The sequence below is a fragment of the Nomascus leucogenys genome, chromosome 6 (genome assembly GCF_006542625.1).
Source record: "Nomascus leucogenys isolate Asia chromosome 6, Asia_NLE_v1, whole genome shotgun sequence".
Lineage (NCBI taxonomy): Eukaryota > Metazoa > Chordata > Mammalia > Primates > Hylobatidae > Nomascus > Nomascus leucogenys.
In genome coordinates, this window is record NC_044386.1 from 5,453,351 (window position 1) to 5,525,439 (window position 72,089).

The following is a 72,089-nucleotide window of genomic DNA, read 5'->3' on the forward strand; positions in this document are numbered from 1 at the left end:
AAAAAAAATTCTCTTGAAAGTATAGCTAGAATAACAGAACATTATGAGAACTCTCTAAATTTCTTGCAGAAAAGGCTGAACAAGGAGTGATAGAATTGGGATTGTGCCTGCCATAGGGATGCTTTCTGACCTTAGTAACCATCGATATTTGTTATTGTCATGTGGAAACGAGGTGTGCATTGCATCCCCAAAGGGCAAGGAGTTGAGCTCAGCCTTCTAAACCAAGGTGGAACCGTGAAAGTTATAGTCTCACTAAAATAAAGGACAAGAAAGATAAAATACACATGTGCCAAAGAGAGATAGCAGAGAAGTTATACAGACCTAGAATCTAGGATGAAATAAATGCATCCTGAGAATATTTAACCAGTGGCTGCTCACTCATGGATTTATGATTTGAGCTTACATTTTCATAAACTAGAAGCCATCAAGGCAAAAAGTAGAGAAGTTTCTAGTCTGTCATAATATTGGGGGACATGACAAAGGCAAATACAAATTCTCTGGGAAAGAAAAACACTATTAATCTAGTACTTGCATTGATAAGTTTCTACCAAATAAAAGTGCAAAATTCAGAACTGCAAAACGTAGCAGGCAAAACCATTCCAAATTAGAAGAAGAAAAACCCTAAAATATAGTATAATTAGCGATATGGTTTGGATGTGTGTCCCTTCCAAATTTCATGTGGAAATGTAATCCTCCATGTTGGAGGTGGGGCCTGGTGGGAGGTGTTTGGATCATGGGGGCAGATCTGTCATGAATGGTGTATTAGTCCGTTTTCAAGCTGCTAATAAAGACATACCTGAGACTGGGCAATTTACAAAAGAAAGGGGTTTAATTAGACTTACAGTTCCACGTGGCTGGGGAAGCCTCACAATCATGGTGGAAGGCAAGGAGGAGCAAGTCCTGTCTTAAATGGATGGCAGCAAGTACATAGAATAGAGAATGAGGAAGACACAAAAGCAGAACTTCCTGAGAAAACCATCAACTCTCATAAGGCTTATTCACTGCCATGAGAACAGTGTGTGGGAAACCGCCCCCATGATTCAGTTATCTCCCACCAGGTCCCTCCCACAACATGTGGGAATTGTGGGAGTATAATTCAAGATGAGATGTGGATGTGGACACAGCCAAACTATGTCCTTCTGCCCCTGGCCCCTGCCAAATCTCATGTCCTCACATTTCAAAACCAACCATGCCTTCCCAACAGTCCCCGAAAGTCTTAATTCATTTCAGCATTAACTCAAAAGTCCACAGTCCAAAGTCTCATTTGAGACAAGGCAAGTCCCTTCTGCCTATGAGCCTGTAAAATCAAAAGCAAGCTAGTTATTTCCTAGATACAATGGGGGTACAGATACTGGGTAAATACAACAATTCCAAATGGGAGAAATTGGCCAAAACAAACAGGCTACAGGTCCCAGGCAAGTCTGAAATCCAGTGAGGCAGTGAAATCTTAAAACTCCAAAATGATCCCCTTCAACTCCATGTCTCACATCCAAGTCATGCTGATGCAAGAGGGGGGTTCCCATGGTGTTGGGCAGCTCCACCCCTGTGGTTTTGCAGGGTACAGCCTTCCTTCTGGCTGCTTCATGGGCTGGCATTGAGTATCTGTGGCTTTTCCAGGTGCACAGTGCAAGCTGTCAGTGTATCCACCACGCTAGGGTCTAGATGATGGTGGCCCTCTTCTCACAGCTCCACTAGGCAGTGCCCCAGTAGGGACTATATGTGGGGGCTCCCACCCCACATTTCCCTTCTGCACTGCCCTAGCAGAGGTTCTTCATGAGAGCCCTGCCCCAGCAGCAAACTTCTGCCTGGACATCCAGGCATTTCCATACATCTTCTGAAATCTAGGCAGAAGTTCCCAAACCTCAATCTTGACTTCTGTGTGCCCACAGGTTCAACACCACGTGGAAGCTACCAAAGCTTGGGGCTTCCTCCATCTGAAGCCACAGTTTGAACTCTATGTTGGCCCCTTTCAGCCATGGCTAGTGCAGCTGGGACCCAGGGCACCAAGTCCCTAGGCTGCACACAGCTTGGGGACTCTGGGCATGGCCCATGAAACCACTTTTTCCTCCTAGGTCTCCAGGCCTGTGATGAGAGGGTTGCCATGAAGACCTCTGACATGCACTGGATACATTTCCCCCATTATCTTGGGGATTAACAATGGACTCCTCCTTACTTATGCAAATTTCTGCAGTCAGCTTGAATTTCCCCTCAGAAAATGGGTTTCTCTTTCCTATCACATCGTCAGGCTACAACTTTTCCAAACTTTTATGCTTTGCTTCCCTTATAAAACTGAATGCTGTTACCAGCACCCAAGTAACCTTTTGAATGTTTTGCTACCTAGAAATTTCTTCTGCCAGATACCCTAAATCATATCAAGTTCGAAGTTCCACAAATCTCTAGGGCAGGGGAAAAATGCTGCCAGTCTTTTTGCTAAAAGATAACAAGAGTCACCTTTGCTCCCATTCCCAACAAGTTTCACATCTCCATCTGAGACCACCTCAGCGTGGACCTCAGCATGGTTCGTATCACTATCAGCATTTTTGTCCAAGCCATCCAACAAGTCTCTAGGGAGTTCCAAACTTTCCCACATTTTCCTGTCTTCTTCTGAGCCCTCCAAACTGTTCCAGCCTCTGCCTGTTACCCAGCTCCAAAGCCACTTCCACATTTTGGGGCATCTTTTCATCAATGCCCCACTATACTGGTACCAATTTACTGTATTAGTCCATTTTCACACTGCTGATAAAGGCAGAGTAGATGATTCTAAGATCCGATGATTCTAAGATCCAATGATTCTAAGAAAATGTGGCTTGGAAATAAACTAGATATTTGATTAGCTATAAATTTACAAAATCAAGTATGAATGTTAACATTTTAAGGGTAATAGTAGTAGTAAAAAAGTAAACTTTAAAACTTCCAAAATAGTTGAGGAAAAAAATAGGAATTTAAGAAAAAAGTATACAAATAATTAAAACTCAGTCACCACCACCCCCCTCCCCACACAAAAAAGGTGAATTAGGAGAAAAACAGAATGTAGGAAAAGAGTAAGTAGAAAGAAAAATGTAGAAATAAACCTGAGTAGAACACTAATCAAGTTGATATGTGACGTATAATGTAAGTAAGTTTATATAAGTGATCTATAGAGCACATAGATCATCAGTTTGCATCTTTTGAAAAATCATCCATGTATTCTTTGTAAGAATCACATCCAAAAGGCAAAACACACAGTTGTAAATAAGGGATAGAAAAATGTAAACCAAGTGTCTTAGTCCCTTTTGTGCTGCTCTGACAAAATATTACAGCCTGGGTAGTTTATAATTGACAGGCATTTATTTGTTACAGTTTGGAAGCTGGGAAGTCCAAGGTCAAGGCCACAAAATCTGGTAAGGACCTACCTGGTGTGTCATCGCATTGCAGAAAGCAGAAGGGCAAAGAGACAAACAGGGGTCAAACTTGCCTTTTTATAACAGCATTAACCCTATAACAAAGCAGAGTCCTCACGGCCTAATCACCTCTTAAAGGTTCCACCTCTTAGTATTGTTACAATAGCACATACATTTCAGCATGAGTTTTGGAGGAGACAAGCATTCAGACCATAGTACAAACTTTAACCAAATCAAAGGAAATACTAGGAAAAACAAAATGTTAGTTTCAGACAAAGTAGACTTTAAGGCAAAATAATCAAGGATAAAAATATCAACATAATGACAATGGGTAACTTCTTCCAGGAAAATTACATATATTTATACAATTTTTAATAGAAACATTTATATGGTATATATTTATAATATATATGTGTTTTCATATATTTATTTTTTATACAAACATATAAATGGTTTATATATGCATGTCTCTATTTCTGACATTCAAGACACACAAAGGAAAAAAATAGTAACAGAATTACAAGTGGAAAAATGTAAAATGTATTATTATTGTGGGAGATTATTAAGACAACCTGTTTCAGTAATCGAGACCTAAAGGTCTCGATAAGGATAGCTTAATGACACAGTTATAAAACATTATAAAACATTGGACTTTTTTTTTTTTTTGAGACAGAGTCTCACTCTATCACCCAGGCTGCAGTGCAGTGGCGTGATCTTGGCTCATTGCAACCTCTGCCTCCCGGGTTCAAATGATTCTCCTGCCTCAGCTTCCTGAGTAGCTGGGATTACAGGTGCATGCCATCACGCCCAGCTAATTTTTTGTATTTTTAGTAGAGACGGGGTTTCACTGTGTTAGCCAGGATGGTCTCGATCTCCTGACCTCGTGATCCGCCTGCCTCAGCCTCCCAAAGTGCTGGGGTTACAGTCATAAGCCTCTGCGCTCAGCCTAAAACATTGATTTTTAAAGCATATACAGAACCATTTATCCTAAAACACTAACATTGGAACAGTTATTAATATTTATTATGTTATATAGATAAGAAAACCAACCACAATAAACTTCACAGACTATTCCTTCTAACCACATGCAATAAAGTTATAATTTATTCAAAGAGATAATTTATATGTTAAGAAATTTCCAAAAAAAAGTATATAGAACTTGTACCACAAAGGAGAGTATAATGAAAATTAGACTAAATCTAGAAATGGATAATAACAGTACTAATTTTTGAAAGAACTACAGAAATATTTAGAAATATACTAACATTAGCAAAAAAGAATGATGGAGAATATTTAGTATTATTATTGAACTCAAGAAGTTAAAAAATAAAAAATGAATAAACATAAAGAAAGCATTGGGAAGTTATAAGAAACAAGCAGAAGTTAATAAAATAAATAATGTTTGGGTTTTTTTTTTTTGGAGATGAGGTCTTACTCTGTCATCCAGGTTGGAGTGCAGTGGTATGATGTCAGCTCACTGCAACCTCTGCCTCCTGGATTCAAGGGATCCTCCCACCTCAGCCTCAAAAGGAGCTGAGACTACAGGCGTGAGCCACCACCCCCGGGATTTTTGTACTTTTTCTGGAGACAGAGTTTCACTATGTTGTTGCCCGGGCTGCTCTCGAACTCTTGAACTCAAGCGATCCACCCACCTCGGCCTCCCAAAGTGCTGGGATTACAAGCGTGAGCCACTGCACCTGGCCAAAGAATTCATTTTTTTTTTACAAAAGATAAAAACCCAATAAGATAAATTATTTGGGAAAAAAATAATAAAATAGAAAACGTCTAGGAAGAATGACGAAGTAAATTTTTTTTTAAAAACCCATAAATTTATGAAGTTTTTTCAAATGAGAAATTAAAAGGAAAAGTGTAGTAAAACAAATTAGAAAATAAAGCGAAATGAACAATGTCTTGGGGTGGAGGAACTATAATATAATGCTAAAAGTAACTCAAGATCAGAAGCAGAATAATCTATTATTGAGACTGAAAAATGTAGATCAAAAACAATTAAGACATACAGTAAATATATTTAATTAAATTCAATAAACATTCAAAATAAAGCTTTTTTAAAGTATAAAGAGCAAAAATTTTTCTTATTGTAATAAAAGGTAAAAACACAACAAACTCGATATTTAATTATAGAAAAATAAAATAATTTTTTTAAAGTAAGTAGCAAGAACAAAATGCTTTCTCTCACTATATGTTTTTAGTTCTTTTCTGGGTGTCTAAGACAGCACTGTGAAGTAAGAATAAAGAAGTAAATATTAAGGACCTGAACGGTTGATATGTTTGTATGCATGGAAAGCCCTAGAGAAACTAGAGCTAAATATCTGAAGTTAATAAAAATATTAGAATGTTGATAGTTGTAAAATCAATATATAAAAATGGATTGCATTCTAATAAACCATCAACAAACAGAAAACCTAATTATAAAAAGTGCCATTTACGGCCGGGTGCGGTGGATCACGCCTATAATCCCAGCACTTTGGGAGGCCATGGCGGGCAGATCATGAGGTCAGGAGTTCGAGACCAGCCTGGCCAACATGGAGAAACCCCCATCTCTACTAAAAATACAAGAACTAGCTGGGCATGGTGGTGGGAGCCTGTAATCCCAGCTACTTGGGGTGCTGAGGCAGGAGAATTGCTTAAAGCTGGGAGGCGGAGGTTGCAGTGAGCTGAGACTGAGCCACTGCCCTCCAGCCTGGACGACACAGCGAGACTCCGTCTCAAAAAAAAAAAAAAAAATTTAGAACAAACAGCAAAGCACACACCACTAAGGATTAAATTTAACAATAGTAGTGCAATAACTTTATGGGTAAATATATGAAGCATTATTAATAGTCATAAAAAATGAGCTAACTAAAGAGAGACAGCAGGCCATAGGTGGAAAGATAGGCAACTTTGCAAATCAGTGGGGAAATGCTGACATACTTAAGAAAGAGCATGAGCAAAACTAGTTTTGCTAAAAATCCAAATATTTTGGATAAGGAATATCCAGCCTGCATTCATGTTGAGGGAGAAAGTTCCCGTTGGGTCTTTGAATGCTCCTCTGCCCATGCAAGAGCTGAGCACTTCATGAGTGGGGGAAAAGGACTGTTGCCAGATTCAGACAATTACCTGTAGTTGGGAACTGAAAAATCCCCACAGGGTGGGGAGAATCATTTGAGTTGCTGCCACCCAGTATGAAGATATCTTGTTGACTACACAGGGCATTTTGTAGAGTCCCCAGAAAATCAGTAGGAGTCCCTCCCAAAAAAGTGGAGATAAAATAGCCTAGAGTTAAAGACTGCTTCAGACATATCCTGAAAGGTACATAAAACCAAGCTGCCAAAGGACCAAGCTGACCCTGAAATAGTGTGTCTGCTTATATGCCTGCCCAAGGCCACCATGCTCTCAAGCCATAGCGAATATCCAGAGTTCAAAATCATAAAATTCACAACATCTGGAATCCAACAAAAATTTAACAGAAATAAGAAAATTTCACTGGATGCTATTAACAAAAAATAAATACTATAAAAAAACAATTAATTTGAAAACATAGCAAAAGAAGCTATATAAGATGAGAAAAAGAAATTTAAGACATTGAACTCACTAAAACTTAGTTATAACCTCAAAATCAATACCTGAATCGATGGTCATTCATGGGCGTGCACAAGGCAGTGAAACATTTGAGTCATTCAAAATGTTCATTGTCAGCTGAGGTTGAATGAAACGGCATTGTGTCTTGTTGTTTTAGCTTCCCTACTGTAGAAAAGTGTCTTTTTTTGTGGTCTATTTAGTGCCACACTTTTGTGCTTTTTGGTGGTGATTTTGCTGTTTAAAATGTCCCCCAAGCATAATGCTGAAATGCTGCTCCTACACACAGGAAGGCTGGGATGCACCCTATGGAGAAAACGCATCTTAAGCCTCATTCAGGCGTGACTTACAGTGCATTGAGTTATGCTGCATGAGTTGCAGTGCCATTGGCTGTGAATTCAATGTTAATGAATCAACAATATATAATAAATGCGATATATTTAAACAGAAACACATAAAACAAAGTTACGTATTGACTGGTTGATAAAAATGAAGGCCCACAGGAACCTACCTCTGTACTTCCCTAGGAGCAATGGTTAAGTTTTCACTAATTCAGCATCTGTGGTGAATTTGTACACTATAACTACCATAAATAGTGACAATAGACTACACTTCTTATATCAGTAAAATTGCTACATTTTAATGCAGAAATATTGTAGCAACAATATTAAGAAGATATGCCTTCTAATAATAAGGAATTTCTTATATTGAAATAACTCTCTAGCCAATAGTAGTTATAAACTGTAAAAAATATAATAAGCAATATTTTGAATGCACTTGAAAGTTACTAAAAATTAGCATAAACTAGAGGAGATTGACCCTCGAAAGAAGAAAACCACAGTGAAATCTACATGCATTTAACATTTCCTCCAGGGACAGTCCCCATTCCTTTGTCACAGTCAGAGAGACACATGCAAAATCCACATTGGTACCAGCTGAGAAGTCAGCGGGTGGAGTTCGGGCAGCCACTGCGGGTGGGAATGGGGAGAGCATGAGGAAAAAGAAGAAACAGGAGGAAGGCCAACATCTCTGCTTATCTCTCCTCAGATCTTGGTTGACCCTTTAGCTGTGCATGCCAGAGTCAGAAGGAAAAAATCGCTGAGCAGAGAGCTTAACAGCATCTATCATGGAAGATAGCGTTTGGAGGCTGAACACCAACCATGCTGAAGGCCTGTTAAACTTCACTTCACGTGGGAGAATAAGGACAAACAGCACTAGAAGGAAATTGAAAATAGATGAAAATATACTAAGACAGCACGTAGCTGTCTGGGGAAGTTACTGCATGGTCCATGGAAAGAAATTTATGACAGGATGCAGATCACAATAAGAAATATTTAAAATATCAGTCAGAAAAAGTGCATTTTATGTACAAAAGTTAAATTCCTAGCATTACAGACTTTTCAGTTGTAACCATTTCCCTGAAAATTTCCATCAGAGCCAATAAACAAGCGGGGACAACATCACAGCAATAAATAGTCACTAGTTATCATTTTATATCAAAATGTCAGATTTACTGTATAACATATACAGTTATTATTTGTCAGTTAAAAGTGAAATCAAGCAAAAAAGTAGCCACAGTACTAACATTTAAAACCCAGAGTAGCAACTCACATGTCGGTGTTTCGGTTTTGACAGATCTACTAGGATGAACTATCCTGAGAGCGCTGTTGCAGAGGGTATTGATGTCAGCAAAGCGTTTGAAATCATTAGATTTTTTTTTAAGGATAAAGCAGAAATAAATTTAAATTCATGTGCACCTAAGGAAGATCTATTTGGACCTCTGTGCTGTTCTCTGGTGTGCAAGAAGCAGTTCTATCACCTCCTCACCGTAGCTGAAGAGTAGATTCAGTGTTATCCCACAGAACTCACATGAAACTGGGCAGTACACAAGAGCAGGTGTTTTGAACACATCTCATCACAGCTGCTTTAAGAGGAAAAATGATAATAAATGCGTGTATTCCCTGCCCATGTATTTTTGTTGCTAAAATTGTTTTTTAAAATAGTATTTCCCTGGGAAACCTATGTAGAGTATCTCCACGTCTGTTTTAGGCAGCTTCTTTTTGGTTTGCGTGCAATTTTTATTTAAAAAAATAAAAATTAGGATTTATAGAATCATGAAGTAAGTATGACTCATGCATTCACCATCCACCATCCCTCTTAGTTCTGATTAAAAGACAAACAGGAAGGATTAATAATATTATTTTATATAACAATATTGGTGGACATTGGTGCCCTTACACATTTTTTTAAAATCCAAAATAAAGCTTAATGTAAGATTAGAATAATAATCATGCAAAGTCCACTGAATCTTTGCAATTCATTTGGAGGGAGGCCTTGTTCGTGTAAAAATGTTCCAGCAGCTCAGGAGATTGGCTGAATATGCTGTCTGCATTTTCTAGAAGTAGCTGCTGGAGTTTGTTCTCCAAAGAACTCAGATGGGACTGAGCTGTACACAGGCTGATTTCTCTCCAAGGCTGTCATTGCTTGCAGCTAGCTGCGTGAATGATTTTCCCGTTCCTCACTTAGAAATTGAGGACTTGGGATTAGGATAGTTAAGATTCATCCAACCATAATAGTCGAAGCTTCTGCTGCTGCCTCAGGTCATCCAACCCTGTAAGCCAACAGGTGAAGGAGCAGATTCTCCAAAGCAATGCCTGAACTCAACACAACTTGCTCCTCAAGTCAGTATTCCTTCTTGTATTCTTCTATCCAGTGGCTACAGCTTAAGTTTGCATTTAGAGAACTCAAATAGCTGAGGGATGTACATATGATGGAATCTGGTCCACCTCTAGAAAACTGGGTGCATAACAAAAAGGGTAGTTACCTGATTTTTGAATAAATGGGTGGTAGGCTTATATTACTGACCAAGTTAACTAACATTTCTAAGCGGTAGTTAGTCTTCAAAAAATTTTTGTGTGTATTCATTTTTTTAATCAAATTGGATTGATTATTGGATGCTATGCTTGTTCAAGATTCCATATAGCTTTTATTCCTAACTTGTGACCTTCTGGATGAAAATTACTTGAAATTCTGGTGTCCATCTCAGCATTTTCTAAAGAAATGGTTGCTACTTTGCTCTCTGTTGCTAGGATCTCAAGAATATAGATGCTTAGGAATGAAATATGGCATTCGTTGGTAACCTCTATTGTAACATCATTAGATAGAGTATCTCAGAGAAAAACAAAAAGGAATATTATTTTAAGAGATTACAATTTTGTAATCTGTAATTTTGTAATAAAGGTTACTAAAAGGGATATTGTAAGAATTATTTCAATAGTCATAAAATAGATATTAGAAAATTTGTGAATTACAGACATAAAAATTGTAATAGTAAAAATTATCATTTGTGAAGTATTTGCCACAATATGAGAACTAAGCCCTTCTATATATTATTGATTTATTTCTCCCAAGTCTCATGAAATAGGTAATATTATTAGCTCTTTTATATAGATGAGTAAACTGAGAATTAGTTTACAAATCATTGGTTACACATCCACACTATGGGTATACAGCTAGCAAGTTAGATTCCATCTCAAACCAAGTGATCAAGGCTAAATTCTTTACCATTGTAATTATCTATCAAGTATTAAATCGTTTTTTTCTTTTGGTCTTTCTGTCTTTGTACAGATTTATATTTTTAGAACAAATTGAGATTATACTACCCAGTTGGTCTACTTGTGTTGCTAATAACATTGTGAGTATATATCTTGATATCACAGACTAATCTTCATAAAATATTGTTTTTAATAGCTCTATGGCATTCTGTTAAATGATATGTAGTGAAGTGTATTAGTTATTTATTGCTCTGTCATCAGTTATTCCAAAATATCAGAAGCTTAAAGCTGCAGATATGTATAATCTGGCATGGTTTCTGAGAGTCAGGACTCTGGGAGCAGCTAGGCTGAGTGGCTCAGGCTCAGATTCTCCCACATGGTCACAGCTGAGATGTTGAGTGGGACCGTGGTCATCTCAGGGTTTGACTGAGGCTTGAGCTCCACCTCCCTCACAGCACTGCTGGCTGGAGATGTCAATCCCTCGCTAAGCAGAACTCTCCTTATATGATGGCAAATGGCTTCCTGCCAAGTGGGAGACATAAGAGAAAACAAGGAGTGAGTCTCGGTGACTTTTACGAAGTTGTTTCCAATGTCACATGCCATCACTTCCTGCTTATTATATGTGGTACAAGTGACTCATCAATGCCATCCCACACTCAAGGGCAGGGGAATTAGGTTCCCTCTGGCATAATAAAGAATATTCATGGGGGTGTGGGAATCCTTTCAAACCATAACATCAAATAACTCTACCTTTGCCTTTATATGTTTCCTAATTGAGTTCTATTGAGAACATTGTTATAAATAGCTTTATATATAAAACTGTGAGTGTTTCTGTCATTTGTTTCAGGATGATGTCCAAGTAAGATGATTAGGATAAAGGATACAAATATTGTTTTAATTTATCACACACGTTACAGAAGAATGGCACCTTTTGAACCAAAGAGGTGGTTCCAGATTGTGGAAGATTGTATTTTCCAAAGGTGACTAATAAAACATATTGTATTTCACATATTATTCTTAAAATGTGATATTGACAATATTACAATTGAATGGTAGGAGCTACGTCCTAGCCCTCTGTTTAGTCTGTTTGGACTGCTACAACAAAATACATTAGACTGGGTCACTTCTAAACAACAGAAATACATTGTTTACAGCTCTGGAGGCTGAGAAGTCCAGGATGGAGGTGCCAGCAGTTTCAGTGTCTGATGAGCGTCCTCTTCTTCATAGATGGTGACTTCTAGTTGCATCTTCACACAATGGAAGGGGCAAGCAAGCTCGCTGGGGTCTCTTTTATGAGGGCATTATCCCAATCATGAAGGCTCTTCACTCATGTCCTAAGTGCCCCTCAAAGACCCCATCTTCTAATACTATTACCTTAAGGCTTAGGATCTCAACATAGGAGTTTTGAGGGAACACAAACATTCAGGCCATAGCACCCATCTAGGCTTAAACCTAGGTGAAATTTTGTGGCTTCCCCAACCAATAAGGCACGGTAGAAATGACACTATGTGACTTCTGAGTAGATCATGATAGATGTTGTGCCCTTCTGCTTTGTTTCCTTGGAATAATTCCTCTTAGAATCCAGCTGCCATGCTGTGAGGAAGCCAGGCATCCTCAAAGAGAGACCACATGTATGCGCTCTGGATGACACCACAGCTAGGATACTGGCCACCCGTCGACCTTAACCAGTAGACAGGAAGTGAGTGAGTCTCCCAGTAATTTCAGCCCCTGGATAACAAGACCTTCCATCTTTCAAGATATGTCAGTTGTCATTCCGTGGATCAGAGATGTGCTGCTTCACTGAGTCATGTCTAATTCAAGGTTATGAGCAAAATAAATGGCCAGCAATTCCACTCCAATGTATTCTCCTGAAAAACAATTAAAACATATGTCAATAAAAAGACTTGTATAAGGAAGTTTATAAGTACCAAAAACTGGGAAAATTCCACATGTCTATTGAAAGGACAACAACAGGTAGACCATTGTACTGTATCTGTAAAATGGAGAAGCAGCAGGGTAAAGGAACCAAATACTTACGCATACATCCTTTCTAGTCAATCCCCACACTGGCACATCTCACAGGAGTACATACTGCATGATGCATTTGATCCACGGTGATAAAAACAGGGTGGTGGTTATGAAGGCCAGTGTGAGAGACAGACTGGAAAGGATGCAGTGGAGCTTTCTAGGAGGATGGAAATATTGTGCATCTTGTGTTGAATACGGCCACACAGAGTTACACTACTGCCAAAAACGTATCAAACCGAACACTCAAAATCTATATATTTTACTGTATGTTAATTAGATCTCAAGCTCTTAAAATGGTACCTGTGAAACTGCACCCAGCTTCTAAAATACTTGTACTCTCTCACTCCAACTAGACACATTTAATAGCACCACAGATGGACATTTTCTCTTAAACTGTAAGTGGATGGAAAATGAGAAACCATATTTATTGAAGGTCATTTTTTACTACAGAGGCTTCATTAATTTAACTTGAGGCTAGAAGATGCCAACAAGTAAGCTAACCACTTGGTGAAATACGGGGTCTTCAGATAGAAACTTAAGCATTAAAGATTCTAGGGGATGAAGATTAAATTAGGCACTCTTGCTACTAATGTTCCCATATGAATTTATTAAGAGGAAATTAGCATAGGCATTGGACATATTACCTAGCCAACACTTCTTCTTACAAGTTGTAGAAAATCATTTCGATAGAAGAAGGGTTATAGTAACATGATTAACAATTGCATTCAAGGTTCTGAAATGCAGTTCTAATTAATATAGAAAAAATCTAGGTGGTGGCACTTTTATGAAAAGAGTAAATTCTGTTCTGGGTCAAGAAGAAAAGCCTGAGTGGAAATGTATCCTGTAGTCTCTGCCATCTTGACCTTTGAAAATTAAGAACAAAGAAAATTATTTGCATAGAGATGAGTCTTCTCTTTGTTTAGAAAGTGGAGAACTGGTTACACGTCCTTCTCTAATGTGAAACTGGACAAATATCATCTCTGTCTCTTTATGTCCCATCAGGTTTAAAAACAGAACATTTAGCTTTCTATATCTCAGAGAATGAAAGTGGATGTAACACTAACAGGATAATTGAAGAGTTACCAGTGGACCCTGTGAATCCTTTCGTTTCACTTCTAATGGTTTCATCAACAATGTGTTAGTAATTTCAGAGAAAGAGGCATGAGGCCAGCTTTATCCACTGCAATTTTTTCCACGTCAGATGTGGGGACCTACGGGGTGAGCAAGATGAACCAGTGGGCCATGAAAGAAAATGTAAGAGCTTCTCATTGTATTAAATCTTAACGAGAAAGGAAAGAGTTATCTGTAGTGTTTTATTATCAGATCTCTAATCAAGATGGCCAGGCACCCAGAGGAAGCCAGTGGCACCTCACTAGGTTATTTGCCTTACTGACATGCTTTGCAGCTTAAATGTGTCACAAGAAGTTCACTTAAAGATTGTATCACCTAGTTTTACTTAGTTATCTTTGGGAATAGAAAATTGATTTCAAAGTGTGTGCACAGAGATATCAGTTGCACCTCGGTAGTCCAGAGAGCAGAACAGTTTAGCCCAGTCACCCCCTGTAAGGGTCAAAAACAAAAGAAGAGCACCAGGGGATGCAAGGACGCCTTCCATCCACACCTCCGTGTGGACACAGATTCTAGGCGTCCACTTCTAGCTGACATGGAGTCAGTCACAGAGACCGCATATACCCTTTCCCTTAAAACAACAGAAAAAATAATTTGGGAAATGATGTTTTTCAGGACACTTTCCATTAAGCAGTGAAGGACAGTGACTCTTGATATGCAGGAAACATGAAGAGAGCCCAAGGATGTGACAGCTTACTATCCAGAGAGATTTTCCAGGCTGCAGCAAAGAGCAGGAGAAACAGGTGAGTGTGGCCGACCACCTGAGGAGAGAGGCAACGCGGAGAGACTGGGAGATATGGGTCATCAGAATTTGCATCACTGAAGAAAGGAGAGGACAGGGCTGTAGGGAGAGAGAGCTGCAGAGATCTTCAGAGCACTGTCATCAGACAGTCAGCTATGTACTGACCAGCTCCTGTGGCTGAGAAAACTACCCAAGGCCTGGGAAAGAACCACATAGAAGGATTAGAGAATAATGCCCAGTGCTCACCCAGGGCACAAGTAGCACTGGTCTCACTACCCGGACTCTGACCCCGAATTGTTCATAAGACATTGGGTAGAGTATTCAGTTAGATCTTGCCTCATTAGAGGGGAATAATTATCCCTGGACTGACTGGCAGTCCCGCCACCTAACAACTTTTTTTTCTTTTTTTTTGAGACAGAGTCTCTGTCGCCCAGGCTGGAGTGCAGTGGCGCCATCTCAGCTCACTGCAAGCTCCGCCTCCCGGGTTCACGCCATTCTCCTGCCTCAGCCTCCCAACTAGCTGGGACTACAGGTGCCCGCCACCACGCCTGGCTAATTTTTTGTATTTTTTAGTAGAGACGGGGTTTCACCGTGTTAGCCAGGATGGTCTCGATCTCCTGACCTCGTGATCCACCCGCCTCAGCCTCCCAAAGTGCTGGGATTACAGGCGTGAGCCACCGCGCCTGACCCTGCCTAACAAATCTTAAAAGCAAGACCCAAAAAGATCGAACTGTTCCTAAGTCTCATAAATGTGCCTCATGACAAAGCTCAAGATCATTTATAGGAATGCAGGTAATTCTCCCAAAGAAATGACAGCATAAGCGAGCAACAAAAAAAATTAGCAGAGCTGATGCTTATTCCTGGAGTAAGATTTTTATCAAGCAAGTTATTTTTAAAAAATTCCTTGCACTTACTCTTTTCTTTGCACCTGAAACTGTCTTTATCTGCCTGTCTTCATGGTTCCTTCTCACATCTTCCGAATGTATATGCAAATGTCACCTTCTTGTTGAAGGCTTCCCTGAAAAACGCAAGTAAAAGGGCACTCCGCCCCTATAAGCTTTACACATCTATTAATGATGTACAATTTTTCAGGACTCTCCCCATCACCGACAACACATCAGTAAACAAGACAGATGCAACCTCTACCCTGATAGAACTTACCTTTTGCTGGGGGAAGATCAATAATGATAAAATAAGTATCTGTTGAATGAAATAAATAACCAAGCCATTATGCTGCTGCAAAGTTGGCCAAAACATTTGAATTTGGCAAGAAGTTTATTTTTAAAATAGATTTACATCTGCTATTATTAATCAATAACCTTGGTCAAAGTCTATATATAATGCTTTGAGATTAATCAGCTACTGATGAAATAATGTATTATAAACCAAAAGTACAAAAACATATACATGAGGCATATATTCAAAAATGTTTGATTGATAGTGATGCATGATCAGCAATGTTTGCAGAGCATCAGTCTAAGTCCAGGCCAACTATGGGAAGAGTGAATGTGTGACGGACCGCTCTTCCCATTTCAAGGAGGTACATTGGTCTCCTAAAAGAATATATCATAGAACCTGCCGTTGAGGATGACTGACCTTTTATTTTAACATCTTTGTTTCTGTTGAAATATTCTGTATGGCTTTCTTCCTATAAGATGGGTTAGAAGAGGAGGAAGAAGGAAGAGCAGTGTTGATTTTTAAACAGCATTATTTTATGCTCCTGGTGATTGCACCTCTCTCTGTATAAGCTTTGCTTCTCTGAGCTTCGCTAGCAAAAATAACCACAAACACAGAGTCTCAACTAAGTTCCCTGGCATGGGATATTTTTTATACATCATTTACAGCCTGCTGCAGTGATTACACAATGCAGCCCATAACCTCCAGAGAGAAGAAGGATGAAAGAAAAGCATGTGTATGTGTGGGCTCGGCTGCGCTTGTGTTGTGAATGCAATGAATTCTGTGCTGCCTACTCATACATTTTCTACTAATAACGGGAGGAAAACACACTTGAATCAGAGACTCTTTTTTTCTTTCTGGGTTTGTTGATTTAATATTTCAATAAGTTAGCTAACTGTGTGAATAAGTTTAAATCATTGCTTTTATATTTAGACAAGAAAAATAAATTTCTTTTAATGTCAGTGACTTGGCAGGGCACAAGCCCAAGGGATGCCCCTGTTTTCTATCTCAGTTTGTAGAAAATTAGTTTGATTTATTTGTGTGTATACACACACACACACACACACACACACAAATTGAAAGTAGAATCAGGGTCATCTCAGTTCTACTTTGGAGGAAAATTGAGGTCATGGTCAGATTAAGCAACGTCTTTTTAAATTTTTTTCTAAATCAGTGGCTCGTGATTCTTTTGTGATCATAAATTAAGCTATGGACTGTCTCCCAGAGATGAGGGTGAGTGGGGAACACAGAATATTTTTCCATATAATTTCTGGAAAATTTTATGGGTCCTTCAGGAAAAATCCCTGCTTCAGATCTAAAATTCAGTGTATACTAGCAATGCCCGTGATTTATAATTCAATAGCAGAGACAGAAGCAGGAAAGGGACCTTCATCCTTGAAACAAAAAGAAAGGCTGCTGCATTTACCTAGGAACTCCCCAAGGCCAAAGGCCTTGTCTTTGATTTTATTTCTGTTTTCACATGGCCTACAGCTATAACGGTTCCTACTTACAGCAAGTCTCAGCAAATGAAAGACCAAGTAGTACTTTTTAGTGCCTCCTGGATGGCTCTTTTATGTAGGAACAATTCTAACCTGGATCCGTCTGGAGGAAGTCACGGTGGGTGACCAGGGTCCACCACTGCCCTCTCCACCCTCTTTGTCACTATGGTTGCCAAGCTCACCTCTCTATTCCCTGATCTGATGAGGATGACCTGGCCTCCTAGGCACAGTCTTAGTTGGAAAACCTTTTATCACTCAATAGATGCTTGGCAGCCCTTGCTCTCCCTGCAGTCTTAGAAGGCAAGTTTAGTAGGGGTTTAGGGCAGCCCATCACGGAAACACCTGTCTCACCCACCCTTCCTCTAGGAAGGTAATGTGAAGAGCAGAGCTCCTGTCTCTCCTGCTTCCATGTTAATCCTCCTTGCTGATTATGCACAAACTGTTGCTCAGATGTAAGCTCGAGAATGTAGACATAGGACAGGCATGGTGGCTCACGCTTCTAATCCCAGCACTTTAAGAGGCTGAGGAGGGTGGATTGCTTGAAACTAGGAGTTCGAGATCAGCCTGGCCAAGATGGGGAAACACTGTCTCTAATATAATTACACACAAAAAAAATTAGCCAGGTGTTTCGGCTCACGCCTGTAATCCCAGCTACATCAGGAAGCTGAGGCACGAGAATTACTTGAACCATGGGGGTGCAGGTTGAAATGAGCCAAGATGGCACCACTGCACTCCAGCCTGGGCGACAGGGTGAGACTCTGTTTCAAAAAAAAAAAAAAAAAAAAATGTGGACATAGTAAAACGTGGTGAAATGTATCCGGAAGCATCTAACCACCACGAGGATCCCAACGCCTCCATGGATACCGAGCATTTACGTATTACCTGAACATGCGTCCCCCGTCAACTTCAACAGGCTTGTTCTGGGGATGAGGCCACACATCAGGAAACACTCCAGCCTCAAGGGAAGCTGTAAGGGAGGCTGCTTGTCGCCAGCCAACCTCCATCAGCCACTACATGGGGCACCGAAAGAGAGTGAAGGCAACAGCCGATTGTGTTCATGCTGGGCCCAGCTTGACCACAGAGGACCTCGCTCTCAGTCTTCCCACCGCTACTTCACTTCCTGGATGCCGACGTTCACTTGTGTATCTGAACTCAGCTTCCAGTGCTTTTCCATGAAGTCTTCCTCATTCCCCGCAGTGAGAATTAGTCACTGTTGCCTCTATTGTTCCCAGCCTCCTTTTGCTTTTTGTTTGGTGTTTGCATTTCCATCTAACATCACCTTTTCAAAAAGATGCCCAGGGTCTTGCCTTGAGACAGCAGAGTCTGAGACAACAGGATTGTGTACTACCACTTACTAAGAAGTGTAACCCCAGGAGCAGCAGTGAGGGAAAGGGCAGCAGGCCAGAGCAAGGGGCACTGGCGAACTCACCTCCGCTGTTATTAAGTGCAACCATTTATTCAGACTTGTGGGTTTATCTCCCCAGAGACCACATAAGTAGCTGCTCCTCAGTTTAGTCTTTCTGGGAAGGAAAGAGAAATAATCTGTCCTCCAGTTCCCTCTCTCATTGGCGACAAGTTCTCCCTATAGGCATTATTTACCCCTGCACTTCCGGGCCGGGCACGTGTGGACCCGCATCAGAACCTGGAAAAGCAAAGGCAGCTGGGAAATGTGCGAGGCCCTCCTGTAAGTCCTGAGCCTACTGGGTTGTATCTATGAGAAGGGGTCTGGAAACCACACAAAGCGAAGCACCGTGGTCTTGGCTGCCGGGGCTGGAACCATTGGCCAAAGGCTCCGCAAACAGATCCCTAGACAGCCTGCTGTGCTGCACAAGAGGCGTCTAATGTACAGGCGCACACAAGCTCTATCTCCCACGAGGAGCCCTAATTAAGTGGGTATTCTATAAATGTGTCATATATGAAAAACTCTGGAATCTTCAATTTTGGATGAGAACTTCAGTCTGTTCTACAACCTGACCGAGGAGTCTCTCAAGCAGCGTGCTCGACAAAGCCATCTTGACCATGCTTGAAGAATGTGAGCTCTCCCTGAGGCCAACCATCTGCTGCTTGGGGCAGTAATAATCAGAAACCCTCTACCTGCTAAGCTGATAGCTGACTCCCTGCAGACCTCAACAGACCTTTGCTGCTGCTGTCCATTTATACAGAACAAGGGCATTCTCTCTGTTGCATTTCAGGCTTCCACATGGTTTTCGAGTTAAAAATGTTTAGGTTGCAGAATGAATAACCCACAACTGACCACAACAATATGGGTACATCTCATAAACATGATGCTGAGCAAAAGAACCCACATGTAAGAAAGTGTGTAGTATAGGATTTCATTCATATCAGGTACAAACGCAGCCGCAGCCACTCCATGCTACAGCCCTGGGAGAGTGAGAGACAGGTGCATGCAAGGGACTTCTGGAGTGCAGCCAATGTCCTGATGCCTGACCTGGCTGCTGGCTACAGGGTTGTGCAGGCTTGGGAAGTTCGTCAAGCCATCCACTTAAGTTGTGTGCTGTTTTCTATGTGAATATTTTGTTCCAATATTTTCTTTTAATGTTGAGTCCTATCAAACATTACTTCTATGAAATAGTGACCATTATCTTTGCACCTCTGTATCGTCTGTCATATGGTGCCTGGCTGACAATATGACGTTTGGGGGAGCACCCAGTTCTGACAACAATCTGGCCTCAGTCTCAAATATCACGTAAAATGATTTTTATAAATAGATACTAAGCTTCCATTGACGTCACCTTAAATGACTTGGGAAGTTTGGCCATTTTTCAAAATAACAGATTTATAAATTTTGACAACCTTTTCTTCCTACATTTTCCCATATAGTTATCAAGAAACTAAGCATATGGTCAAAACATTCAAGAAACACAGCAGGAAATTCTATGACTCACACACACACGTATTAAGAATGATGTGAAATGGAGCACAAGGTTTTCAGTGTTACTTTTCTACCTTAAAATTGTCCATCGTATGTGTTACCTTTCCACCTTGACCGTACCTTGCATATGACTTAATAAATCATAATAAATAAATCCATGTGATAGAATTTATTCAGGTATTATAAAGACGTGAGAAGTTTTTAATACAAAAAAGGTACGTTAATAAGCACCCTTGAGAAACACAAAATGTAGCAAGGGACACAGACACATGAACAAGTGATTGCTCTGCCATATGAATGCTGCTCTGCTGAGCTTAGGAGCCTCACGGGAAGTGCCTCTTCTGTAGTCTGTGGGCAGGTTTGGGGAAGCTAGCAACTGATGGAGTTAGGTAACTGATATGGTTTGGATATTTGTTTCTGCCCAAATCTCATGTTGAATTGTAATCCCCAGTATTGGAGGTGGAGCCTAGTGGGACGTGATTGGTTCACAAGGGCAGATCCCTTAGGCCTTGCTGCTGTCCTCATGATAGTGAGTGAGATCCCGCAAGATCTGGTGGTTTAAAAATGTGGGGCACCTCTTCTCTCTCTCTCTTGCGCCTTCTTGCCCCATGTGATGTCCCTGCTCCCCTTTCACCTTCTGCCATGATTGGAAGCTTCCTGTGGCCTCCCTGGAAGCTGAGTCAATGCGAGCACCCTGCTTCCTGTACAACCTGCAGAACTGTGAGCCAATTAAACCTCTTTTCTTTATAAATTACTCAGTCTCAGGTATTTCTTTATAGCAATGGAAAAATGGCAATAAACAGTAACAACTGGCTAGGCAAAGGTGCTCTATGAGAGTGTGCAAACCTCTGAAGGTAAACAAGAGTGAGAAAATATTTCAGTGGGACCTGGGAATGATCAAACGCAGGTGAGGGACCTGAGCAGGGAAGGAGGAGAGAAAAGGCTGACAGGTCAGCAAGAGTCACACCATGAAAAGCCATGGGGAGCCATACAAGGGCTTTTTGAGGAAGAGTGAAATCATCATTTGGGGTTTTCAATAGAATGTGCTGGCTGCAATGTTAGGAAGAGTGGAGGATGGCCAGAGGGAGACAGAGGGGCCACCTAGGAGGCTTTGCAGGATTTGTGGTGAGAGATTGGGTTGCCCTGAATTGAAGGAGTAGCACTGTGGATGAAGAAAAGCAGAGGGTGGTGAGTGTTGCATGGGAGGTAGATTTGTTGGCTCTGATATCACTGCATATGGGTGGTGAGGATGGCAGTCACTCAAAAATGGCTCCTGGTTCCAAGCTTGTGCACATGGGCTAAAGTAATGATGTACCAAGACAGAGGTCACAAGATGCTTGGGGCAGCTGCCTGCTGTGCAATTTCACACAACTGTGGGACACCTATGTGGAGATTCTCAGTGGGCAGCTGGGTCCTGGGATCAAGATCTCGTGGTAGGAAGTAGTGATGGTTCCAGATACAGCCTCAGGAGTTATTGATGTGGTCCCGGGTGATGTAAGCCACGTGAGGAGATGACAGTCAAGTGGGGATAGAGAGACAGCAAGAGGCAAGGGCAGAAGTGGACTCCCCATGAGCCTGGAATTCATAGGATGAACAGAGGAGGAAGAGCCCTCACCCCTCCAAAGGCTGAGCCCATGAGATAGAAAAATGATGAGACAAGTGTGACGTGGAACAACAGCACAGAGATCTCCACAGAGTGAGGAGATGAGATCAGGGATACACACAGAGGAGGGTTGGAGATGGGGCTTCCCTAGGCCTCTGCACTCCGCGCCTGTTTTGGGAGGGACAGCCTTGGTAATCTATGACATGCCTTCAGTGTCATTCTTTCATTGTCTTGGACAACAGGTCCTGGCTTCAGCTTAGATGGCTGACTGATGTCCCTATCTGATGGTTGTTTGGCCATACTTTTGTTCTCCCTGGAACAGGCTTTCTCATTCTTTGCAATATGGATAGACTGAAAAATTTCAAAATCTTTAAGTTCTGCCTCTCTTTTGATTAACAATTTCATTGTTAAGTCATTTCTCTCTCCTTGCATTTTACTATAAGCAGTTGCGAAAAACCAGGCCACTCCTTCAACACGTTACTTCGACTTTTCCTCAGTCAAATGCCCAATTTTGTTGCTCACAAGTTCTACCTTTCACAAACACTAGGACACAGACACAATCTAGCCTAGTTATTTGCCACTCTGTAGCAAGCTGGACCTTCTTCCATTGTCCAATAGCATGCTGCTCACTTCCAGTAGCCCATATTTCTACCAACATTCTGCTGAGGATTACTTTGATATTCTATAAGAAGACTGAGGTTTTCTCTGCAGCATTCTTCTCCTTCTGAGCCCACACCAGAATCATCTTTAATGGTTTGCTTGGAGCAATGTAGGCCCTTTCTAGCATGTACCTCAAAACTCTTTCAGCCTCTACCTATCACTCAGTTCCAAAGCCATTTCTACATTTTCAGGCATTTGTTACAACAGCAGCTCCATTTCTTGATAACAATTTCTGTCTTAGGAGTCTCCAAAGAAACAGAACCAAGATATTTAAGGCTGGGTCACACAGTCTTGGAGGCTGTGAAGTTCTGCAGTCAGCTGTCTGAAAGCCAGAGGCCCGGGAAAACCTTGCTATAATGCCTCCCTTTGGAGTGTAGACACAGCTGATAAGCATTAACATTAAAATACAGATAAAATACAGATTGTAAGAGTGACATAACAGGCTCTGTAGCAATAAGATACCCAACTCCAACCCAAGCGTGGTATAGCATCACATGACAGATAACAGGCCCTGAAGGAATATATTTCTTCGACATATTTTGGAATGGCCCTGCAAAGCCATCTCTTGTAGGAGAAATTTCATTCTGTAGATAATCTTCTTACCTTAGTAGGTCTTCTCCAGAGAATCTGACATCTTCCAAGGTCCCAAAAGAGACATTTATCATCATTACCTCTGAAACCTGCTACCCAGAGGCTTCATCTACATAACAATAACCTTGGCTTCCACAACCCCCCTTATGTTAATTCAAGCATTTCTTTCTGCTGACTTTAACTTTTAAGTCAAAGCTTAACTCTTTCAACTAATTTCCAATCAGAAAATCTTTGAATCTACCTATGACCTGTGAGATCCCCATTTTGAGATTTACCATCTTTCCAGGCCAAACCAGTGTATACCTTATATGTATCGATTTATATCTTTGTCTTTAACTTCTGTCTCCCTAAAATGTATAAAACCAAACTGTAACCCAACCATCTTGGGTACATGTTCTCAGGACCACCCTTCCCACCCAGGCCTGAATTAGCTTTTCAGGTTTTTTTGGGAACCCCTTGGCCAAGTGAGGGAGGTCTGTTCAGTCAGTTGGATGGCTTAGAACTTCATTTTTGGTTTATATCTAGTAGGTACAGACATTGGGTACATGAATCCTCTATATTTTTGGTATCTCACAAAGGCATGTTTGAGCCAGAGGATATCTGGAGGCACCAGGACACTGTACACCAGCTGGGGAACTGTGCACCTTTTGCTCTCTGTTTCATGGGACAACATGCCAATTCAATAGGAAGTTGACAATGGGCATAACACCCCCTGCTGGGGTGAAGAAAGGGTCATAGTTCTGCATATGCCCTTTCCCTTCTTCTAATACTAGCTCTGTCCTTGCCAAGCAATCCAGATAAAGTTTCCCACGTCATTCTTATTTATATATGGCTTTAGAATGAAATAAGATAAAGTCAGTAAGGCATTTAGCACAGTACCTGGTGTAGAATAATTTTCCACTATCTATCTTATTGTTTTAGCACATTTACAGACTTTATTCTGACTGTGGCTACCTGAAGACTTCAGTAACTTAATTTTCATTTTTCAGATGAGTAGACTGAGAGGCAATGTGATTTGCCCAAACTTCAGCTAAACTGTAACCTTCCTCAGTATTTCAGTATAATAGTTGACATGGCATGCTCAACAAATACCTACAGATCAGAGCTGGTAATTAAGCCATTCAGCCAGCACTAGTGGCAACAGAGGCAGATAAACCCTGACTCCAAGTTGAGTACTTGTTGGCCTTGCCATATTTGTGTTTCACACCATGAGCCATGCTCCCCTAGCTCACTCCAGTCCCTTCTTGATGCCTCTTCTGACTTCAGAAAAACCTTCAAAGTCATTTCAGTTGTGCTCTTGATCACTGAGTGTGAAAAAAATGGGAGTGCACCATGCTTTCCAAACAGAAACAAAGAATTCTTCCAAAAAATTCTCAGTGACATTTTGTGATGTCCTATTGATGAAATGTAGACAAGTATCAACCTTATCAGGCTCACACATTTCCACAGTCTCATTCCTCTGGTTCCTACTGCTTGGACTCATGGTGAGCTATCTCTTTCTTATTAAGTAGACAAGAAAAACAGTTCCCGCTTTCCCCTGCAGACCATTTAGTTGTGGAGCATTTCTCTTTTATAGCATTTGCTTCTTGGTAGTTCCATGGCTAGTTTCCTTCTTCTTTTTGTCTGTTGCCTGCACTCTTAGCTTTTAAATTTTTCATGGGTTTTGGTCTTAGACACCTGAGGACAGGTAGTCAGTCTTCAAATCACTAGTCAGTGTCACACGAACCTTAATTTTATAATTGCTAAATACAGAGTTCCTGGATTGTTCCTTGTGAGTGAATCATGACTCAACAGATTGCCTTGACCTTGAAAATCTCTCAGTAACAATTAGCTATCTTAAAAGAGCAAATAGGAAAAGTATGATGGTAATTTCAAGCTGTAGAAAAATTCCTCAGCAACCACCTGAACTTCAAGCAACTGTTCTCCCCCAGAATTGAGAATCTGGATTAAGTGTAAAATAAACTTGCCCTTGTAAAGTTATGTGCTTGTCTTCTGATTACATCTTACTTAAGTGATAAAACTTTTACAGAAAGAGCTACCTGCGTTGGTTGGAAATCACATATGGGCTTCCCAATGACACCTCTGCTTCCATAATCCTGTCTTTTATTAGCATTTTTCCCAAATAGTATTCCTGAAATCCATCACTGTGTCAAATCCAATACTTTACATGCCTTGAAATATGGAAAAAAGAAGAGATTTGCTTCTTTGATGTGTCAAAAAAATCAAAATTCAAAAGCTCTTGTATCCTGTAACCAAACAATAGAAATGGGATATTCTGCCTAAAACAGGGAGATAGAAGAATTTTGGATAAACAGTGAAAGAAATAATAATATAATTATAATAGACAGATGGTTCAAGTTCAGACCAATAAAATATCATAAGTTAGAGATTCAGAAGTCATTCTTCAGGTAACTTACACACCTTTGTGTGGATGTGTGTTTACATGTGTGTAAGTTAATTATAGTCAGTGGAATCTAATTAAAGAAATTAATGAAGAATTTGAATTATTGAATGTTTTTAAAGAAATGTAAATTACATTGGCTGATGTTTTAAAGAGCTTTGATTTATTATTTTGACTAGCATATATCAGTTGTTGACAAGCCACTGGGTAGATAATTTAAATATGCTTGAGGGAATCTGAAAAAAAATTCTTATCTTATGCCTACAAATTTCCATGCCTAGTTATTTTGCTAGCAATGTCTTTCTTCCCTGAGAGTGCCTAATCCTGTTGAATAATCAAAACTTATAAATTAGCAGACAATGGCCAAGACATCACTGCATTTGTAAGTTAAGTTATAGTTTCATCATATGAATACATTTTCTTTTTTTCAAAATAAGTAACCTATTTGTGTTTGTGTGTGTGTGTGTGTGTACCTGCATGTGTGTCAAAGAGAGGGAGAGAGAGGAGAGTAAGAGAATCTAAACCTCTCTATAATTATAGAAATTCAATATAAACACAAAAGAAGAGAAAACCACAGCTACCTACATGTTCTCTCTGCCAATGCTTATGTTCATAATCTCCCCCTACTGTATATCATTTTCTTATTTTCTAATTCATGTCAAATGATCCTTTTTAATAAATGTTAATCGCTATCCAAAATTATTCCTTGTAGAAATGAAAGTGTTTACACATCTATTAAATCTGGGAAAGTTGTGCTGAATCCATTTTTCTTCCAAGCCTCAAAAGAGTAAAATTAGCATGACATGGTTTTACTGTGGGTATTTGTTATTTCAAACAAGGTAAGTTCCATGTCATGACACAGGAGTTACTAAGGGAAAAATATGTGCTGCAGCAAGCTCAGGCAACAGCATAAGTGCAATAACCTGCATGGTAGAAATGCCACATTCATTACTAGGAATTTTTGTTTGTTTGTTTGTTTTTCGAGACAGAGTCTCGCTCTGTTGCCCAGGCTGGAGTGCAGTGGCGCCATCTCGGTTCACTGCAAGCTCCGCCTCTCGGGTTCATGCCATTCTCTTGCCTCAGCCTCCCGAGTAGCTGGGACTACAGGCGTCCGTCACCACACCTGGCTAATTATTTTGTGTGTGTGTGTGTGTGTGTGTGTGTGTGTGTGTGTGTGTGTGTTTAGTAGAGACGGGGTTTCACCGTGTTAGCCAGGATGGTCTTGATCTCCTGACCTCGTGATCTGCCCGCCTCGGCCTCCCAAAGTGCTGGGATTACAGGCATGAACCACCATGCCTGGCCGTGGAATGAAAGTTGGTGAGAAAGGAGATGGTGCCAGTTTTGCTTTCCTGTGAGAACTTTTCAAATTCACTGCAGATGACTCCTCTCTCTGGTGAATTAACGCTGGATATCAGCCTCTGTAAACTCGCTTTCAGAGAATGGTCTCATTCTAATGAACAGACAGGTCTCTAAAATTTGCACGAGGAAATATCTGGATGTGTGACTTTGAAGCCATGCATTAGGAGAGGCTGGTATTCAGAGTAAGCTTGCAGGTAATTTTTTATTACTGAGCGTAATCCAATGCAGATCAATGTTTTTTACAGTTTAGACTTTCAGACAGCAGGTTTTCTTAAAGCAAGGTAGATAGTTCCGCTATTTACTAGGCAGTCTCTGGAAAGCCCTTCATGCATGCAAGAGACAAAGCTACCTAATGTGTTCAGTAAAACCGAGTCCCTACCCATCAGGCAGCAATGGAATGAGCGTTGTGTGCCTGTCTGCATCTCTACGGAAAAAATCTTTGCAGTTTAGAACTCTTGAGGAAACTGTCAGATGCAGACTGCTGTGCACTCGGTGCTGTGGGGTGGATTAAAGGACTTTCAGAAGCTTTGTTTATTCCCTTCAACATTCTGTGAGCCGTCGTTATGATACCCACAGTCTAGCTGAGGAAACTTAGACAGTGCAAGCAAATGCATGAAGCGCCGCGGTTCATTAGTGGAACACCTGGGACACCTGTGTGGCTGCACCAAGTAAACAAAGGGGAACAGGCAGGGGATGATATTAGCCAGCTAGGCAAGGAGCCGCCTCTGCAGGCCACTGTGGGCGTGCGAAGGAGCCTGGCGTGATGATTTTCGTACTCGAAGACGTGAACGCACTGAATTGCATTGGTATTTTATTCAGTTAATGCTTGTCTAGATTAGCCAGTGTCTCTACCCAGTTTTATTGCTCACTGTTGCTTCCAGCATCCATTTCCTTTATTCTGAATTCAATTCCTCATCACTGATTTCCTTCAATTACCAAAAGCCACTGAGTAAGAGTGTGTTCCTGATCATTTCCCTGTGTCTTGACTTTTCTGATTCCTAAATTGGCAATTATCTGCCTTGAGCACTTTGAAGAAAACTCCTTTTGTTACGAGGAAGACCCTGATGTCAGTGAAATTGTCATTCCTTTATGTGTAATCTCTCTTTTCTCTGTTTGCCTTCAAGGCTTTTCTCCTCAATTTGGTGTTAAGAAATTGCACAGCAACGTGTGTGTGTGTGTGTGTGTGTGTGTGTGTGTGCTTTATTTATTTATTCTGTTCAGAACTTGGGATGATCCTCAACAGGTCTCTCTTCGTGCCTGAAAAAAATCTTTGCCACTACTTTTGGAAAATTGACTCTGGCTCCAAATTCTCCCAATCAGAAATGTGTTCAACCTTCTCCCATTAAGCTGTATTCAGTCATTTCCTTAAATAACCATCACTACATCTCTTCGTGTCTAATTCTGGGTGATTTCTGCGTATTTGTCTTCCAATAAATTCTTGTCTTTTCAAATGTATTAAATGTGCTGTTCAACATTTTTTTTGCTTTTTTAAAAAATCATACTTTTAATTTCTAGAAGTGATCTTTAATGCTTTTTTTAATCCTCATTTTTTCATAGTAACCTGCCTTTCCATCACAAACCCTACACTTTTAAAAAATCTCCTCAATAATTTTCAACATTATTTTTTAAGGTAATTTATATTATTTTTAATTATTTATTTTATTTATTTATTTTTGAGACAGGGTCTCACTCTGTTGCCCAGGCTGCAGTGCAGTGCCATGCCACAATAACAGCTCACTGTAGCCCTCAACTCCTGGGCTCAAGTGATCATCCCACCTTAGCCTTCTGAGTAGTGAGACTACAGCTAAGACACACCACCATGCCTGGCTAATTCTTAAAAGTTTTTTGTAGAGACATGGCCTCACTATGTTGCTCAGAGTGGTCTCAAACTCCTGGCCTCAAATGATCCTCCAGCTTCTTTGTTGTATAACTTCTTCCTGAGTATGAAGTTCTTGAGGGTTTAATTCGGCTGTTTGATTCTGTCTCATAGTGAGTTGACTCCTTGTGCAATTAATTTTATTTTCATTGTGAGTTCACTTTTATGGAGATTTTTCTTCTAACTTTTATTCCAGTAATTTTGAATTTATAAATCCCATGTACATTTTCTAGATTGCCCTTAATTATCCAGCTAGTCTATAAAAGCATGTAATCAAAGTTTAGATTTCACCTCCTCCCTCTGACAAGGCAGAAACCTTCTCACATTTGGATTCCCTGTCCACTTCGATTGTGTCTCACCTTGTAAGCATTTGTGAACTTATTTCAGATTTACATTTGTTAACTTACTTTATTAAAGCACATTATTCAGAATCAACCAAAAATCTTACTGGGTGGTATTGTTTTACACATCATTGTTTCTTGTGTTTGACATCTGACATGGTTTGGCTGTGTCCCCACCCAAATCTCATCTTGAATTGTACCTCCCATAATTCCCACGTGTCATGGGAGGGACCTGATGGGAGGTAGTAGAATAACGGGGCAGGTTTTCCCACCATGATTGTGAGGCCTCCCCGGCCATGTGGAACTGTGAGTCCATTAAACCTCTTTTTCTTTATAAATTAGCCAGTCTTGGGTAATTCTTCCTATCAGTATGAAAGTGGACTAATACAACATCTTCTCTTTTATAGTTTTCATTTTGTATTTTGCTACAAAATGAAATTTTCATTTTATAAATTTTTGGAAATGCTCCCAGAAAGTGTGTGTGGTTTGCACAGTTTGTGAAGATTTTTCTTACACTCTTAACTATTTAACTCTTATACTTGAATGTTGCTTGAGCAAGATCTAGTATTATGAGACAAAATATTTTTTCCCAAGGACTTCAAAAACATTGAAGATATTCTACCTCAGATATTCTAGCATCTGTCATTGCATAGGGAAGAATGCTCTCAACCAAATTTTCATTTCTTTGTAAGTAACCTTTGCCTCTCAACCTGACTCTTCCAGTCTCTCTCTTTTTCTCTGAGTCTCTCTGTCTCTCTCTCAATTGTTTTGGAATATTTCTCTTTAGATTTTTTACCCCAAAGTGTCATTATCATTATATGTGTTCTTTAAACAGATATTCTTTAGTATTTGATGAAATTCATTCATTAATAGAAGGTCAGTTTTTATAATGTTCTATATGTGTTCAAAAATAATTGTAATCAAGGACGAAGTTCCATGCTATGTATGATTTATTCCATCAAACTAGTCAATTATTATGTACATAATTACTATGTCAGTTACGAAATTGAGAGGGGTGTTAAAATCTCCCCTTATTTCTGAAACTTTTTGTCTTTTTCTTGCTATCATACTAATCAAATGTCTGTACATTTTATTTCTATGAATAAAATGAAAGTTATACATTATCTTGCAAGTCTGTTTTGTGGCCACACTCGTTACAAGAAAAACTTGGGACGGTGACATCTCCCCTCCGCGCAGCCCCCCAAACTGGAAAGGAACCAAGAGACTAAAGAAAGCTGTGGACCAGCACAGCTTGATGAGTAGATGAGTTTATTAGGACTTATGCTCCGGGCACTCCTGGACACAGCAAGACAGCGCTACAGAGCTGTGCCACTTCCTGTCTCAAAAACTACTGTTTTCTCCTTTTTTTTTTTTTTTTTTTTTTTGAGACCGGGTCTCACTTTGTCACCCATGCTGGAGAGCAGTGGCATGAACATAGCTCACTGCAGCCTCAACCTTCTTGGTCTAAGCAGTCCTCCTGCCTCAGTCCCCTAAGTACCTGGGATTACAAGTGTGTGACACCACACCCGGCTAATTTTTGTATTTTTTGTGGAGATGGGGTTTCACCATGATGCCCGGGCTTGTCTTGAATGCTTATGCTCAGATGATTCTCCTGCCCCAGCCTCCCAAAGTACTGGGATTACAAGCGTGAGCCACTGCACTCAGCCCTTTAAACTGCTGTTAAGCTAATTTCTCTTGGTCTGCTGTGTTTGAACAATAAGACTGTTTTTTCTCAGATTGTCTCTGGGATGTTTGGCTTCTCAGGGACACCTGATCCTCAGCTGGGCACTGTGGCCTTGGCTCACTGCCCAGACTTCAGGGTTCAGGCAGTGGATACATACCTTTAAGTAATCTGGTTAGGGATCCCTCACCCTACAGCACTCAAAATTTCAACATATATATTTGACTTAACAAAAAAATGTAAGTTAATCTCTGTATTTTTCCTCAGGAGTGAAGGCTGTAATTTAGATCACTGAACTCTTATTTTATGTAATACTATTGCCCAGTTCTTCAGTTCCTCTTTTTCATCATGATGAACAAATGATGAAAAATAATAGTTATTATTTTTATTGCTTCAGACAGTTGAAGGTCATTAGATTTACCAACTATTCTTTCTTGCAGTTTATTGTGACTTGAGTTTTCTTTCTCTTTTACTTTTACAAAGTTTTAGTTAATAGTGAAATTTCTTGATCTTCGTCTGAAAATGACATTATTTAACATGCACTATTATAGTTTAGCTGGGTATAGAACTCCACAAAAGAAGAATGTTTTTCTTTAATACATTGGAGAATATTTTATTACCACATAATTTATATTGTTAATATTGATAAGTTTTATGTCAGGTAAATTTTCACTGTATAAGTAAAGCTGTTTTTTTTCCTACTGACCAAATTTAAGATCTTTTTATTTTCTTTGAGTTTGTAGTTTTTCTATGATACTCTAGGTATGTGTTGGGTGTTTTTTATTTTCTAGTTGGATTCGTTGAGATTTCTCCTTAGGAGGATTTAGATTTTTCCTCATTTCTGAAGAAAATTCTAGCCAGTATATTTTGAATAGTTCTATTCTTTCATTCTCTGTATTTCCCATTCTGGAATTCAGATTACATCTTATGTTGTTAAGCAATAGTTTTGTCCTTCGTTTCTTCTAGGCATATAGGTACATATGTGTGTATGTATGTGTGTATGTACTTATATACACATATATGCTATATTTTTATTTTTAAAAAAACAATTATTCAGTGCCTATATGCCTAAGCATTTCATAAATCTCCTTTCTGCTTTGTATAATCTTCCCATTCCCTCATTCACTCAATTTTCCTTTCAATTCTTAAGTAATTTTTCATATCTGCCTGGTATTTTGTTTGTATCTTACATTTTCCTTATGTGTTGCGCTCTCTTTATGGCTTTAATTATTTTAAATGTTCTTATCTCATAGTTTCACCCTGAAGTTCTATCATCTGAAGTTCTGGGTCATCTCATCCTACTTTCATTGTGTCTTTCAGCTCTTGTCATTGTAGAATATCCTCCTTGTGTGTTGCATTGGGAGTTCATCTCACATGGGCATTATATCTGATAATCTTGGGTAAACTGGGTTTCAAGTGAGTCCCTAAAGGGTGGTTCTGTGTTTCTTTTTTGGTTGCCATGAGGGTATTCCAGCTGTGTGCCATGTTTCTGACAATTCATTACCTTGATGCATAGGTGACATGCATTCCAGCTGGTTGGCAGGCCCTTGTTACATGTTCTCTGGAAGCACCATTTTCCTTCCAAGACTCAGGTATAGGTAAGAAAACTAAACTTGTTTGCTTTTTGAACTAATCAGTATTTTTCTTCTCCACCTTTTCATTGAATATGTAGTCCTTTGAGGGTCACAACTTTATGCCATAGAGCTTGTGTAGACCCATGGCTTTGATTACACAGATTTGTCACTCCCACCCCCAGCCTTCTTTACCTGTCTTCTGTGCCTAACAGGAAACTGCAGTGAAAGCTGATCCCCGTACCCTTCTTTTCAAGGCTCTCTCAAATTTTGGCATTGCTGGGCATTTCTCATGCTTTCCTGATGTATTTTCTATATATTTAAAAGTATATTTACTATAATATATCCAACATTTCTACCTGTTTCGTAGTTTTATTGTTTTTGTTTTTGTTTTTGCAGGCAGTACAGTACAGTGCCTAGCAGTGTGAACTCTGAAGCCTTTCTGCCTTGGTTCAAATCTCAGTCCCTCTTGGCAGATGCATGAACTTTGGAATGTTTTATAACTTCCCTGTTTCAGTTACGCTATCTGTAAACTGGAAATTATACTATTACCTATCTCATAGGGTGGGTAAGAGATAAGTAGGTAAGCATTTGCAAATTGTTTAGAGCTATTTGAAAGCTCTATGTAAGTGGCAGCTACCATTACAATTGTTAGATGCTCAAGTTTTTATAAGTCAGGTTCCCAGAAATACCTGTCTCCTTCAATCTAATTTTAATACATAAGCACTCTTCCAACCATGTTTTAAATAATTAGTTCAGCTCTGTGTAATAGAAGTTTTCTTTTACAGTGGTTATTTTGTGCCACAATTGTCTTGTGATGTGCAATTTCCACACCTGCCTTGAAAGGTAGACATCATTATCTCTATCTAGAATAAGGAAAGGGGAAGTGCAGAGAACTCTCAGAGCCTTGGATTAAACTGAGGATTAAATTCCAGTCCAGCTGATTATAAAGTCATTATTCTTTCCATTTATTTGGAAAACACATGTTTTTATCTCTAGCTTTAGTAATTGCGTCTCTTTCAATGACTTATTTATGTAACATAAGACACTAGACATGTCTCCATCCAGTACTCTCTCGTCAGTGCACCTGAATTGCTGTGTTCATGGATGGGAAAAGGAGCTATACCAGTGCTGAAATTGAATATCTAAACTTCTAACAGGATGCGAAGCATCATGCACAGTGGGCAGGGAGACGGAATGAGCTATGACTTTGGGGTTGTGATTATAATTGAGAAAAATCTAAGCAGGAGTCCAGATTGTCCAACACCATCACATCACTCAGGTAGTCCTTGCCTCACCGGCATTTAATTGAATGAAAGACTAAAATATTTTCAACAGGCATCATGAAAATCCAATCTAAAACCCCCCATCCTGCCCCACATCCTGATTCAAAATGCCTTTAAGAAAAGAAAAGTGAAGATGTAGAGAGCTGGCACAAAATCGATGCCAGCGCCATTCTGAGATGCTTTCTCCCCAAATTGAAAATAAATTCATGGCCTTTGGAAACTTATGGGTGTCCTCAAAAAACACTGTCAGGAATGGTGAGTGGGTCCCTCGGTGGATGGGACAGCATTTCAGATGCCTTGGAGAACTTCCTCTTGCTCAGCTGTCATTGTTTCATTTTAGGATAATTGACCAAAATTCTTCACAAACATCTTAAAGTGAATGTTTGCAATTCAATCTGCTTGACAGAACTGGTTGTATTACTTGTTTTGGTCTAATACTTTCCTTTGAACTCTTCTCTATGAGGGAATACAATTCCATTCAGTTTTGTTTGCAGGAATGTAAAGATGCATTAAAAATAACCACAGGATTGAAAAATATCTTTCTATCTGAATTTCTCCCTCTCATTATTCCCAAAATGTTCTCAATGCTTCTGTTTCTGGTGGTGTTCTCTGTCCTCATCTGCTGAAAGGTTTCAGCCAGATGGGATGAGCTATTTCTCCAAGTTAAGCACCCAGGGTTTTGGCCAAGTAGAGGTGAAAAGACGTTCTGCTGTGGAGAGATGGGGGCCAGCAAGAGGACAGATGGGAGGCTTGCACGGTTGTGAGACTGCAGATGATTTGTGGGTGCGTCCCCTGTGGGTTTTGTATTTTGTCTTCAGTTAGTGCTTCCCTTAGAAAAATTATTTCTCTATGAATAAAAATATTTTGAAAGGAGGTAACTACAGCCTTCTGCTCAGCACCTGGTTTCACCATCCTGTGGTCCGTGAATGTTCCCACTTCAATGTCCTCCACAGACATAGACACTATTGTCTGACCCTGCTCCTCCTTTGAAGCCTCTCTGTCCTTGTTACATGCACCATGCTAGCTTTTTCTACTTTGCATGAAATAGTTACGTTTCTTCCTATATAACATGTACTTGGAAACATTGGCTCATTCTTTCATATCTATATATATGAAAGGAATTTCCCTGTGGACAAATTGTATTTGTTTCATATATATATATATATGTATTTGTTTCATATATATGTTTCATATATATTCATATATATTCATACATATATATGTATTTGTTTCATATATATGTTTCATACATATATTCATATATATGTTTCATACATATATTCATATATATTCATACATATATTCATACATATATTCATATATATTCATACATAAATTCATATTATACACATATATATTCACATATATATTCATATGTATATTCACATATATTCACATATATATTCATATATATTCACATATATTCACATATATATTCATATATATTCACATATATATTCACATGTATATTCATATATATTCATATATATATTCATACATATTCATATATATTCATATATATATTCATACATATTCATATATATTCATATATATATTCATATATATTCATACATATTCATATATATTCACATATATTCATATATATTCACATATATTCATACATATATTTATATATTCACACATATTCATATATATTCACATATATTCATATATATATTCACATATATTCATATATATATTCACATATATTCATATATATTCACATATATTCATATATATATTCACATATATTCATATATATTCACATATATTCATATATATATTCACATATATTCATATATATATTCACATATATTCATATATATATTCACATATATTCATATATATTTACATATATTCATATATATATTCATATATATATTCATATATATTCACATATATTCATATATATATTCATATATATTCATATATATTCATATATATATTCATATATATATTCATATATATTCATATATATTCACATATATATTCTCATATATATTCTCATATATATTCACATATATATTCATATATATTCTCATATATATTCATATATATTCATATATATATTCATATATATTCATATATATTCATATATATATTCATATATATTCATATATATTCATATATATACATATATATTCATATATATTCATATATATTCATATATATATTCATATATATTCATATATATATTCATATATATTCATATATATTCATATATATTCATATATATTCATATATATATTCATATATATATTCATATATATTCCTATATATATTCATATATATATTCATATATATATTCATATATATTCATATATATATTCATATATATATTCATATATATATTCATATATATTCATATATATTCATATATATATTCATATATATATTCATATATATTCATATATATATTCATATATATATTCATATATATTCATATATATATTCATATATATTCATATATATATTCATATATATATTCATATATATTCATATATATTCATATATATATTCATATATATTCATATATATATTCATATATATATTCATATATATATTCATATATATATTAATATATATATATATATATATTCATATATATATTATATATTCATATATATTCATATATATATTCATATATATTCATATATATATTCATATATATATTCATATATATTCATATATATATTCATATATATATTCATATATATTCATATATATACATATATATTCATATATATACATATATATTCATATATATTCATATGTATATTCATACATATATTCATATATATTCATATATATTCATACATATATTCATATTCATACATATATTCATATATATACATATATTCATATATATTCATATATATACACATATATATTCATATATATATTCATATATATACACATATATATTTGTATATATATTCATATATATATTCGTATATATATTCGTATATATATTCATATATATTCATATATATATTCGTATATATATTCATATATATTCGTATATATATTCGTATATATATTCGTATATATATTCATATATATTCATATATATATTCGTATATATATTCGTATATATATTCATATATATTCGTATATATATTCGTATATATATTCATATATATATTCGTATATATATTCATATATATATTCATATATATATGAAAGAATGAACCAATGTTTCCAAGTACAAGTATCTTTATTTTCCTTTCACATACATATGTAATGTATATATGTCATGGTGCATCCTTAACCTTGGCAAAATAAACTTTCTAAATTGATTGAGACCTGTCTCAGATACTTTTGATTACATATAGTAACACTTCTTCCATATTTTAAGAAATTAAGGATGAGTTGTTACAGATAAACGAAGGAAGTCATCATCAGTAGGTGATGTCCAGAAAGAAGAGATTTTTTGCATGTTGTTGGCACATTCTGGGTGATAAGAAGATAGGCTTTAAGTCACAGAAGTGCTGATTCTTAGATGCTGGTGAATTGATTCAATCCAGCACTAATAAGCAGACAAAACAAGAGCCGCAACAAGCGCACGCCGAGCATCTTGGCTCCCTTTAGGGAAAATCAAGAAGGAAAATGGAGCAGAGAGCACAAAACCACGTAGCACCAATATTGTGAGCCAGAGATAGCTGTGTTTCCTTTCTGGTCTTTTAAATATGCTGTCTAGACACATTAGGCTCTAATCTCATTTTCTTTGCTCTGCAAAATTGCAAGCTGTGGCACTTGCTGAGAAGCTGTCTGCCATTTTCTCCATTCTGAATAGAGATTGAACAAGACACCTGGAAAATGATGTGAAACGTTGGTCTCGGCAGCAAGAGACATTGCTGCATGGAAAATTCTAGAAACCGTGTTGTGAAGATTTGAGTGGGGGAGGAGAACAAGTAACTAGAGGAGATAAAAAGGGAGTGCTTGGCTACTTCTCCCTCTCTCCAGTGTCTGTGCTGCTTTATTGCAGAGCAGGTCGCTGTGGGTGGGGAGAAGGACAGGTGGTTGGTCCCGGCCTCTCATGCTCCCACCTTTCCTGTGCGACCTCGGCTTCCTTCTGCTGCCCTGCCACCTCTTGTTAAGTGAATTTCAGTTGCCTCAAACTGGAGTGCATATTTAGGTATTCAACAAACACAGACCTATGGATATTCCTCCCTCTGCACATGACATCTCCTGCCCCCAGTGACCAGAGGTCAATGCACCAACCAACTCTCAGGTCTCAAGGCTCATCCTAGAGGGAAGAGATGGAACCTGGAGGCCCTGCCCCAACACCCCAGGCCTTCCGGGGAAAAGCTTTAGGAAGATGCTCTCATCAGGAAACTGTTTCATGATTTGAGCTAGTATAATCTTTATGTAACTTGTCCTTTTTTAATTTACTTGAAAATTTAATTCATTAAAGTATACCTGAAGAATGTTACATTTATGTATCAGTCTGCATCCTAAAGGCCTCAGTGATCTGGAACCCATCAGTTCCCGGCTTGTTTGTCCCAGTATCCCTAAGCTGAGTTTGAGGAAGAAAAAAAATAAATAAATATAAAAAAGAGTGTGGCCTCCTCCTTATAATGTCTTTCCAAAGCAAACCAACCAGGGGTGGGCACGGGTGCCCTGTTCTTGGCCCCAGCTTCATCTGAGGAGCTGCGGCTCAGTCCCCAGCCATTGCACTGAAAAGGCTGTTCTTTGAGGAGTGTACTTTGCCTGGAGTCACCCTCAGCCCCTACCCCAGCCTCACAGCCACTGAGTCCTTGCCACCACATTGGGCTGGGGGCTGCTGGGTAAACCTCCATGCACCCTAGAGCTCCCGTGAAAGGCCACACTCAGCGTGGAAGTCACGGTGTACACTGGGTTTTCGTTTTCAGATGTAATTGGCAAATAGCAAAATAAAAAACATCATGCCAGAAGGGCTAACATTGCAAATATCATGTCGTTTGCAGTTTCTTCATGTTCCTTGGAAAACATTTCGCTTTTCCTCTTTTCTTATTATATTTATTTTCTGTATTCCTGGGGGACAAACGAAACAAACAGTTGCAAGAGGAACTTACATTCTCTATGTGAAGAGAAAGCAGAGTTCTTAATATAGCTCTGAACTGTGTATAGATTTAATCATCTCACTGGACTCTTATTTTTATTAGGCTTTGCAATAAAATCTCCCTGTCCCCGTTGCCAGCCTGGGTGGCCATCAGTCCTTCTGTGCTGACCGCGTTTCACCGCACTCCCCAGAGAGAGGAGTCAAGAGAGCAGCCTTCCTGCCACCTGCAGGGCAGATCCCAGAGCCGAGCTCATTCCTTGGAACAAGGTATGTGAAGGCTCTGCCCACTCTTGTGTGTGCCTCTCAGGTGGTGGGAATGCACTGTTAATGCTTATCTGGGACATGCTGCCATCCACGCCGTTGCTGAAGCAGTAATCAGAAGAGGTGCCTGGCACAGCTCTGCACAGCGATCCACCCCACCAGCTGCCCCTCAGGATGTGGGTTGGAAACCCCTTCAAGGATTTTCACTGTAGAGGCCTGGGTTGCACTGTGAGTGGCACTGCTGGGAAATCTATTAACTGCTCCACTCTGCAGCATTTCCTGAGCATGCTAGTGCTGAGTGCCCTGTGCATGTGTTCACAGACACAGAGCCAGCCCGAAGGCCCTCGGAGTCCAGCAGGGGAGGAGGAACCTAGGTGGTAAAGCAGCCATCTATGGGGCAGGTGCCTCCTGGAAGAGCTCGGAGACTGTGAAGGAAGAGGCGTCCACGGCCCGAAGGCCTCAGGTGATAGGAGAGGCTTCGAATGCTGCAAGAGAGCTGGTCTGAGGCAGGGCCTTCTTGATCTTCCTAAGGAGCTCCAGCTTTATTCCGCCACCCACACGGAAGCAGCCAGGGCCTAGGGCTGTCACTCAAGGCAGGTAGCAGTGGGCAGGGGCCTGAAACCAGGTGAGGAGGCCCTGGCAGTGTTCCAGGTGACAGGGAGAAGAGAGCCCAGTGCAGGGAGCCACAGGGGAGGAGGTGGCTCAGGCTTGACACGGAAAGTCCAGGATCTGCTGAACACGGGGGTCCTGTGCAAGGGATTGCAGGATTTGGAGTCTTCTGGTTTCCTGGAGACTGTGGCCACACTCTTTTTTATGGACTGAAAGTTTTGTCCTCCCCGAATTCACATGCTGAGCCTGCACCGCCAATGTGATGGTGTTTGGGGTGGGGCCTTTGGGAGGTGATTAGGTTCAGAGGAGGTCATGAGAGTAGAGCACGCTTGACAGGGTGAGTGCTCTTTTAAGACGAGAAAGAGGCCCCAGAGTGTGCTCTCACCCTCCTGGTGAGGACACAGCGAGAGGCGTCCTCTGCAAGCCAGGAAGTGGACCCTCACCAGGAACCCAATCTGCCAGAGCCTCCAAACCTCCCGCTTTCAGAGCTGCAAGAGATAAATGTCTACTGTGTGAGCCGCTGAGTCCATGGAATTTTGTTATAGGGCTCTTACAGTAGCCCGAGCCGATTAGGACCCAGAATTAGGGAAGACAGCATGGGAGCAGGTTGCAGGGAGAAAGAAAGATTGGACATATTCCATGGGATCTGTGCTGACATCTTCAGGAAGACTTGCCTAGTTGGCTGGGAGGAGCCTGGAGTTAGAGACATGCTTTCAGGGCTAGCTGCCTTCAAAGTGCCTGTCACTGCTCTTGGTGATGTGCACATCACCTCCGTGATCGCGGGAGCCCCTGCACAGCCACCACTACAAACTCCATTTCAGTGATAAGGAGAGCTGGGCTCAGTGAGATTGTGGAACTTGCCCAAGGCCAGGATTCCAGAACTGCCTGATTTCAGAGCGGTGGAGGGAATGAGGCACTCCACAGTGTGCGGGCTCAACTTTCCATCAGCCACATAGCTGCTACGAAACCACTGTTGTGTCAGACGCCCTGACTTTGGGCAGGTGGGGCTGTTGTGACTCTCGCCAACCTCCGGCCTCCTCTGTCCCCTGAAGCACCCATCCCTCCATGGTCCACTCCCTGGGGAACAGAATCGATGAGGCATGAGTTCTGATGGGACATGGCCCCTCTGAGGAAGCAGACAGCACATTTAACTGGCAACAAAAGGAGGAACGGGAGAGGCTCTAATGCCCACCGGGCCACCCCAGCAGCAACAGACCCATCACCCAGATCTGTGTTCTGGAAACGTACAGGACGCGGTCCATGTGTTAGAGATGAGAATGCGGCTGTTCACCCAGTACTCTGGTGTCACTCAGGACATTTCTACCTAGAGGTAGACAGCCTCCGCCACACACACACCTGTGGGTGGGCCGAATGTGCTGGAGGCCCCCAGTCTCCTTGGAGAAGCTGCTGTGAGACCAGGTACTATGAGACTGTCCTTCACCTGCCAGGTGACGACGTCTTGGCATGACCCCGCTGGCTCATGCCCAGCTCAGTGTGTGGAGTGCCCTTGACAGCAGACCCATAGGACTCCATCTCTTCGGAGAAATGTCCCGGCCAGGGTTTGGGGGTGCAGGGGCAGCAGTGACCTCCCCTGCAGGCCTCCCAGTGCTCACAGTGTGCTCTGGGAGCCCCTCTAAGAAATGAGCCTTAAGTCCGCACAGGCTGTCAGAGGCAGCCCCTGGGTCAGACCCTCAGCTCATTTTGAGACACTTTCCTTCCTGCTCCAGGCTCTGCATGTTCTTCAGCCCCTTAGCGCAAATTTCAGCTGCTGTGATGGTGGAAATCCAAAAAATGGGTGTGAATAAAAGGGTGTGACTATGAGAGTGTGAAAGCCACATCCATATTTATAAGTGGAAAAATGTGAAGTTCTGAACATCTTTAGAGCTTGCAGCGTGCTCTCTGGCAGGAAATGGGAAGAAGAGCGGCTGGCCTGGCTCTGCCATCCCAGCTGCCAGCGCCTTGCTCCCCGGCTCTTCTCTGAGAACAGAAGGAGGTTCCCCGCCCCTCCGACGCACCAACTCCCTCACTCTAAAGACCTAAACTTCCAGCCTCCTCCCGCCCACCTCGACGGGGCTTTGCCAGTATAGAAACTGCAAGATGTAAAAGGTATCTGCTGGGACACATGGGGGCGAGGGGCCATCAGCCACCCAGTTGCCCAGCCACGCAGATTGCCTGTTGTTTTTTTGAAAGTGGCCCGATGAGCAAGAAAAACCTGTATCAAACAGCAAACTTCCACCATCCCCCAGCCCCCAACCCCTTCCTCTCCTCCACGCAACACCCCCTCTTATTCCCTGTGCCATTGCACAGCACAAACCATATTCTCAAATAACCCTCCACTGGCTCTACGCCAATATAGTTACATTTAGAACAAGTAGTAAATTCATTAGAAAAGATTTGGAAGTGACTTATTATGCTATAAAAATGTGAGAAGATAATCCCTCTAAAATACCTGCATTTTCAATTTGCATATTATATTGAAATCCAAATTGATCTGCAAATAAAAGCAATATAAGTTTAAAACTTTGCTATTTATGTATAAAAACACCATATGTCTCCCTTGCCTCTGAATTCACTAGTTTTCTAAAGTGTCATAGTCTTTTTTAATGTTTTATGTATTTACACATATTTTTGAAGTTCTTAGAAAACAAAATTAGGCCTAATGTGCCTTAATTGATCGGTGGGACATAATGTCAAAGCACAATTTTAACATGTTCTGAGTCTTCAGTTTATTTATCAGTGATTGAGGTCCATAACTTTATAATAGCTATCTTTAGGAAAATGAAAGTACTTATTTTCTGTTACAGAAGTAAAACATGGTCACTGTAGAGACTTTGGAAAGAGAGAGAAGAAGAAAATAAAAATTATTCCTCCCAATCCCATCGCTCAAAAGTAATCCCTATTAGACTCCAGAGAAATACACAACATTGTTTTCATTATAAGAGGCAGGTGAGTTTCCTGCTAATTCACTTCGCCCAGCAGAATGCAAGCCCAGGGGCCTGGGCCAGCGCTTTGGAACCCCACCTGGTCCAGAAAAGCAAGACAAACAGAACTCAGTTCCTTGGAGGGGCAGAAATCAGGAAAACACCTGAATTAATTGTTAACAATAGGCTGCCACCTGTCTGAAATATAAGAAACCTTGAAAAATATTCCCCACAAATTTTGTAATCCCCTGAAGAAATACTATAAATCATTCAATCAAAGGGAAAGTCTTCTTTTGTGGCTGGAGCTGGAGATAAAATAATCAAAAAGGGGAAGCGCAGTGCAGCTTTCGATGGCCTGACAGCTGGCAGCGCCCAGTGCCTCCTCTCCAAAGCAGCTCAGAGCGAGGGCCTCCCTACCACAAGCCCCACAATACAGACAGTTCATTAAACAGAAAAACATTTTCCTTTCAAAGATGACTTTCAGATGCTCCATAAGTGAAATTAAGGAGAGATTTAGTTCATGCCTAAAGTCACAAGTACATTCAAATATTTTCCTTCTACTTATGGATGTTTATTCAGATGAAAATAAAAGTGGACATTTTGGATATGCCTCCTAGTCCTTTGGATACTTGGTCTAAATGACAGTGAATGACTGATTGTTACCCTTTTTTAATTTTGAGGTTTGTTTGCCAGATAGCTGCAACTCAGAGCATTGAATCTTCTAAGAATAAATTCTTTACAGACCAGAAAGCTTGCAGTCTGCAAACCATTTAAATGGTTGAGGAGTTGGTGGTTACTGTAATGGTGCATGCGTGTGCACACACACACACACACACGCTCGTCACACACAAGAGCAAGAACTCTGCACCAGGTACTTTGCCAGGTACCCTACGTTATGCACTGCCTTTTTTTTTTGCAAGTGAGTTACTGGGATTCCCACCTTGTAAGTAATCAACTAAAACTTCTAGAAGTTAAACCATTTCATTCAAAAATCACACCGTGGTGAAGCTGGGATTTGGTGCAGCTCCACTCAATTTTATCCACTATGACACAACATGGATTGTTTAAAATTGTCAATAGAGTGGCATTAGTCCAATAAGGGAGAAAATGGAAGGAGAAGCTTCACGATGTGGCCTCTGCCGATAGTTTGGGATATTGTACTAATGGAAGACAAAGCAATTGTAGCGGGAGGGCCTGCCATCTTAGAAGTACAGGATATTAGGTCATACATTTCCTGTTTTACACTGTCAAAATTTTGAGATTGGCTTTTTAGAAATAATTAATTCATTCATTTGTTAAACAGGTATTTGTTACACACTATTTACAGGGCATTGGGATAAATGCAAAAAAAATTTGTGAAGATACAAATGCATGCATTTGTGAGCATACACATACAACCTCATGTAGCTTATAGTCTATGAGGAATAAATAAATTATTGTTATAATTACTTTTCATGAAAAGTAGCTATACTTCAGACCTCTATATGCCTGAAGTATAGAACTTAAGGGCAATAGAAATTTAGCCTCCCTTTTAGGAGACAGTACTCGAAGTGCTCCACCAGGCACACCAGCAGCCTGCAGGTCCAGCTGTTTGCCCTCAGGCACAACGTGCTGCCTCCTGTGGGGACAACTCTAGGACTGAAGCTAATACCTACCGCATGGCCCACTAAGTAACTGCAATTATTAGAACTGCTATCACCATTATTGCTGAATAAAGCCATCCCCTGCTGATCTGTCCCCCATCAGAAATAGTCTTACATGGCTTCACTGAAGTGTATTTTATGCAAAAGGAATTCACTCAATTTGCATGAGCAGTTTGCTGAATTATGATAAAAGTACACAGTTGTGTAATCATCACAACAATCAAGTTTTAAAGCAGCCACATCATCCCCCAAATTTCCCTCAGATCCCCCTTGCAGAGAAAGTATCGCACAGAACTCAGTACCCACTCATGAAAAAAACTTTCAGGAAATTAATAGTGGAAATTCCTCAACCTGATAGCATCTGTGAAAAACCTCCAGCTAACCAGATATTTGATAGAGAAAGGCTAATGGTCTTATGACCACAAATGAGATACAGATGTCCACATTCATCGGTTCTATTAAGTGTTGTATAGGATGTACTAGCTAGAGCAATTGAGCAAGAAAAAATAAAGACATACAGATTAGAAAGGAATAAGTAGCCTCTACTTACAGGCAACATGACTCTGAATACAAAAAGTCCTGAGCAATGTCAATGCAGTCAAACAACATTACAGGTTACAAGTTGATATAAAAAAATTATATTTTTCTGCACTAGAAGACAAAAAGTTCAGAATTGAAATTTTAAAAGACAACTCTATTTACAATAACATAAAAATAACTAAGAATAAATATGACAAAATATTTGCAGAACTTTTTCACTAAAATCCACAAAATAACTAACAGAAATTAATAAATGGAGATGTATTGAGTTCTTTGATTGAAAGACTCAATAGGAATATTCCTGAAATTGGTCTATAGCTATGACATAATCCTTATCAATATCCCAGGAGGCATTTTATAGAAACTGACAAAATGATTGAAATTGTTTATGGAAATGCAAAGGACATAGAGTAACAAAATAATTTTAAAGTAAAAGAACAAAATCAGTGGACTAATTATCTGATTTCAAAATCTGCCGTAAAATCATAGTAACCAAGATAATAAAGTATTGCCATAACAATACATATATAGATCAATTCACTGAGATTTTATCTGTGGTCCAGCATAAGGTATATCCTGGTGAAAACTCTAGTCAAACTTTAAAAGTATGTAGATACTTCTGTTATTGGGTAAAGTATTTTATCCATCTTAATTAAGTCGTTAGTTGATACTGCTGTTCGCCTTCTTTATATGTATGGATTTGTTCTATTAGTTACTGACAGAGGCATATTACAATCTCCAACTATAATAGCTAATATGTCTAGTTTTCTTTTAATTCTGTGAGTTTTTCCTTTATTTTTATGGGTAACTGTTTTTAGGTGCATAAATATTTATAATTTTTATATATTCCTGTTCTACTTTCCCTTTTATCATTATAAAATGTTTATTTTTGTCTTTAGTGGTATCTTAAAGATATATTTTGCCTGATATTTAAATAGCTATTCTACTTGCTGTATGGTTAATATATTCAGGGTACATATTTTTACATCTTTTTATGTTCATCCTAGGTATGTCTTTGAATGTAAAGTGCATCTTTTTTAGGTAACATATAGCTGTATCTTGCTGTATCATCCAGTTTGATAATTTTTAACTGTGATTCAATTGTTCACTCCATTCCCATTTAATGTAATACTGACAGGGCTGAATTTGTACCTGCCATTTGGTGATTTTCTTTTCTTTTTGTTCTTCTGATCCTATTTTACTAATTTCACTTGCTTTAAACAAATATTTTAGTACATGCTTCAATTATTTTTTACTCTTTAGCTATGTTTCTGTACATGTTTTTAGTGGTTGCTCTAGCTTATCAAAATCTAACTTAATATTAACTTATTTTGGTAAAATGCTGAAACTTAATGATATTACAATTTCATTACGTTATAGCTTTATTACACCCTTTCTTTTCTGTGTGAGATCCTTGTCATACATACTTCATATACATACATGTTGATTCCAAAAATACAGTGTCACAATTTTAAACAGCCATATGTCTTTTAAAGAAATTAAGAGGGAGAAACAAAATCATCTCTTTTAGCTTTGCCCACATATTTACTTTTTCTGGTGTACTTCGTTCTAACTTTTACCTCCAAGTTACCATCTAGAGACACTCACTCAGATTAATGGCCTTCTCTTAGCAGTTCTTGTAGGGCAGTTCTGCTAGCAATACATTTTCTGTTACTTTCTTGAGAGTGCATTTTTTTTTTGAAGGATCATTTTGCTGGATATTGAGTTCTTGCCTGATGGATTTTTCAGGGGTTTTTGATGTTTCTTCTTTCAATATGCTCTTTGAATATACCATTCAAATGTCTTCTCACCTTCACTGTTTATAATGAGAAGTCAGGTGTTAACTTTATTGTTCCACTGCGTGTAATGAGTCAATTTTTTTCTTGTTGCTTCCAAGATTTTATCTTTGACTTTCATCATTCTGACTGTTGTGTTGTGTAGGTTTTGTTTTCTTTGCATTTATTCCATTTTAGGTTCACTAACATTCTGTAAGTTACATCTTTCACCAACTTTGGAAAGTTTCACCCTTTAGTTTTTAAAATATTTTCTCTGACTCTCTCATTCTCTCTTTTTTCTTCTTGGACTCCAATTACATATATGTCTGAGTGCTTGTTATTATCCCAGAGAGCTGAGAAAATGTTTACCGGGCTTTATATATTTTCTGTCTGTTTTTTCACTGAATGATTTCTATTGATATTTCTTCAAGTTAACTCTTTCTTCTTATATATTAAATCTGCTATTAAATCCATCTAGTGCTTTATTTCAATTATTGTATTTATTAGTTCTAGAATTTTCATTTATTTTTTAAAAAATAGTTTACATTTCCCTCTTGAGGTTCCATATTTGTTTACATATTATTAGCATATTTTCTTTTAGTTATTTGTACTTTTTAAAAATATTAGAATATATAGATAAATAGTAACTTAAAAATCTGTCTGCTAAATCCAGTAGAGTCTGAATCTGAATTAGATGGTTTTTATCAATAGCTTTTTTCCCCTTAGCAGGTGACTTATTTTTTCTGTTTTTGAACACCTAGTAATTCTTGCTTTGAAATTGGACATTATAGAGAACACATTTTTGCAACTTTGGATTCTATTTTGCCTTTGAGGTTTTTTGGTTATTTGTTTTAATAGATAATTAATTTACCTGGACACAAATTTTGAAATCTATCCCCTTGCCATCACTACTTTTTCTGTTCATACAGTTTTGAGCCTGAACCCGTATGGTTCTCTCATGTACTTGTGTAGCTTAGTGGTCAGATAATATTTGGGCAGATGTTACTCTTCATCGCAAGCTAGCCAGACTTCCATGTTTGGCTGCTAGCTTGATGTGGGTTGGGGAACACACTCAAGAGTGGATCAAATTCGTAAGTCTCCCCAGGATTTTGCTTTATGCCAGTCTCTTTCCGTCTGCACCTGCACTTGCAATTCAGCAGTCACCATGGATGTGCGTTGAGTTTATTGTCTCAATCCTTGTATGCTTTCTGGCTTCTAAAATCGCCAACTAAATTTATAGCTTCTCTATCATCACCTCAAGCCAAGTTTGCCATCCATGGGTAATAGAACTTGGATTTCTGCTTCCAGAACCAGATGAGTGCTAAGCACTCATCATTTTAACCTAATACAGTAGCAGTTTTTCATGGGAAAGTGTTTCCCACATTTTTGTCTACATTTGATCATTCCTCAGTGCCCTGAAATTATTGTTTCAATATTTTGTCCAGTTTCATTATTCTTTATTGTGCGGAAAACTGCCTGATCTATTCATACCATTAGTACTGAAAGTTTGGTTCTTCAAGCTCATGTTCATAATAATAATCCTCATGAGAAAAATCTTGATTTATTGAGACTCAGTGTTTTCCATATCTTTTCTCCATCATAAAAGTGAAATAACATATGTGTAATTTATTAATGTTATACTCTACCAAAGTATTGATCAAGCTTGAAATAATAACAGCTAAACGTAGCTCTTCTTGTGTGTCAGTGTTCTAAGTACTTTACATTGTAACCTATTTAATTCCTATATAAGGAAACCATATAAGAAAGGCATTAATATCATGCCTGTATTAGTCTGTTTTCACACTGCTGTGAAGAACTACCTGAGACTGGGCAATTTATAAAGAAATGAGGTTGAATTGGCTTATGGTTCTGCATGGCTGGGGAAGCCTCAGGAAACTTACAATCATGGTGGAAGACAAAGGGGAAGCAAAGCACATCTTATATGGCTGTAGGAGAGAGAGAGAGAGAGAGCAAAGGGGGAAGTGCCACACACTTTTAAGCCATCAGATCTCATGAAAATGCAGTCACTGTCATGAGAACAGCAAGGGGAAAATGCCCCCCGCACCCCTGATCCAATAACCTCCTGGCAAGCTCCTCTTCCAATTCGACATGAGATTTGGGAGGGGTAAGGGGCAGAATGATATAGTTTGGATTTGTGTCCCCACCCAAATATTACATCAAATTGGAGGTGGGGCCTAGTGGGAGGTGATTGGGTCAGGGGATGGATTTTCCCCTTGATGTTCTCATGATAATGAGTGAGTTCTCCTTAAATTTTTAGATTTAATTACTGCCCTGCTGGGTTTCAGACTTGCACGGGGCCTGTAGCCCCTTGGTTTTGTCCAATTTCTCCCTTTTGCAGTGGGAGCATTTACCCAATGCCTGTACCCCCCTTGTATTTTGGAGGTAACTAACTTGTTTATTATTTTACAGGCTCATAGGCAGAAGGGACTTGCCTTGTCTCAGATGAGACTTGGACTTGGACTTTTGAGTTAATGCTAGAATGAGTTAACTCTTGGGAAGGCATGATTGGCTTTGAAATGTAAGAAGGACTTGAGATTTGGGAGGGGCTAGTGGTGGAATGATATGGTTTGGCTCCATGTTCCCACCAAAATCTCATCTTGAATTTTAATCACCACATGTCAGAGGAGGGTCCTGGTGAGAGGTGATTGAATCGCGGTTTATGAATTTCTTCATAAATTATCCAGTCTCAGGTAGTTTTTTATCTCAGTGTGAGAATGGCTTAATACAATGCCCTTTCTACAGATAGGAACTGAGGCTCAGGAAGAAGAACTGATTGATGAAAGCTATGCAACTAATGAGTAATGAAGTCAGGAATCAATCATGCTGGTTACTGAGTCCATGCTTGAGACACTGCACTCTTCCATCACTTAAGTTCCTGAAACTGTGACTCAGGAAGATCCAACATCAAATCTACCATGGCACCTCACAGTGCTGCACTTATACTTGCTGTCTTCCACTTGACATCAGCATACTGGCTTGTTCTCTAATAATGCCTACAAGATCCAGCTTGACAAAATTCCTTTCGTTCATATGCAGAAATGAGAAGACTGTGTTTTTGTGCATTTTTACAATTTACATGTACTGTTTTTCAACTCTGGTACATGACAAATATAAACGTCTGTGTTAAATGAAAGCATGCCACCAATTTCTGAGGTACTATACTGAGAACTTCCCTGTATGATAATGTCATGGAAATATCACATCTGATTCTTTCAAGCACTACTCGAACCAATGCTCAGAATATTGGAGTGGATTCAAACAAATGTATTCCATCTATGTCCATTCAGCCTGATTTGGCTATGAAATGATGGCCAAGAAAGGGAAGGAGGGCACCTGTGGATGTGTGAAGAGTGGAGAGGAGGTATAAGAGGAGCAGAGCTTGGGACTCAGTTTTCCACAACCGAAAGTATATAGGAGGAAATCACTTGCTCCACGATATACAAATTGCCCCAAACTGCTTTTGAAGGAGATAGCTTGTGGTGTGATTAAATCACGCTTATAGTCAGATCATCTGAAAAGCATCCAGGTAGTTTCCTACGATATACTGAGAGTGGAAGAGCTGCTGCAAGATGACACACAATTAGCAGCCCCAAACTTCTTGCTCATGCATTTCATATGATGGGTAATTTCCCCTGATAGGCACATGCTTATGATTTCAGTAATGTGCTTAATGAAGCTTGTGAATGGTTGTCTACTGTATTGATTTTTAACCCAGATTTGAAATTATTACTTTATTATTGTTTGCATCGTTTCATTTTGCATTATTTGTAGCATCTTTTTATTTCATCATTTTTTTCTCTAACTTATTGAGATAAATACAAATATTTTTTATATTTAGTTTGTCTTCTTTAATAGTGATAGCAGTCTTTATATACAGAATTTTTATTTTGTTCCATAAGTTTTCATATAAGCATTCTATTTTGTGGCTTTCAAAATAACTTTAATTTCAGTTCTGATTTTCTCTAATTCATGATTATCTAAAACAGTTGTTGCTAATATCGAAAGAAGTAAGGTATTCTTGTTGCCTTTTATCACTTATTTCTAACTTTTATTAGCTTATAATTAGAGAATATGAACTACAAAAAACTACTGTTGTAAATGAGTTATGACTTTTATAGGTAAGTACGTATCCATTTTTGCAAATAATCCATATGCAGTTGCACATCTATAAAACTATCTCTGAAGAAAATACATTTCTCTATATCTATATCTTGTTATTTACTTATGCATCTATAAATTTTTTGATTAACCTATGTTCTTTGTTTTCTAGTGGAAATATGTGATGATTGAATGATGTTTGTGCATGCTTCACACCATAACTATTCTGCTTGTACTTCTTATTTTTTGTTACATATTGAATGTTAAGTTGTTTGGTGTATTATGGTTTATTATTGGTGCAGTTTATTTATAAATGAGGACTCTGGCTATTAATATGAAATCCTCATATATTGTTTAGAGTTTTCAACATTAAATTCTACCCCATCTCACATTAAAGTTGGTTCCATAGCTTTCCTGTTTGTTTACTTGTATGTGGAATCTCTTCATGAACTTCTTTATTTTCAACCTTCCACTTTTTACTCACTGGGTTTTGTTTATTTTTTGTAGACATAATATAGCCAGGTTTATTAGTGTTTTGTTTATTTGTGCTTGTTTGGTTTGACCCAATCTAAAAATGGTTTTTCTGTGTAGCCCAAGAATTAAAGCAATGACCTAGATTTGAATCTTCCCCCACGGCCACTAAAAATACTTTATAAATTAAAAAAAAAACAGGGCAAATAGAATCCCACATAACACAAACCTTCAGCACAACTATAGAGAAACCACATGGAACTGCCTGCATATAGAAAGATCAACACCAAACTCCATCAGAGGCAACGCTCATCCCCCACATCACTGGCTGCTAAGACTAGTCAGTGAAGGTTTGCCAAAAAACACAACATGTTCATGGTCCCAAAGTGATATGGTTTGGCTGTGTCCCTACCCAAATCTCACCTTGAATTGTAGCTCCTGTAATCTCCACGTCATGGGAGGGACCTGGTGGGAGGTAATTGAATCATGGGCGCAAGATTTTCTTGTGCTGTTCTTGTGATAGTGAATAAGTCTCATGAGATCTGATGGTTTTATGAAGGGCAGTTCCCTAGCACATGCCCTCTTTCCTGCTGCCATGTAAGACGTGTCTTTGCTCCTCATTCACCTTCTGCCATGATTGTGAGGCCTCTCCAGACATGTGGAACTCTGAGCCCATTAAATCTCTTTTTCTTTATAAATTATCCAGTCTCAGGTACTTCTTCATAACAGTATGAAAATGGACTAATACCCAAAGCATGTCTCCACAAATGACTTCATTACAAGTGGAAGAAAATAGTAATTTTATGGTGGAAAGGCCTGGTGAACCCTGCTTTTGTGAAGCAATCAAAGGCAACTTCACCAGCAAAGAGACAAGGGGATATTTTGTGTTTTTTATATGATGCACAGAGAGGGACACACATCACTTACATAAAAGTCCTGCAAAATTGAATTAAATCTAACCCAAATCTAATGCAGAGGAACCTTACGCTAACCCAAACCAAGGGTCACTTTAGGAAATAACTGGCCAGAGTTCCTCCAAAATGCCAGTGTCTTAAAAGGCAGAGAAAGGTTGAGGAGTTCTCCCAAACAGAGGAAATTAATTATGTATGACAACTGAAAGTGATGTGTGAGCCTGAAGTGGATCCTGAGCAGGAAAAAGAAATTTGCTACAAATGACATTATATGGACAAATGGTAAATTATCAATATGAAATATAGATTCAATAATGGCCTATGACAGGGCACAGTGGCTCACACCTATAATCCCAGCACTTTGGGAGGCCAAGGCGGGCAGATCACCTGAGGCCAGGAGTTCAAGAGCAGCCTGGCCAATATGGTGAAACCCCGTCTCTACTAAAAATACAAAAATTAGCCAGGTGTGGTGGTGCACATCTGTAATCTCAGCTACTCGGGAGGCTGAGGCATGAGAATTGCTTGAACCCAGGAGGTGGAGGTTGCAGTGAGCCAAGATCATGCCACTGCACTCCAGCCTGGGTGACAAGAGTGAAACTCCACCTCAAAATAATAATAATAGCCTATGAATTTCCTAATTTTGATAATTTTCCTGTGGTTACGTTAGAGGAAATCCTGCTTTTCAGGGAATTCATACTGAACTATTTAAGAGTCAAGGGTCACCTTGTCTATAATTTACCATCAAATAGGTCAGAAAAATATTACAAATGTACAGAAAGCAAAAAACAAAATATATATAACAAGACAAAAATGGATTATTCTGATGAAGGTTATACGGGAAATCACAATAGCCTCATGTCTTTTCTGTAAAGTTGAAATTTTATCAAATACAAAGTTTAGCAAGAAAGAAAAAAATTATACACATTCATGTTTGAATTGATTTACTTGGTTTTATTCCCATCCTCTTAGCTTAAATTTACTAGTTTTATGTGTGTTTCCTCTTTTTCCCCCTCTTTCATATGTTTGCCGCTTTGGTCAACTTGCTCCGGCTTCCCTTTTATCGTTATTACTTGGAAGTTTCTGTGCATTTCCCATTCATGTGGATATCTTCCGTTTCCCCAAGATTATAATTTTCTGACTTTGACGATCGATGAGAGCAAGACACCACCTATTTCTTCCACATGAGGCACAGTAAAACAGGCCCCTCTGTCTCACGTGGCACGAGGCAGAAAGGATTCTCTTTCTCTTGCTCCTCACCTTGTATATTTCTTGTCCTAATTACCGTAACAGCTCCGCCCTCCATCACCAAACCAGCAATCTTAGCCTCATCCTCCACTGCTCACGTGTTCACCAAGTTGTGTACCTTCTACGCCAGTGCCGTGGACCAAGCCTGTGCTGCTTCTCCACTCCCGGGCCACACACTCCCCAGATCCCGTGCTGCTCCCAATATACCAACACACACCCCAGCTGTCCCCTTCCACTCCATCTCCGTGTTATCCCTGTGTTAGCTTTTGGATGCAAATGTCTTATCATGTCACCTCCTGACTTGAAACCCCAACAGGTCTCCGATTACTTGAGAGTAAAGTCAAGTGAAAATGAAGGTCACAGAATCCCTCACTGTGTATCTCCCATCTGCTGTGCCAGGCACCTCCTTTCCCCTCACCCAGGTTCCCGCTCCTCTCATCCTAACCAGACTCACTCCTGGGGCCTCCGCTCTTGGTAGGTAATGGGTTCTCAATTTAGAAGCCCTTCCTCCTCCTGTCTGCCCAATTCATCTTTACCCCTTAACATCTGAAAAAACCACCACTGCCTCTGAGCTCTCCTTGGGCACCCCTGCTAGAGCCATTGCTCCTGGGTCCTCTTAGTATCTCTAGCACAGCATTCATCAACTTGAATTGGAGCAATCGGAATGCCTCATGCAGACAGTGCATCATGTTTACCTTGGGTTCCTTGGTGTCTAGCATGGTGCCTCTGCAGACAATTGGGACTCAATACACAAGCGCGTGTGCATGGGGAAAGCAAAAAGTCAAGGTGACAGGACCACTGACACTTCACAGTCCACATAGGAAATAGAACTTGTGAAGGTGTGAGGGGGGTGGTTTCTCCCTGAATCCAGAACCAGTCCTGCACTCCCCATCCAGGCTGAGCCCCAGGAATGTCCTCCACTTGCCCTTCACTCACTTCATTCACATGCCACACAGTAGGGCTGGAGTGATGCCTTTCTGTGCTCACAATATCTGTCTTTCTTTCAAAATAATCACATGAGGACGAGATTAAAACTGCCCTTATGATGCCTGCCAGGCAGATAAGTCGAGTTCCAGTGCTGAAGAGGCAGCTGACAAAGATTCTGGCCTTGGGGATTCTGCCAATCGGTTACTCCCGCCACCAGGGAAAGAAGGAGAACTCTTTGGAAAAACCCCTCCCCAGATGAAGGCAGCCCGCTGCCTGATGGTCATGAAACAGAACCCGCCAGCAGCCACTCCTGATCCTGCCTCCCTCCCATCTAGGCTTTGCCGAGCCTTCTGCGTATGCTGGGATTGCTCTCACACGCAAATGAAAGAAAACAACAGCTTACATTTCAATAAATTAAATGGGATTAAAACAAAAAACACAGAATGATGTAGTGATTTCTAATTTGGGGGCACAAAGGCAGAGGGAGAGGGGGCAGGTTCTTAATGGAGCTCCCGATGGCCATGAAATGTAGGGAAAAGCCATTTCCATAAATTATGGAAATACACGCTGGCCTCAAGTGCATCCCATTTTCATATTGTTTTGCTGCCTTAATGACACAGGCTATTTTTGTAACATCTGTTTTTAGGGACCCTCCCTTTCTCCTGCACTTCATTAGAAATTCAGCAGCTCTCTTTTCTAATGAGTGCTCACTGGCACTGGGAAATGGATGGTGTGCCTTTTTGTTGCTGCGTGGGCAGTGATGCTTGAGTGGAAATGCTTCAGGAACAGAGCATGATCTGGGACAAGTACCTGGATGGTATGGTAGCCAATGCAGTGTGCCACACAGAGGAGCACGCTTTCCAGGAGAGGCCAGAGGCATGGAGAAGATGTCTGGTGACCGTGATTTGATCATAAACAAGCAGATGCTATGTTTACCCTTCTCGAAAGGCAGTGTGAATCCAAACGGTCTGATATAGACTGTGTTTGATGAAGCTTAAAAATGGTCTGACTTTATTTACTTATACAGCAAGATACTATATTTCTTGAAGTTGAAAGCACACCTAGAAATTAAGCCCCACCATCAAATACTGAAAAGCAGAGATGAACACAGGGGCTGTTTGAGAGTTTGTCGCAATGCAAGACAAGCTCCTCAGGTTCAGGCTGCGAAGAGGCTCGATCTGCAGTGAGCCCCCATTTGTTAAAGGGACAGGTGTGGAGCTCCACACTGGTCCTGGGATTAAAGGGAAGCAAGAAAAGGAGGAAAGGGAGAAACAAGGAGAGTGGGACAGTAGGAAGCAGGAGGATCCTTGGGAGCAGGTGGAAGGCATCACACTCTCCATCTTGACTTACAACGGGGCTGTGTCCCAGGGCCCCCCTCCAAGCATCCACTGGCCCCGCAAGTCCTGAGCATCCACTGCAGCACTGATCCCCAGTCTGGCAGGACCCTGAACACAACAGCAGGAAATGGTCTCTTCACGTGAGGCAAGTCCAGGTGAGAGCATCTTACCTGTGCTCTACATGCCATAGTTTCATTCTGAGATTTTGAGTTCTGTATCTTAGCATTAACCGTGTAGGTCTTCCTATTATTAAGATATGGGGATATGTTTTCCAGCATGTAACATCTAAATCTAAAATTCAAAGGATAAAACTTTGAGAATTACAAGATTGATGCTTTCTGAAGACACAAGACGATTATGTTACAGACTAGCCAGGTTGCTGGCTGTCAACCACTTAAACTGGAATTACAAGATACTCCTCTTGTTTCATTTCCTAACTTCTCCTCAGTATCCTCTTACTATCTTCTTCCAACTCCAACCTCATCCCCACCCCCACACACAAATGCACATACATGCACACATGTGCACACACGTTCTCTCTGTCGCTATCTCTCTCTCTCTCTCCTCTCTCTCTTTCCCCCTCCTTCCTTGTCCTAGCTTGTCCGACATGTCCTGGTGCCTCCACTTTTCAGTTGGTTTGAGTGACCATAGATGGTACTAGTTTCTGTTTGAGTTCCAGTAAGAAGAGAGAGAACAGAGGTTTAACTTTCACAGCGTTGATTCCAGGCTGGCATTTGTCCTTCTGTCCTGGCCTCCAAATCTTGGTTTCTGCCTGGAGGCAGCCCATGCCAGCCCACGCCACAGACCCGGGCAGCTCTGCATTGCAGAAGCCATTGACAGTCTGAGGTGGGCTTGATCTGATGATATGTTCATGCAGCTGCCTCCTCATTTGGTTTGCCATTCGATCCAGACCTTTAAAAGTACAATTTGACAGAATTTTTTAAATTCAGAATTCCAGGCTGGGAAGTGGAAAATCTTTCTCATTTGTAAACAACTGTGAAACACATTGGTTCAAAGAGGAGTTCCGTGTAACTGATATAGAAATGATTTTCACATAAAAATAAACAAAATACAGAGAAACAAATGCCAGGTAAGTGTCTGGCACTCACGGAGAGAATGCCTGTGATGAAGCTGTTCACCCTCCTGCCATGCTCCTGAGCCTCCTCATCTTTGAGTCACCTCCTGCACCCCTGAAAAGAAGAGAATGGCAGCTTTTCTACCCTTTCACGAGCTCCTTTATTCCTTGATTTCTTTTAGGCATTTTGAGAGGAAGTCTTTCTGGGACTGTAGAAAAATGGGGAAAACAGAAAGTCGGTCACAAGGCTCCTTTGTCATGGTGGGAGGGTGTGCTTGGTAAGGCTCCAGACTGTGTTCTGAAGCCACATGTTGAAGCCATTTATCTTCTGCCAAGGAATATTTTTCCCAGCATCAAGTGCAAGTTTGGAAAAGCAGAGCCCTAGCATATCACTTCAATTTCGTTTAGCATCTCCTAGCTATTTGTCCTTGGGTGCTTCCAGCCAGCTCTTCAACCACTGAGACTCTGTGGTGTGGTCCTCACCAAGCTCCCACAGGGGCAATCTGATGATGATCCTTCCGCTGTATCTTCTGTCCCTACTACTTCCACCAAGCACAGCCCCTGCTCCACTCCCTGCTCTAGGGTTTCCTGGAGACACGGAGACCCTTGCCAAACACAACCTGATGTTCCCAAGGAGGGGTGGGGGAAATTTTTGAACCATGTGTAATAGATGGCTAAATTCTCCTTTTTCCTCCAGATGTGAGGTCCTGAGATGTGTCCTGATACACATGGAGTGGTCAGTAGCCCTTGACATCAGGTGGCAGCCTTCACAAAAGGCACCTTGCACTGGCCCCCTTTCCTTCCATGCCCACCTCACAGCCCTGGGCCCTCCTTCCAGCCTCCTTAGTAGCCTAGCTGCCTGCACCTAGTAATACAGCCTTGCCTGTGCTTCCTGGGAAATCCAGACAAAGACACAAATTGGTACAATCAAAGTCGACAGTGGTATCACTACCATCTGCGTATTTGACTTTGAAACATATCTTAAGGGATTTGTCACAATATTATTCATGTTACTAAAAAGTCTTGCACTTTATATTTTACCAAGTTTACAAGAGCTGATGGAATAAAATTCTCATTTTTATTTAATTCACTTGGCAAAGAGTGTCTGATGTCTTGGGCCCTGAAGATTCCAGATAGGAAAACAGTCAATGCAGAGGAGGACACAGCTATTTCTTTCCCTATTTAGTTGAATGTGGCTCAGGATTGTGTGCCAACTTTAAAGAGTTGTGCCTCTGATATGGTTTGGCTGTGTCCCCACCCAAATCTCATCTTGAATTGTAGCTCCCACAATTCTCATGTGTTGTGGGAGGGACCCAGAGGGAGACAATTGAATCACGGGGTCGGTTTCTCACATACTGCTCTCATGGTAGTGAATAGTCTCATGACATCTGATGATTTTATAAGGGGAAACCCCTTTTACTTGGCTCTCATTCTGTCTTGTCTGCCACCATGTCAGACATGACTTTCACCTTCTGCCATGATTGTGAGGCCTCCCCACCCATGTGAAACCGTGAGTCCATTAAACATCTTTTTCTTTATAAATTACCCAGTCTCAGGTATGTCTTTATTGGCAGCATGGAAAAGGACCAGTATAGCCTCCCTCTGGATTCTTGCTGAGCTTAAACTCAATTAGATCTTGTGCTCTTTCTTCTTGTTTATGCTGTTGTCAAGACAGCTCTTTCCAAACTATGCTTACATAGTTTCATTTTATTTGTTTGTTTTTACCTGTTAAATTGCATTAACCGGTTATTCTAGAATGTCTATTGTTATACAAATAAGCCCTTCTTTTGTGGCCAGGTGTCTGAAAAAATAAGAAGAAAGAACTGAAATATTTTTTTTCTTTACTTCATGGCCTAACCTATAGTGTTTATCATGGGCTTGGTATTCCTCAGATGTGTAAGAAAAGAAAACTATTTCTGAATTCTGCATTATGCTAATAACCACTGTCAAAATTGTTAGATAACCTACATTAAATGAAGCAATTCTTTGAAAGACACAATATTTCAAAACCATCACAAAAAGAAATAGACAATCTGAACAGGCCTATATTTATTAAAGAAATTGAATCAATAATTTTTCACCTTCCAAAACAAAAGCATCAGGCACTGATAAGTTCACAGGTGAATTCTACCAAAGGCTTAAGGAAGAAATTATATCAATTCTCTTAGAGAATTAGAAATAGAAAAAATAGATATAAAGTGAAAAGTTCCTAGCTCATTCTATGGAGCCAGAATTACCCTAATGCCAAAACCAGACAAAGACATTTCAAAAAAAGAAAACTATAAACCAATACCTCTCATGAATATGGATGCAAAAGTCCTCACCAAAATATTAACAAAATGAATCCAATGATGAATAAAAGGAATTCCATGCTATGACCAAGTGGGATTTATCTCAGAAATGCAAGGCTAGTTCAACATTTGAAAATCAATTAATGTAATTAATCACATAATTAAAAAAAGAAAAATTATATGTTCATATCAATAGATACAGAAAAAGCATTGACAAAACCCAATAACTACTCGTGATGTTATAAAAACCAAGTGAACTTAAGAATAGAGGGAAACTTCCTCAACTTCATAAAGAATAGCTACAAAAATCTGCAACTAACATGACACCTCATAGTGAGAAACTATTAATAGAAGCTTTCCCACTGAGATCAGGAACAAGGAAAGGATGTCCTCTCTCATCACTCCTTTGCAACATTACTATGGAAGTCCTAGATAATGTAATAAAAAATATGAAAATATGCAGATTCTGAAGGGGGAGGGGAAAACATTGTTCTTCACAGATGACATAATTGTCTTTGTAGAAAATCCAAAAACAAATAAACAAAAAAGGCCTTGGAACAGATAAGCCAATATAGCAGGGTTGCAGGATATAGGGTTAATATACAAAAATAAATTACTTCCCTATGTGCTAACAAATAACACATGGAAATCAAAAACAATATTGTTTATATTTGCACCAAAAAAATAAAACACTTAGGGATAAATCTAGCAAAATCTACATGAAGAAAACAAAACTTGAATAAAATAAATCAAAGAACTAAATGGAGAGATATTCCAAATTGATGAATAGCAGGACTCAATATTATCAAGATGTCAGATTGAAGATTCAATGCATTCTTAATCAAAATCCCAACAAATTATTTTGCAAATACAGACAAGCTGATTCTAAAGTTTATATGGAAAGGAAAATATCAAGAATAGCCAATAAAATATTGAAGAAAAAGAACAAAATCAGAGGACTGACACTACCTGACTTCATGACTTATCAGTAATCAAGAAAGTATAATATTAGTCAATAAATAAAGAGATCAATAAAAAAAGATAGCCCAGAAAGACACTTATAAATACAGTATACAGATATAATAAACTAATATAAGTAAACACTTATAAATATACTAAATAAACACTTGTAAATATAATAAAGTAGTATTTGACAAAGATGCAAAGGCAATAAATGGCACAAAGATAGTCTTTTCGACATATAATATTAGAACAACTTGACATCCACATGCAAAGCAAAAAAGGAATCTAGACACAGATCTTATCCCTTTCACAAAAATTAACTCCAAGTCAATTACAGACCTAAACATAACATGTAAATATATAAAACTCCTAGAAGATTACACAGGAGAAAATCTAAATGGCTTTGGGTATGGCAATGGCTTTTTCAATGCAACACCAAAAGCACAATTTAATAATTACTAAGCTGGACTTCATTAATATTGAAAACTTCTACTCTATGAAAGACAATGTAAAGAAAATGAGAAGACAAGCCACAGACTGGAGAAAATATTTGCAAAAGTTATATTGGAAAAAGAGCTCCTATCCACAATACAAAGAACTCTTAAAATTCAACAGTAATAAAACAGCCCAATTAAAAAACAGTCCAACATCCTTAACAGACACCTCATCAAAGAAGTTATAATGATATAGACAACAAATAAGTACATGAAAAGATGCTTCATTTCAAATGTCATTGGGAAAATGAAAATTAAAACCACAATGAGATACCACTGTACCTATTAGAGTGTCCAAAATCTGGAACATTGACAACACTAAATGCTGGTGAGGATGTGGAGCAACAGGAACCCTCATTCATTGCTGGTGGGAATGCAAAATGGTACATGCACTGTGGAAGACAGTTTGGTAATTTCTTACAAAACTAAACACACTCTTACCATACACTCCAGCAGTTGTGCTCCCTGATAGCTACCCAAAAGAGTTTAAACTGTGTAACCACACAAAATCCTACAGAGGGATGTTTATAGCAGTTTTATACATAATGTCCCAAACTTGGAAGCAAACAAAATGACCTTCAGTAGGTGAATGGATAAATAAACTGTGGTACTTTTTGGACAGTAGAGTATTATTCAGCACTCAAAATAAATGAGCTATCAAACCATGAAAATACACAGAGAAGCCTTAAATGCATATTAGTAAGCGAAAGAAGCCATTCTGAAAAGCTGCATACGGTATGGTCCAACTACATGATATACTGAAAAAGGCAAAACTTTGGAGACAGTAAAAAGATCACTGGTTGTCAAGGGTTAGAAGAAGGGAAGGATGAATAGTTGAAGTACACTCAGGTTCCAATCAATTCACATTTAGTATGCCATGCTTACTTAATACAGTGTGGTCTGATGCCCTGTCTCATAGCAGATGGGAAGCACAGAAGTGGGGGAAATACAGCAGGCTTTTGCAGGAGGCACAGTGACAGGCAGGGAGGTGGTCACTGACAACCTCACATTGGGAGAAGCAGCCAGGAGCCCAGGGACACACATGGCTCTGTGTGAACACATCTATCATAATGAATGTGCACATCAGGGAAAGGTTAAAGCCAGTTCTGCAGCTGCTGCCTAGGAAGGCAGGAAAACACTTAATGTGTTTTTGGAGAGACATATCAGCAAAAGATGAAAAGAAATATTAGTGTAGGAGGGGGTGCATGTCAGAGAATGGAAGATTAATTCTTATGAAGATGTCATTTTCTGATAATACCACATGAATCTGGTGTTTTATAGAATACATCTGCTGTTTTGCTTGCAGAATTGGATAAGGTTTACTTGAACAATGGGAGAATATGCTAATTGTTTTATTGTGCATCTTCTTTGCTGGACTCAGGTTGGCGAAGTTGTTTTTAAGGCGTTTCTGACCTCAGTCATTGGTAAGGGACTTTATTCTACTGTCATCTTTATGCAGAAGATCGCTAAAGAGATTTTTGCTTAGATAGATTGATTAGAACAGCTGAGCTGAAGGCACCTGATTAGAATATAGATGGTCACATGCCGTTTTTCATAGCAGCCTTGCAGTGTGCCTCTTTCTATCCATGGTTTCCCCTGCTTTGAAATTCTTGGTGCTTTCCTGGGACATTGTGATGGGACGCTTGATCAGCTGATCCTGGGGCTAGGTTCATGGAGGTCATGCTTTTAGATCACCCTGCATAAGGCTACCTTGTGGCTAGTCATGATTGGGAGCCCCTTGGGTAATCAACATGCAGGAGAATTGTAGAGAAAGCCTACACGCACTCCAGGTATGCCCACATTAGGTATAAACGTCTCATGTGTATATGTACCAGCTGGGTTAGACCAAACAAGCCTTCATTAAAACATTTGCTCTGTATTATTCCAACACATAAGCCAGACTTGCTCAGATTGCATTTTTTCAAATTCTGAAAAAAAGAAAAAATGCATCAAGATAATGTGAAGGGTCTTCAGAAAGTTCATTAAAAATGCAAATTATTTTAAAAATCTAGGCATAGATTTAAAAAAAATTTTGTACCAAAATAAACTTGTACAAACTTGTTATAATATGTCTAAACAGAATCTAGTTTGAGGTACTAAGAAGGATAAGACATCAGTTTGATAAGCGCGCCTGTCACAGCAACATGAATTCAGCTACCCCTGAATTAAGAACAAGCATCAAATTTATGGAGAAGCTTGGAAAAACAGTGAAATCATTAATGCTCTACAAAAAAATGTACGAGACCATAGTGCCCTAAAGAAATTAGCACTTTACAAATGGATAGCTTATTTTAGGAGGGAAGTGGGTGATGCTGAAGATGAAACCCGCAGCAGCAGACCATCCACATCATTTTTTTTCACTTGTTTTGTTTTTACTGGAGGCTCAGGTGGCCACATCAGTTTTCCAGGAAAAAAAAAGCATTGTTCATAATCTAATTGAAGTGGATTGACAAGTAACAGCAGAAAAAACAGCCACCACTATAGACATCTCAACTGCTTCAGCTTACACAATTCTGACCGAAAAATAAAAGTTTAGCAAACTTTCCGCATGATGGTTGCCAAAACCACTGTGTCCAGATCAAGCTGCAGACGAAGCAGAGCTTTCAGTGTAAATTTTAACCAACTGGGATGAAGATTCTGAAGCATTTGTTTGAAGAATTGTAACAGGAAATGAAACATGGCTTTACCAGTATGATCCTGAAAACAGGGCACAATCCAGCAATGGCTACCAAGAAGTAGAAGTGGCCCAGTCAAAGCAAAAGGAAGATTTGTTGAGAGCAAGGGTCAAGGCAACGGTTTTTTGGGATGCTCAATGCATTTTGCTTATTGACTTTCTGAAGGGTCAAAGAATACATCTGCTTATCAGGACAGTGTTTTGAGAAAGATAGCCAAAGCTTTAGCAGAGAATCACTGGAGAAAGCTTCACCAGAGCATCCTTCCCCACCACCACAATGCTTCTGCTTATTCTTGTCATCAAACAATGGCAATTTTTAAAAAGTTTTGATGGGAAATCATTAGGTATCCAGCTTAACAGTCTTGATTTGGCTCCTGATTTTTGTTTTAATTGAGGCAGAGTCTTGCTCTGTTGCCCAGGCTGGAGTGCAATGGCACAATCTCAGCTCACTGTAACCTCCGCCTCCAGGGTTCAAGCGATTCTCCCACCTCAGCCTCCCAAGTAGCTGGGATTCCAGGCACGCGCCACCATGTCTGGCTAATTTTTGTATTTTTAGCAGAGACAGGGTTTCACCATGTTGGCCAGGCTGGTCTCGAATTCCTGGCCTCAAGTGACCCACCCGCGTCAGCCTCCCAAAGTGCTGGGATTACAGGCATGAGACACCATGCCCAACCCTGATTTGGCTTCTTTTGACTTCTTCTTTTCCATTATTAAAAAAAAAAAAAAAATCTCTAAAGGGCAATAATTTTTCTTCAGTTAATAATGTAAGAAAGACTGCATTGACATGGTTAAATCCCCCAAGATTCTCAGTTCTTTAGGGATGGACTACATGTCTGGCCTCTTCTTCCAGTGTGGGATTGTCAGTGACCACCTCCCTGCCTGTCACTGAACCTCCTGCAATAGCCTGCTGGATTTCCCCTGCTTCTGTGCTTCTTCTCTGCTGTGAGACAGGGCACCAGACCATACTGCATATTAAGTAAGCATGGCATACTAAGTGTGATTTGATTGAAATCTGAGTGAAGGCTCAGGCTTTTAGGGAGCTGTTTTAGGGATATTAAAGATCTCTTTGGTTTTTCTTTGAGAGTAGGCATGTCCCACAGGAATGAGGATGGGAGGACCTCCAATTAACAGGGTTATGACCATCCACCAAAGCTACACATCTGAGAAGTTGAAGAAACACTGGTGCCTCGTTCCACCTTGGAAGATCAAAATTTAATTGGGTTAAGAGGAAACCTGAAGGTCATGACTTTTTAAAGCCTACCAGGTAAAAATATGCACTTGGCTCTGAGCACCTTGGTGCTAGAACACGACTTCTGCGGAAAATAGGATCTTAATGACAGGGATAAGACTGGTCTGGGTGGTGGTTGTTCTTCATGGGTGTTTTGGGTTGAATTATGTCTCTCCAGAAAGATTTTATGTTAAAGTCCTCACCCTCAGAACATCAGAATGTGGCCTTATTTAGAAACAGGGTTTTTGGAGATATAATTAGTTAAGACGAGATCATACTGGAGTACAGTTGGCCTCTAATCCAATATAAATATGTCCTTATAAATTGGACACAAAGAAATACACTCAGGGAAATTGCAAATGAAGAGGAAGGCAGAGAACTACAAGCCAAGAAAAGCCAAAGATTTCTAGCAAGCCACCAGAGGCTGGGAGAGAGGCATGGAACAGATTTCTTCATCATAGCTCTCACAAGAAACTAAATTTGCTGACACCTTGATCTCAGATTTCAGGCTTCCAGAACCGTGAAGCAATAAAATTCTGTTGTTTAGGCAACGCAGTTTGTGGCATTTTATTATGGCAGCCCAAGCGAACTAAAACAATAAGCATGGCTATAAATTCTCAGAATTTGCATCCTGAATGTGCTTGAGACATACTCCTTTATCGAGCATCTGCTGTAGATCAAATCCAATAAAGGTGTTGAGAGAACATGCTACTGATTCAAAAGGAAAAGAGGGAGCTTTGTTTCTAAATTCACCTGGTAATTTTTGTCTCACGTAATCAAGTCAGATTGCTTTACAGATAGGCAAAGCACAATGGGAGTAAGGACTCCAAACACAAAATCTATAGTGACACTCCTTCCTCGGATTTGCATGTGCAAATAGCATGGGGAGCTGTGTGTTTAACTAATTCATAGTCATAAATGTAAAATGTACTGAAATTTGCATTGCAAAACATTCTTGCTCCAGATGCTGAGTTTATGAGAATTTCTGTTGCTTTTTAAATTACAATCTTACAAAGATTCTATGAGATCAGATATTATTAAGTCTATTCCATTTTAGGATCAATGCAAAGCTGTATTTTAGACTACTTGTGTATGTAAGGTAATTTTGCAGAGTTTCCAATATAACCATTGGCCTTTAGTAAAATGTATCTTCCACAGAGATCTTTACTTGTTAATGTTTTGTGAAAGTTAGCATACAGATACAATTTTCAAGCGTGTTTGAATAAAACAGGAGCTGCTTTAGATAAATTAAAACAAAGTCTTTTTCTCAAGGAAAAAATAGGAAAGCTGACATTTCATACAACAGCAACACTTTTGCTGTTTTTCTCTAGATATTTTACCCGTTACTGATGTATAATAAACAAGAGATATCATTGAAGTCCAAATAACTTTTTTTTATAATATTTGCTGCTCAAACTTTTTCAAGCATATCATTTGAATGAAAGAAGGTACTAGAATTGTTAAGAAAAGACAAAATTGGGAACGTTGTAAGATGCTGACTCACAGGCTGGAATGTATCCCAAGAGCTTCTGGGATTTAGAAGAGGATAGGACTTTGGGCCCCAGGGTAAGGGAACCCACCATGACCCAACTCTCCTATGTCTAAAGTACATGAGCCTCCCTGAGTGGCTCATTGGACAAGCCAGGGGTTTTGTCCAGTGTGCAAGTGAATGAGTCAGGATCATAAAGTGACCACACACAATTTCACACAGTCCATGATGAAATAAAGTAAGTTACAGACACTGTGATAACCAGGATCTGGGTACCCTTTGACTTTTATCTAAGTGTTTTGAGTTAAGATAACTGACTGATAATACTACATTTCTTTAGAAGCTTCTTTGTTATTAAACGTTTTCACTGTCTTAGCCAGGAATGGAGTATCCTAATGCATGAGTTAGACCCTACAGGGACCAAACCAGCAGGTGCATTCTAGAGCTCCGACAGAGATGCATGGATTCTGGGAGGGAGGCAGGGGTACTTCAGAGCAAGGCAATAAGTTCATCATCAGCCTTTCTCTTTCTTTACCATGGGCTTAAACTTAGCATCTGCTCCCATCGGTGTTTTGTTTTTTGTTTTTTTGAGATGGATTTTTGCTCTGTCACCCAGGCTGGAGTGCAATGGCAGGATCTCCACTGACTGTAACCTCCGCCTCTCAGGTTCAAAGGATTCTCCTGCCTCAGCCTCCCAAGTAGCTGGAATTACAGGCGCCCACCACCCCGCCCAGCTAATTTTTTGTATTTTTGGTGGAGACAGGGTTTCACAATGTTGACCAGGCTGTTTTCAAACTCCTGACCTCATATGATCCACCCACCTTGGCCTCCCAAAGTCCTGGGATTACAGGCATGAGCCACTGCTGCTCCCGTCAGTGTTGAATCACTTTCTGGAGACAAAATCAGCTCACTGTATTTAACCTAATTTTAATGTTGGTTCTCTTTTCTCGGACGAGTTATAAGGGTTCCTGCCCTAGTTCCAGCCTCGGTGTCCCTGCATTCATGTAATATTCCAGAGTCTGTAAAGGATAATCTCTCCATTCCATTTCAGGTTGGTATCATTGGCAGTCTATTGATTAAGTGCCCACTAGGCACAAAGGACTATAGTCAACATTGGGAAAACAGGAAGCTGAACATGATATGATCATTGTTCTCAATAAGGGGTTGAGACATCCCACACAAAAACACAATTTGAGGGAGTGAGTGATAAATCTCTATGAAGGGGATATGCTGAAGTGAAGTTGAATGTCAAAGAATGGCGACGATGAGAACAAAGAGTCACACAGTCTCCCTGGCATCAGTTTCCTTTCCTCTTACACGAAAGTCTCTGGCATACATTGAGGAGCTCCATAGCCCTGGGAAATGATTCTAGTTCCAGGGTCCAGGGGTGGAGCTCACGCCCAGACCAAGCCCATGTGCCCATGGACACAGGAGTTGGTTGAGGCATGGGTCTATTGGTGGGGTAAGTGGGGGTCATCTGCTTACGTCTTTCCAGGTAGAAGAAACCTCAGGACTTTGCTGAGAATGCTGGGACCATGGCATTTGTCCTCTGCTCATTGGGAACAAAGAACACGTGGCTCTGAAGCTGCTGGCAGTTCCTTCGGGAATGTGGGAGAACCTGCCTAAGGAAATTGTTGGGAAACACAGAGACAGAAACTGCCTGCAATGCCATCAGTGGAGCCCTGGAAAGCATTATGCGGGGCTCTGCTCTTCCCCTGGACTGCTCACCTGCTCAGTTATTTAAGTCAGGGCTAGGAAGGCTTTTTCTTTTTTAAAAAATTATACTTTAAGTTCTGGGATACGTGTGCAGAATGTGCAGGTTTGTTACATAGGTATACACGTGCCATGGTGGTTTGCTGCACCCATCAACCCTTCATCTACATTAGGTGTTTCTCCTAATGCTATCCCTCCTCTAGGCCCCCACCCCCTGACAGGCCCAGTGTGTGATGTTCCCCCGCTCATGTTCTTGTGTTCTCATTGTTCAACTCCCACTTTTGAGTGGGAATATGTGGTGTTGGTTTTCTGTTCCTGTGTTAGTTTGCTGAGAATGATGGTTTCCAGCTTCATCCATGTCCGTGAAAAGGACAGAAACTCATGCTTTTTTATGGCTGTATGGTATTCCATGCTGTATATGTGCCACATTTTCTCTATCCAGTCTGTCATTGATGGACATTTGGGTTGGTTCCAAGTCTTTGCTATTGTGAATAGTTCTGCAATAAACATACATATGCATCTCACGTCAGAATGGCAATCCTTAAAAAGTCAGGAAACAACAGATGCTGGAGAGGATGTGGAGAAATAGGAACACTTTTACGTTGTTGGTGGGAGTGTAAATTAGTTCAACCATTGTGGAAGACAATGTGGTAATTCCTCAAGGATCTAGAACCAGAAATACCATTTGACCCAGCAATCCCATTACTGGGTATATGCACAAAGGATTATAAATCATTCTACTATAAAGGAAAGCTTCTTCTATAAAGCATCAGATAATAAATATTTTTAGCTTTGCGTATCATGCAGTATCTGTTGCAACTACTCAACTCTGCCATTGCATTGGGAAAGCAATCCTGGAAATTATACAAAAGAAGGCATGTTGGTATGTTTCATAAAACTTATTTATGAACACTAAAATCTGAATTTCATATAATTTTCATGAGTTATGAAATACTGTTCTTCTTTGGACTTTTTTTCCAACCACCAGAAAGTATAAGTCATCCTTAGGTCATGAGCTTTACAAAAACAGGCAACAGGCCAGATTTGTCCTATGGACCATAGTTTGCTCTGACCCTTGATGTAAGGCAATAAATTCCTATCTTTTTTTTTTATTTTGGGGGGAAATTTATGTGTTCCATTATTCACAATCTAAAACATCCTAACGGATAATGAAGACTTCATTAAAAGGGAGACATTTAAACCAAATTTGCAGAAATCAGTAGAATTTGGACATGAAAATACAGTACAAAGAAATGACACGAGAAAATAAAGAAATTTAAAAATGCTCATGTTAGAAGTAAAGTTTGTTTTCTGGGGGGATATAAATGCATGGACCCACCAACACACAAGGAAATCATACGGCCATAAAATTTGGGAATTTCTGAATCTTGTATATTTTCTTGGAAATACAGCATCCATTAATATATTAAATTCTCTGAGAAGTTCTGGGTAAAGAAACACTCTGTTTAACTTTGTTCAGCCGAGAACTTTCCAAGCTTATTTGTTGATGAAACAACATTTTTGTGGCCTACCTGTTAGTCTCACTTAGAACAGTCCTCGGGGTATGCCAACATGAGCACCCTGAAAGTGAGTGATATGTTTGGACAGGTCCAGTGGGGACATTGACATTTCCCATTTAAATGAGAGAAGTGTTAAACCTGAACAAGCAGAATAGATACCGCGGATGCCCCAACCAGACAGGAGCTTATTACAAAACTTCAGACAGGAGGTAATGAGAACCTGAATTACACAAATCTGTATCTGAGCCAGAAAGAAAAGGAGCAAGATCAGATTTAGAGGACAAGGAGGAGTGACTGGTCAAAGTAACCAGACCCTTTGCCTAGAAGACTGAAAATGAGAAGAGAAACAGATTTCACGAAGTAAGTTTAGATTTGTTATATCGACTCTGAGCTATTTATTGGACAGGTGAAGTACCTGGTGGGCCTTCAGAAGAGAAACCACGAAGAGTGTTGGGGACTTGCTCATCATCTACCTAGAGATGATGGTTAAGATCCAAGAACATTTGCAATCACTAAAAAGGACAGGAAGAAAAGGCAATTAATGAAGATTCACACACATTTTTAAAGGAAGGGAGGCAAATTTGGTCAAAAAGGTAGGAAAAGGACCATGAACACTATGGCCACATTGTTGCCAGAAAAGGGGTCCCCAATTCAGACCCCAAGAGAAGGTTCTGGAATCCCACACAAGAAAGAATTCAAGGCGAGTCACAGAGTACAGTGAGAAGAGAGAGTATATTGAAAGCTACACCATTACAGGGTAGGGCATCCTCAGAAATCAGGTAGAGGGACCCACCAACCTCGTTTTAAGCTTTTCTTACATAGGAGTTGTCTATGTGAAGACTAAACCAAGTTGTGCCTATGTGCGGGTGGGCTGACAGCATGACAAAATTTATTATTTTATTAATTTAAAGAAAACTATCTTTGACATTTTAGCGTGTAAGTACATCAAAGCATAACTATAATTATCTGAAAGCATCTATTGTTATGGGCATTGGGACATCTGCACTTTCTGTTGTCCTAGGAGTTTGCCCTTGCAGGCATTCCAAGCTGCTTCTTTGGCTGTAAACACCATAGGACCACGGGTCGTAACTGGCGAGGAATGTGCCTTGCTACTTTTTAGATGAAGTTGATTTTAAAATGGTGTCACTCTAGCTCCCCTAGGCTCCTGCTTTCCGAACAGCATGAGCCAAAAGGGACAGTTTAAGAAGCAGAAACTGGTCAAACATGTCAAGAATAGAGAAAGGATAGGCAGGACTAAAAGACAGCCCTTCAGTGAACTTCTGAAAAATTCCTTTAGGGCAGTGAGAGCAGAAGCCCAGTTGCAAGAGAAGCCGTGGTGAGTGGGTGGGGAGAGATGGCATCTGGGGGCCAGAATTTCACTTACTTTTAGAAAGCTGGCAATGAAAGCAATGGAAGAAATTCCACGGACATTTGTGGGGGGAAAAATGCATTTCATGGGAAAAGTTATTTAAGAAAGGAGAGAAGAGAGCAGTTGATGAAAGTGAAGTAACGAATGAAGATAAAAAAGGAACGTGGGAGGGAGGTAGGAGGTGCAGAGGGGAGATAAAGGAAGCCCAGCAAAGCCATTGCCTCAACAGTGAGGACAGAGAAAGGGAGCAGGAGAGAGGTGGATTGAGATGGAGCACCAGGCACATGGCATGGTTCTCATCTTCATGAACTTTGGGGCAGAGGCATTTTTGCACATGGAGGGGAGTAGCCACAGGTGCTATGGAGAGGAAATGGGCTCTGACCTCTCATATGCAGGGTAAATGTCTCCTTATCTGTGCAACTGAGACAATGATCCAAAGGCATAGCCCACAAGATGTAATAAATGCAAACTACATTGGCTACACAGTCAAACCTCAGTAAATTTTAGCTTCTGTCTTTCCATCTGCCTTTCCTTCTTCCCTCCTCCTTTCTATGTTCATTTCTTCTCCCTTCCTGTTTTCCTCTTCCCTCTTTTCTTCATTCTTTCCATGGAGAGGAAAAGGTTCGCAACATCCACTGTTGACGATATTACAGGGAATGCATTAATGATCTCTTTCTCCAGTCTTTCCCCAAGTCATACCCTCCCAACCAAACTCACATGGCTACTGAGATGCTTCATTGCCTTCCTTTTATATTTCCTATGTATTTACCCATAGCCTTCCTGCCAGTTCGGTTTCATAAGTAAATTCCAACATCTGAGGGCTCCGAGTATGCTTAAGTGCATCATAGCCACCAGCCCAGCTGTGGGAAGAATCCCAGTAAAATGTTCCAGGCAAATTAAAACCCATTCTGTTTCTAAAGACTTCCAGCAAAGGCTGATTAATAATTCACTGTGATCTTTAATAACTGTCTATGTTAAGAAATCTTTCCTATAGATCTTCTAAATCCTGTCTGCTGCTGTGGGAATGGGAGCCTTTGAATAGTTGTGGTTAATTACTGGAGGCACCCATTTCTACTGAGATTCTTTTGCCAATAATTATTTGTGAAAAGTGTGACCAGTGCACGGACCAAATCAAATCTTCTTCTACAATTTGTTTCTCCCCTTTCAGCAAAAGTAATTGACACAGTTTCACACAAGGCATCTAAGCTCTATGTAAGTGTGCATGAAATTCTGATACACACCACAGTTCAACTCCCCACACTGTGAAAGAAAGCTCCCAGAGTTTGTCAAGAGCCCGTGGCTCATTGGTGTAATTCTACATAAAGAAAAGAAACATGCAAGTGTTCCAGATTCCCTCGATATTCACGGCTTGCCAAGTCCTTTGCTGTTCACGAGGGCCACTCAGCAGGGCTTCTCCGTATATTATCAGGCAATGAATAAAACAAGAAAATGAATTATTCTATAAAATGCAGCCCAGCTTGGGTTGGCATCAATTCCATTTTTGAAGGTGAAGAATCAGAAACCCGTTTCTTAAACTTTGTCCGTTTTCTCAGCTACCATCTGCAGAAAATGGGGACGTCACAGGACAAGATGCTGCCAGGTCTATGTGCTGGGTGGTTCAGGAGCAACTCCATCCACACTGTTGGTTTTGCCTGAGTCTTGCACAATGAACATTTGCTTTTGGTTGATCAAGATCTTGTAGTCGTGTTTGAAACACCATCCACACTCTGTTTGTTTGTTGTACTCCACAGCATTCTTGGCATCATCACAGCAACAAGATCCAATGCAGAACCCCCTCATCCTTCCCCTCAACATAGGGTCTCTCTTATGCCCCACGCCCTCCTGCAGCTGAGGCTCTCACTGCTGCCTGTACATGTCCACACGGTTGCAATCAAGTTCATGCCTTTGTTCAGGGACTGCATTTCTAATGAGTTCCCAGGTGGGGGTAATGCTGCTGGCCAATGCTGCTTTCATTTTCAGATGCAAGCTTCTAGATGCTCCAATTGGCCAAAATAAAATGAAATATGTGTTTAAGACATAAGCTCTTGAAATATGCATTTAGGGGATATCAAGCATAATATCAACTTTACATAAAAATTCAACTCTCTTATTGCAAACTTAGCAT